Raw genomic sequence first — 72,089 nt, forward strand, 5'->3', positions numbered from 1 at the left:
TACATTAATCAGAGGTTTATAAGGGCAAAACCCACAAAGCTACATACTTCTTGCCTTCCTCCAACCAGAGGCAAGCACACATTCTTATGTACCTCCTGCTTCTATACCTCCTTTTTATGTATGATGAATCATACATCCTATATAGTTGAGGCAAGCAACCTTTTGCATGAACAACAAACCTCAGCTAACTTCCAAGAAGTTATATGTCTATTGGCAAGTAGGGCTTACAGTTTAGGGCAGTTTGTTTGCCTGTTTGGGTTTGTTTTGGTTTTGGTTTAGATCTCTTAAGCACACTAATTTTAACTTAAAACATAATATTAGCCATCACATTGCCATTCGGTGACTGGTTTTGTCTTCTGTGGTTCCTCTGTTGAACAATATTGGGTCATTATTAATTAGAGAAACATCATGGCAAGGAAGGAGAGTGAGAGTTCTTGAAGGTATTGAAAAACTCACAAAAACTCAGTTAGGGACTGCAGAGTTAGTGAGATACCACTCTGCCATTCTTGTAGTTGGAGGCCTCAGGGAGACATGGTTAGATCCCCTTTGTCTTCTGTTCACTTTCCCACTGCAAAACTTGTGTATTTTAATCCTTACAGAAGAGACCTGTCAGCTCTTGGACAGAACACTATTTGATTTCTTCAGGCTAACAGATCTGACATTCAAGAATGAGGAATGTCATAAAGGGACAGATTCAGAATCTTAAAAATGTCATATCTAGGATAGGCTGTATTAATTTGAAAGCTCTTTTGAGCAAATCTGGAGTTCTGTTGAACTATATAGGCCATTTGTCATTGAAAGATCCCCAGAGCGGGGAGACCCTCAAGTCTCGGGATGACGTGACCCCACCCCCTGCCAAGAACTCACACAAGACCATCTTTGCTGTAATCACATGAGGATTATCTATAGGAACCAGTGCACTGGGGTCGAGAATCATATACCATGCAGGGGCAGTGGAGTTCGACCACGAGAGGCTGGGAGAAAGAGTATTTAAAGGAAGAGGCTGTGAGCCCCAGGGGATGAGGGGATGTCAAAGGGGAATGTCAAAGATACTACAAGTTACAGGATTGTTTTATGGCTCCAGGAGATAAGGGGACACCAAAAGGTTTTATGGCCCCCTGGTTCCTGGAACAGAGCTACTAAATCAGGAGAAGGGTCGGGTCCTCAGGCCCTGTCAGGGTAAAAGTTTGTCAGAGTTGATGAAGCATCTGCATTTGAAACACATCTAGTGAGCCTTGGGCTCCTGGAATGCTCTCTGTAGGACACAATTGCTGGGGCTTAAACAAACATCACAGGGGCAGAACAGTTACTCACACTGGGTGATAAGCGAAGTAGTTTTCTTGCATTTTTAACAATCTGTCTTCCTGAGTCAGGTCCTGTTGCTGAGTTTTGGGCTAATTTAAAACTCTATCTCTCATCTTTGTGACACAGAAGGTTTGGGGATCTCTTGAACCACTGGAGTTCTGTTAACTCTTTTGTAATAGAGAAACAAGGGTGTTGAGCTCTACTGTGACTTACAGTACCATGCAAATACTGTCTTTCCTAGATTGGTACTTTTAGGGAGAATTATAGTGTACAAGTCTTTTATAAACTTAGGATGATTTCTGTAAGAAATATTACATATGAATTTTTACTATCAAATACTATAAAACTTGTATTGAGGACAAAAATTCAAATGTTTTTATCTCCAACTTGTACAAATTTTATGTAAATATTTTACTCCTCCCCCGAGTAAAATCTTTACATAAAGATCCACAGCTGCACTCCAGGAATTTGATGCTCTGAAAAAGTGATCCTTTCCCCCTTGGAGTAGTGATGCCTTCCTCCTTCCTCCATTTCTTCTGTGCTAATACTTTTAAGACTAGATAATTGATTCAGACCATTAGGTAGGTGAAAGAAAAGGAAAGGAAAAAGACATGACTGCTCCCAGGTATGATAAAAGAAAAACTTTATTATAAATATGAGACAGACACATCTTGGAGAGTTCACAGTAGTCATGACCCTGAATCATGTTGAAGAGGGAGAGGGAAAAGGATGGGTGAGAGTGGGAAATCAGATGCTGCAGCCAGGAGGCTAAAAGTGCAAAAAGGGGTGGGTAACCAAAATGTCTGCATTATATAGGAAAGAGCTTCTAGAGATGGGCAGCCCAGTCCCTGGGCTGGGGTGATTAGGGTAAAGGGTAGGGTATGCCAGTACATACCAAGTATGTACTATGGAATGCTGGGTGAACCTGGAGGCCGGGTCTGTTTTGATGTGTTAAATACAATCCTCAGTTGCTTGTCCCAGGTTTGAAACTTAACATCCCAGCTTTTTGTTGATAAGTGAATGATAAGGGGCTACACAATCATCTATGAATACTTCCTGATGATATTGGGGTACCATTATTGGGGACCCAAAAAGCTGGAATGTTGGCCAAGTCCTGGAAGGGCAGGTTATTTCACTTGCTGTCCAGAATCTGCAGGACCATCTGGAGCAAGGGACATGAAGGCACCAGTTAGAGCAATTTGCATTATTTAATTGATTGGAAATCTGCTGAAACAGATATAAATTAGGGACAGAAGGTAAAATTAAGGAGTCCCGAGTTTCAGCACCAGATGAATGAAAAAATTGAATTAAAAGTAAAGGGTATGACTTTACCTAGGTATGTGAGAGGAGAAAGTTTATTATAGATATGGGGAGAGCATCGACAGAGGACAACACATCTGGGACAGTCCAGAGTGGTCATGACCCCGAACCATGTTGGGAGATGAGGAGAGAGGGGTACCAAGTATAGCAGCCAGGAGGCCAAAGGTATAAAAAATGTGTGGGTAACCAAAATATCTGGATTATATAGGGGAGAATGTCTATGGAAGGGCAACCTAATCCCTGGGCTAAAGACTTAAGGGTAGAGGACAGAGTCTGACAGCCATACCCTGTTAACAGGTAGGGATTGGTGGATGCTGGAGGCCAGTTCTGCATTGCTATGTTAAATAGGCATCTCAGCTGCTTGTCCCAAGCTTAAAACATAACAGCCTGACTCATTCAATGGGAAAAGATACAGTTATCACCCAAGTGAGAATAAAAAACAACTGTACTTCCTATCCCTGTGTGATTGTTCTTCGAAGCATACCCACGTGACCAAGAGTAAAATTCTATCTTAGCCAGACACAATAGGTGTGGTGGTTTCTTTCTTTGTGTCCCCAAACTTATTTTTAACATTTTAAAAACAATAATGCAGCAAACCCCAATTTTTGCCCTCTGATATATTAGATTTTGATACAGTATATATAGAGAGAAGGCAAAAAGAGATAGGAGTCTTACCTTCAACAGATAGGTTTGTGTACATAGTGAGGTGTGTCCTCTGTCATACAGGAAATCGAGGGGTCTGCCCAGGAAAAAAACTGGCTGACATCCATTTTTTTAGGGACAAGGTAAGGGAATTAAGAATGAGGAAAGTGTTACAACCTAAAGAGTTTCTTTCCTGAAGTCTCCTTCCTGGATTGTTTGCCCAAAGTGAGACAGATTATCCTTTTTAGGATGATCATAACAGTTGAACAAGGTCAACTCTAATCTCTAAGAATTCTGTTTTACAACTGAGGCACTCTATCACTGATAACAAAAAGATAGCTAAAACTATCCTTTTACTACGTGCTCAAAAATTTACACTATTTTCTGTGAGATAAATTCAAAATGTAAAATTAAAGAATAGGTTTAAGAATTGACCTGTATACAAAGATACATTTAGCTTAGTGTTAGGATTTAGCAGCAAAGTAACTTGTCTGATCAGAGCCAAGGAACATCAGTGTTCCAACAGAGATCACACAATTCAACAGATCTATTGGGGAGGTGGGGTGTGTGAAAGGCCATCTCAAAGTGGAACATGAAAGAGAAGTGGGGAGGGGCAGACAGATGGAGCAAGAAAGTGAGAAAGTGCAAGAGAGAAAACAAGACAGCAATCTGTGATGGCTAGGACCTTTTAAAGGGTACACATGTCACTTAAGGAAAATAAGTAATTTGTAGCAACAGTGGGAATGTGTGGCATTGACTGCAGAGGGTGATGGCATTGGTGGCTTCTGGTGCTGAGTCCCTGAAGGCAGGCTAGGGTTGCAGCTGATTTCTAATGCTTGATCCATTGAAAATATTCATAGATTGACAAGGTTATGATGGGCTAACTTTGCACAGGATTAGCTGATAAAATAATATTTTAATAAATTAAAATATTTCCAGAGCTCCCTTTTCTTGTTTCTTAGCCTCACTTGAGGTTGAGGACCACTTAGAATTTTTAAAGGACAAAGCAGATCTGTTGCCAGGGCCTGGAGAGCTTATTATCCATCGCCTCTTCCAAAACAAATCATAAGATCATAAGATCCCCAAAAAATGATACCGGGGACTCAAATAGTTTGTAAATGCAAAGAATTAATCTGCAGAAGCCCAGCAGGCCTCTATTACTGAGAGAGACCTCAAAATGAGCTTGAAGGGTGGATTTAAGCATATTAGGGGAAGGGATAGATGACCTCTGTCTTGATCTTGGCTCTATCACTAAGGACTTCCCAGAACCATTGCTGGGGCCTTGGGGGGGGGGGCTGGAAACTGTTGCTGAGGAAGTCTGGAAACTGCTGCTGATCCATTGTTTTTGCCTCAGGCCAGGTGGCAGGGCAGCCTCAGAGGCCTGGACTTGCCTGGACTTGTCCCGTTATTGGAAAAAGAGATTTAGGCATCTTTTCCTGAACTGCCAATTTGTAGACTGTCATGGAGTCAGCCTCACCTTCTCAGGAATATTCATGTTTGGACTGGGGACCATTTTGTAGAACCACATGCCTCACAGAAAAGCAGATCTCATTTTTTTATTGGAAGTGGTCTCAGGGACTTTTAAGAGGCAGTAGATGGAAAAAATATCCATACTCAGTAAGTTCCTTCTTCGGTAGAAGTCTTAGGATGGTGGAGGCATGCTCTGAATATTGTAGAGTTGTTAAGGCTGTTGGAAAACCTTCCAGTCTATATTAACACAGTAATGTGCAAAGGGAGATGTGTTCAGAAAGAGAACTGAGTAGGGACAACTTCAGTTTACAAGTGATTAAAGGTCTTTGTAGAGGAGGCTGGAGGTGTGACTTTGTGACCTTGGATATCAATGCTCAACTAGAGAAAGCTACTTGCTTCCTGGGGAGGCACAGCTCCTTTTGAAAGGTAGAAGTTTTAAGGTTGCCTCCCCTCCTCCCTAGACAAAGGTTTAGAGTAGAAGAAAAAAACCAGTTAGGCCCTGGAATTATATGTTCCAAGAAGCTTCTCCTAGGACCATAGAATGGGTAATTACATCAGCAGGTTCATCAGCTTTCTCCCAGGAACTAGCTGACCATAAAGTTAGATTAAAATCTTAGAGAACAATCTTAAGAAGCAGGAAGCTTCTCCCAGGAACTGACAGACCATAAAGTTAAACAATCTTGAGAAACAGGAAGCTCCTCCTTGTGATTTTTCACTGGTATTCTCGACATTTTCCAATGATGCCCTCCCTACCCACTTGGGTTGTGGTTTCTTCCTTTAAATTCCCCTTCTCTTAGCTACTGGTGGTTGAACCCCACTGCCTCTGTGTGGGATACGATACGAGTTTCGACCCCAGTGCACTGGTTCCTATCGATAAAGCTCATGTGATTACAACAAGGATCATCTTTTGTGAGTTCTTGGGGGGTCGTGTCATACTGAGACTTGAGTGAGGGTCTCCCTGCTCCGGGGGTCTTTCACTTTATAAATTCATGTGTTGCCCATTGACATTTGTGGTCTTCTCTGTTACAAGAAAAGCCATCAAATATACTCAATATCAGAACAGGCATTGCAATTTGGGTCAGTATCCAAAATCCGTTATAAAGATTTTTTTTTCCATTTCTGGGTCTTCAATTCTTTTTTTCTTTCCCCATCTTTATTAACGAGTATTTCTTATTTACATTTCGATTGTTATTCCACTTCCCAGTTTCTGGGCCAACATCCTCCTAATCCCTCCCCCTCCACTTCTATATGGGTGTTCTCATCCCCATCCTCCCCCCACAACCACCCTCCCCCCAACAATCACGTTCACTGGGGGTTCTGTCTTGGCAGGACCAAGGGCTTCCCCTTCCACTGGTGCTCTTACTAGGATATTCATTGCTACCTATGAGGTCAGAGTCCAGGGTCAGTCCATGTATAGTCTTTAGGTAGTGGCTTAATCCCTGGAAGCTCTGGTTGGTTGACATTGTTGTTCATATGGGGTCTCGAGCCCCTTCAAGCTCTTTCAGTCCTTTCTAAGATTCCTTCAACGGGGGTCTCGTTCTCAGATCAATGGTTTGCTGCTGGCATTCACCTATGTATTTGCTGTATTCTGGCTGTGTCTCTCAGGAGAGATCTACATGCGGTTCCTGTCGGCCTGCACTTCTTTGCTTCATCCATCTTGTCTAATTGGATGGCTGTATATGCATGGGCCACATGTGGGGCAGGCTCTGAATGGGTGTTTCTTCTGCCTCTGTTCTAATCATTGCCTCCCTATTCCCTGCCGAGGGTATTCTTGTTCCCCTTTTAAAGAAGGAGTGAAGCATTTGCATTTTGGTCATCCTTCTTGGGTTTCAAGTGTTCTGTGCATCTAGGGTAATTCAAGCATTTGGGCTAATAGCCACTTATCAATGAGTGCATATCATGTGTGTTTTTCTGTGATTGGGTTACCTCACTCAGGATTATATTTTCCAGTTCCAACCATTTGCCTATGAATTTCATAAAAGTCATTGTTTTTGATAGCTGAGTAATATTCCATTGTGTAGATGTACCACATTTTCTGTATCCATTCCTCTGTTGAAGGGCATCTGGGTTCTTTCCAGCTTCTGGCTATTATAAATAAGGCTGCTATGAACATAGTGGAGCACGTGTCTTTTTTTATATGTTGGGGCATCTTTTGGGTATATGCCCAAGAATGGTATAGTTGGGTCCTCAGGTAGTTCAATGTCCAATTTTCTGAGGAATCTCCAGACTGATTTCCAGAATGGTTGTACCAGTCTGCAATCCCACCAACAATGGAGGAGTGTTCCTCTTTCTCCACATCCTCGCCAGCATTTGCTGTCACCTGAGTTTTTGATCCTAGCCATTATAAAGATTATTTTTTAAGTTAGGATTTTTGCTTTTGTTTTTAGACAAGAGTTCAAAAAGACAGATAAGCTTAACAGTAAATATCTGGTAATCACCAACACTGAGGGAGAGAACAAAACAGTTTAGTAGAAATGAACATGGTAAAATAACTAAGATTCAAAATAATATCATTGACATAGTGTAATACTACGTTTAGATTCTGTGTTCATTGTGTAGTAGCTAAAATGACTCCATTTTTGACAAAAACATCAACCATCCTAGAGGCTGGCCTTGTTAGGAACTTGAGTTTGTTAAAACTTTTCCTGGGAAATTGAGGAATGCAAAATATCTGGGGTGTAATCTTATCTTAGTAGAAGTGCATTTCAACAGGAATTCTGTTTGCAAAAAATACTTCCATAGGAATGAATTCTGCCTTTTGCCTTTAAAAACCTCTGCTGCTTCGAGCTGTGGCTTCCGTCCCATGTAGAGGCAAGGAGACAATGTATAGTCATCTGTACCTTAAATAAAATTCAGCTGAGAGAAGACTTGAAGGAATTTGGGTTGTGTTTTGGTGTTCTCAAAGTTCTAAACTTTGTAACATTTGAATTGATATTGAAAATTCAAGATGAATATTCAATGTGAATATTCAACGTGAATATTCATTATGAATATAAAAATTCCGCATTCATGTTTATAGATATTCTTTTATATAGTGCATTTTGTAGCTGACAAACACATGATAAAATACCATTAAAATTTTAGATGGATAAATACATAGGTATTAGCTTGAAGGACCCTCATTCTTACTGAAGTATAAGAGCTATTAAGAGGCTTGGCCTGGTAAAAAGTAGGTAGGTTATAGAGTTCCTGTTAAGGACCCAAAGGGGTTTCACCAGCTTTACACCCACCACCTCAGGTCAAGTCTAGGCCAAGTACCATTCTCCTCCCATAGTTCTCATGAGGATCAGGGACATTCTTGAAAATCTGCAGAATGTACTGACTGATAGTTGCCTGACCCTCTGGTTCCAGATAGAGTTCGAATGTATGTCATATGTTTGCTAGCCAATAGATTAAAAGGTCAATATGCTTAGCCAATACATTTAAACTGTAAACTTGCTCATGTAACCTATATCCCTAAAAACTACTTGTTATAGCCATTCAGGGTCTCCATCCAGTCACTTGCCATGATGGACTGATTGACGGTTGACCCTGAGGTGCTGGAAAATAAACCTCTTGCATTTGCATTGAACTCTGTTCTTGTGTCTCACTTGGAGGAGTGGATTTCTCCCAGTAGTTAAGGCGCACTTCGAGCCTTACAAGTCCAATAACATGAAATTTCAGAACTAAAATATTTAGCACCTGCAAAAAACATTTTTATCTGTATTTCTTCTATGAAAATTCATGCACATATAATGGAATAGAGAATGATCACTAAGTTCTAAGTTCTGATGGACATCTGAGAGAAATTACTAACACAAATCTGGTCAGTATACTTGAATTTTTTATGACACTTATAATTATGTTAAGAGCAACTCATGACTTCCTTTCCTTCCTTCTGTGATACCAAGCTGCCACATACCTGAACAGCTTTAGTCCTGAAACCCTGACTAGAAATAAGGGATACTGAAGAAAGGACAGACATACTGACACACACTTACAGAATATCAGATATCAGCTAGTCTGCCACAGCCATCAGAAACTTCAGAGTCTTTATTATACACAGTTTTACAAGGAATCAGGGTTATTTCATATAGCTTTACAAGGAGGCAGGGGTTATTTCAGACTTAAAGAGACAGTTATTATATCCAACTGAATAAGTTAAACTTAGTAGGAGCAATCTTTGTAAGGGAAAAGTCTTGAGGATATAAACATTCAGGGTGTGTGTGTGTATGTGTGTGTGTGTGTGTGTGTGTGTGTGTATGTGTGTGTATGCAGAAAGCTACAGTGGATCTTTTCTACACACACTGTTAACATTTGAACATAGAGCAGAGGAAGACTCTGCCATCCCTATGAGTTGATATGAAAGATGTGTAATTTTAAGTGCTAATATTTAAAATTGCTTTCCATTTTCCTCTTAACCACTTGGGATTAAATGTCATCAAGTAATCTTCAAGTCTCTACACTTCTTACACGCAGCCATGCCTTTCATATTACACCATGTTTTATGGAAACATTATTTACTTGGAGATTACCATGATTTCTCTCCATTCTGCCTCTAAATCTGAAAAAAAGGGAGAAATTATATAAAATTCTCTTGGGAGTTGTACCTATGTTGTGAGTGCTTGTAAGAGAATCTGCTGCACATTTTAACAGCATACCAGCTACTGTTTGATAGGTGTGAGTTTCCTCCAAAGAAATGCTTGTATGTGCATACACTGTGTTCTATTAGATGACTTTGCTTCTACTTGAGAAGGATGTCTTTGGGGGCAGAGATTCAGCTACTACAGAGAAAAGAGGCTAACATTTCTTCACTTGATATAATATTACATGTACTCTCTGACAGTGCCATCAATAATACCTAAGACTCCTTTACAAAGGAAGAAAGGAGTGGCACATACAAAAGGAATATGCTATCAGCCATGCACTTTCTAAGAAAACCCACGAGCTTAGTATGTTTTAGAGACTGAGTAATGAGGAGGCTGGAGGAACAAAATGAAAAGAGGAGAGCTGTTGGAAGAATGTTCAATAATGCATTTACACAGATCCACAGATTGGAAGCTCTCAAACACCATGGTTCAAATTAAAGATATGCCAAGCAAAAGAATTTAATTATTAACAAAGTCAAGGCAGCACAGGAATCACAAGATTAGTGACTTCAATTTAAAAGTAAAAAAAAAATTACAAATAAACTACATCCATAATGTAAGGGAGAGGATGCAGTTGTATAATTTCATAGCTCCTGTAAAGCTACCCCACTGAGCACCCAGATTTCTGTAAATTGTCCCCCCCCAACTTCCCTCCAAAAATATCACAATGTTTTTGTCATTATTGCTGGTAAATCATAAGTTTTTAAACATCATTTCTGTTTTTGAAAGTTCAAGGATTCGGGGGAATGTAGAATGAAACTCCTTATTATACTATAGAACACTCAAAAAAGCCATATTAAAACTTATTTTACTGAAAGAAATTACTTGTAGTTGCATGATATTGGAGTAAGACTGAAGAACTAAAGCATAGATTCTAGTATACAGCAGTAGATTGGCAATGTAATAGTCACAGTGAAACTTGTTTGGTATTCATATAACAAATTCAATATGCTCCTCTCTTTGATTAATATTACCATTGAATGTACCCATTACAGTTGTCTGCATGTATTGAAATGGCATAAGGTGTTCCATTACTAGGTATACCTAGTAATGTCCACAATTACTAGGTATAGAATAATAAAATATAGACTTACAAAAAGATAAATGAAATAGCTACAAGATTCACTATAAGTATCCATATTTTTATTTTATTTATTGAGGTTTGTGTGTGTATGCTTATGTGCCTATACATATGTATATGTTAATGTGTGTGCAGACATGCTACTGAGTGTATGTATGTAGAACTCATTAAGGAAATACTCAGAATTTTTTCTCTCCTCCTAAATTTTAAGATCTGGGTATGGGACTTGAGTTACCAGGCCTTCACAAAAGTATTGATCCATCTCTCTGGTCTTCTTCATTTACTGTAGCTTTTAAAACTAATTCTAGCTCTTACTCTCTTGCACTTGCTCTGTCCTCTTGCTCCTGCTCCTCTCTCTCCCCATTCCACTCCCTCCTCTCTCTTCATGTGCTCATGGCCAGCCTCTACTTCTCTACTCTTCCTCTCTCTTTCTTTCTCTGTCTATACTTCCTCAACTCCCTTCCCCATGTCCTAAATATATTCTATATACTTAAAACAACTAATTCTAATGATTATTTTATTTTATGTGTATGGGTGTTTTGCTTGTGGGGATATTTGTGCACCATGTGCATGCCAGGTGCTTGTAGAAGCCAGAAGAGGATGTCAGATCCCCTGGAATTGGAGTTACATATGGATGTAGGCCACTCTGTGGATTCTAGGGCTTGAAACAGGGCTCTCTGAAAGAATAGCCAGTGGTCTTAACCACTGAACTATTTCCCTGTTATAGTAAATCTCCACCCCAATAAACCCATGTAAAGAACAAACATCTCAGTTATAATATTTATAAGCTGTATGTCTAGATCAGACAGATATACCACTACACTACTCTATTCCCCAGCTATGAGATCCCTGTTACTTGTGACTTCTCCAGGCCATGCGGTTCTGCTCCATCTTCCTTCTACCTCCTTTTCTTCTTCTGTCTTCCTCTGCTCCTCTGTTTCCTAGTCTCTGTCCTCAACTCCTTCCTCTCTTCTCCCTCTCTAAGACCTCCAGCCCCTCTTTTCCCTTCCACTTCCCAATCACAGCCTTTAGTTAAAATGGGGAGAAGGTTCACATGAAGTCACCTGAATAAGTGATCCACTGCTCATCAGGGCAGCCCCTCTTGAGGAAGCAGAATTAACATCAAAATACAAATAGTACCAGTGAAATCCACAACATCTCCCCAGACCTCATAATTATTTTTTTAAAAATTCACAATTCATCCTTAGCATGATGTGACTGACAATCAAGTTATCTTAAAAGAAAATGTTCATTTGAGACACACACATATAAACTATACTACTTTTTATTGATCTGATTCTTAATTTATCTTAAAGTGTGTGTCTATAGTATGTTATTTTATTACTACCCTTCTGAAAAATTGTATAATTGAACCCCAGGCTTCATCACTGTGATGGTTGTAATGAGATTGGCCCCTATAGGCTCATATATTTGTATGCTTCATGAAAATATTCTTGTGAGGGGATCTCTGTGAAGGTTTCCTTCAAGGATCATGATTGGCAGAAAAACAAGCTACGTGAGGTAAGAAGGAAATCTCAGCTCAGCATGATGACTTAGTACAGGCTCAAACTTCTAGAGATTCTGGCATAAGACCAATTTTATTTTAGACAGAACCCTTTTCCTCCTACAGGGTTGCCTCATCCAGCCTTGATGTCATGCTATATGCCTAGTTTTATGATAGCTTGTTATTTAGTGTTTGGTTTTTTTCGGAAGGGATGCTCTTTTCTGAGGTGAGATGGAAGAGAGCATGAATCTGTGGGAAAGGGGAGGTTGAGGGGAGAGACTAGGGAAAGAGGAGGAAGGATAAATGCAAAACTGTAGACTATAATATACGAAAGAAAAAGTTTAAGTTACAAAAAAGACATTTAAAATCCAGTACAATTTTGGAAAAGTTTTGTGGCAACAGTTAAATCCCATGTGCACAATATACCTTAAGGTATAACTACATTGGAACTTCTTTGCAAAGTACATGTGACCATGAAGATTGGCTCTATAGCTTAAGTGCCTTGGATCTGGAATGGTCTCTAGTCATGGTAGTGTAGAGGTCAGCAGACTAAAGTACATGTAATAGCTCTGATTAGGATGCATTTTATTATCTGAGAAACTAGGGTAGAGTCTGAGATAAACATTCTTAGGGATTTGGGTGAGGTCTGGTTCTATAGCTAGCAAATGCTACAAGGTCATTGATAACATTTACTCGTCTTTAGGGTGGAAAATGAATATACATTTTCTCCTATGAGGAGTCAATCCTAGTTGATTAGCATTCCTTGTTTCCCTGGTGATCTGTGGACACAAGAAACTTTGTGTTTACAATAAGTGCTCAGTTGGTGAACTGTTTGGGAAGGATTAGGAGGTATGGCTTTGTTGGAGGTAGTGCGTTACTAGATGTCATAGGGCTTCATTGCTGTGAAGAGACACCATGACCAAAGCAACTTTAGAACAATATTTACTTGTGACTGGTTTACAGTTTCAGAGATGCAAGCCATTATCATGATGGTGGGAAGCATGGTAGCATCCAGGCAGATGTGGTGTTGAAGAAGAAACTGAGAGTTCTATATCTTGATCCAAAGGCAGCCATGAGAAGACTCTTCTGTACTGGGTGGAGATTGAGCACCAGGAGCTCTCAAAGCCCACCTACACAGTGACACACTTCCTTCAACAAGGACACATCTTCTAATAATGCCAGTTCCCATGGGCCACATATATCCGAACCAACAGAGACTAGGCACAGATAGTCTTTGAGGGATCAAAAGCCCACACCGAGTTCAAGTTCATTCATTCATTCATTCATTCATTCTCTCTCTCTCTCTCTCTCTCTCTCTCTCTCTCTCTTTCACTCTCTCCCTCCTGCCTATGGAACAGGATAGAAAGCTCTCTCAGCTACTAATTTAGTGTGATGCTTGTCTGCAAACTGCCATGATGCTAGTGGACTAACCCCTCTAAAACTGTAAGCAAGACCCAAGTTAAATGCATTCTTTTATAAGAGTTGCTTTGGTCATGCTTTCTCTTCACAGCAATAGAAAATTAACTAAGACACACATTTTAAACTTAGTGAAATCATTCTTTCTAAATTATCTCTTTGTATACTTGTTACAGCTACATAAGACAGTATCCAGTCACAAAAGATCTTCAGAGAGCTCTTATTCTTTGGATATGGACTTAAGGAGAATTCTACCCCTGGAAGTAATTACAAAATGTGATTTTCAAGTTAAATAAATAAATAAGGCAAAAACAAAAAAATCTAAATAGAAGATACAAGGGGTAACCAAGGACTAGCAAAAGAAGTCTGTTGTTACCGTTGTTCTTAGAAGGACAGGATAATAGGTAGCCAGTCCTTCAAGTACAAATGACTCAACTTGGAACTGAAAAAAAACAGAAATGCAGGAAATCACTGAAGGGTCAGCCTGAAGCAGAAAGGGAAGGGACAAACCATTTGTCTTTTCTCTTTTATTGTCCTACATTTCTGTTAGTGTATTACTTTGGCTTCTATTAAGCAGAAAACAGCAGGTGTTGAGTTTGGGAGAAGGTAGTATGCAAAAGTATGTGCTGTGAAATGTAGTTGTATAGGAGAAAGAAAGCTTGGAAGTGAATAATAAAGCAAATGACTAGAAGAAAGAAACAAACCATGTCAGTTTTAAATCACAATAGGTGTCACAGGCTAGTATGTACAAGACCCTAGGTTTAATACTCAAGATTTAAAATGAACATTTACATATTCCTTGAATCTCTTGGTTTGGAAAGTCAAATCTATTGTCCATTTCTTTGAATATTGATAATCTAGAGATTTGATCATAAGGAAGACTTTAACAAGAACTGACTCCATTGCTTAAGAAAAAGGATATAGCTTCTACTTTATCTTTATTTCCAAACTCTCTCATCTGTACCTCCATTCCTAATCTCAACTCCTTCTCAAACACAAATGCTTTGATGTATACTCAGAGAATCAAACTCAGGGAAATAATTGCAATCAGTAATTTTTAAAAATACCAATAATACAAGCAAGCAGAAGATAGATGGAAAGTCTAGAAACTTTCAGTAGCCAATCAGAAATAATAATAATAATAATATGAATAGGAATATGAATAATAATATGAATAATAAGAATAAGAAACAGTTCACACAAGAGTTCCAGGTTATACTTCTTAGTGAACTTCAAAGTTACAACTTACATGAGAGCTCAGATAAGGAAAGAGTGAGCCATTAGATTATTCTAGCCCCCAGTCTTAAAGCCAGCCTCTCTGATACTACATGGACCAGAGATAAGTAATCCCTCCTGGCTGAAGCCCAAATTCAAGATGCATAAGTAAAATAAACATTTCTATTGGTTAAGCTACTAGACATCATAATAAATTTTTTCACAGCCTTATCAATAACCTGGACAGGATTTGAGAACAAGATAGCAATGACTCCCATAACATCTGTGTATCACCTAATATATGAAGGTCTTAGTCAAAGTCAATAACACACAAACTTTATGGCCATTTGAAATATATATTGGCCAGTGTTACTGGCACTAAAAGCAATTTCTCAACTCATTAATCCTATTATTCTTCTGTAGCATGAGCAATCGTTCATGGATGTTATCGTTATATCTCCCATTAGAATCACTCTTATTTCAAGATGTTGGCAGAGCTTGGGTTCCTTATATGAAATATAAGATTTCAGGCTTTAATTATATATGTGAAATTTAATTTTATTTGCTAATATTTACAACTAAACATTACTAAACTTGAATTCAGTAAGAAGAAATGCTTATCTGTCTAAACAGTTTGGGTCTGTCAGAGACTAGTTTGACAATTACCTTCAGTGCTTATTTCACATGTAGCCCAATAGCAGAGATGGGGAAGAAATAGATTAGAAGGACCTTAAGGAAAAGGAGTAAAGATAACTAACATAGTGGGGGATAATGAAAGAAGAAGGAAACATGCAAGGTAGGCTAGAAAAGGGCTACTTAATATCTTTATGGCTATATTTTCCCATGAATAAAATATTTGAACTATAACATATGGCCAAAAGATCTTTAAGTTTGAACAACAAAATATTAAGATTTATCACTTAGAATTTTCTTACTCTAGTGACTATTGATTTTGAAGCTACAATTACTCATAAAGAAAAAGAAATATTAGAGTTACAAAACTGATATACAAGAACTTCTTCTAAGCTGATAACCTCACACATGCCACACTGGAATCCTAGAACTGTAACTCATGTCAGCTTCCAACTATATTTGTTTTATTTGATTTGAATTAATATAGGAAATGTAGTTCTTTTCCTTATATTATTTGCATGCATATTAAGAAAGAAAGATGAAAAGAAAAAGAGACAGTGTTTAACTAACCATACTTTGCTGCTATCCTCTTTATTCTTCTCTAGTCCTAAGTCATTTCAAACCTCTGTTTCTTCTGTAGACTTTTTTATTGCCATGCAGATTACATGATAATGTCTTGTCTTTATTGTTTTAGGCTGAAGCTACTTGTTTCTGGTCAAAACTCTGAAGAGCTGAAACTTCTATCTGTAATGTGGGGAGTGATACTAAGCCACAGAGAAGAAAAATGCTATGGAAATATACTCTAAAAAATGATTTATCTCTCATTAATGATGCTGGCTAGTTTTATGTCAGCTTGACACAAGCTAAAGACTAAAGACATCTGAGAGAAGGGAACATCAATTACAAAATATACCCACCCAGGCAGTTGTGGTGCATGTCTTTAATCCCGGCACTCAGGAGGCAGAGGCAAGCAGATATTCGTGAGGTTGGGGCCAGCTTGGTCTACAGAACTAATTCCAGGATAGCTAGGGCTACACAAAGGTACCCAGTCTCAAAACCAACAAACAAATCCCAACTCAAATATATATATATATATATATATATATATATATATATGAATGAAAATAAATTAAAATATATCTGTAGAGTGGCAGTTTCTTAACTAAAGATTAATGGGGGAGCACCCAGATTGTAGATGAATTTCAATCCAGCAACACAGCTACTCTGGCTGGAATATAGACATGCCTTTAGTACATACCTTTAATTCCAAACAATGTAAGTAAGTTTAGCTTAAATAAAGACGCAGATGCATTTGAACGTGACATCTAATTGAGAGGCAGACAAAGTGATGAGTCAGAAAAATTTCACATTATCAGTCAGAGATAGGATATGTCCAACTCTAATCATAACACATGGGAAAGGAAGGCTATTTAAGAGCAGTGCGGGTGACAAGGGGGAGAAAATTAGGCAGTTCTCTTCAGTGAGTTAGCGTAGGATGTAGTATAGTGGAGTTGAGTTCAGTTCTATTCAGTTCATGCAGCAGAGGCAGTTGAAGCCAGAGAATGAAAAGGAGAGATTAGAACAAATTGACAGTTGTGTCCATGAGTCACTCCACAAACCATATGAACATCGAACATTGATCATAGTCTGTCAGTGATGGTTTATTAAACACACACCCTAATTCTGATTAGATCAGGGAAACAATTCAGACTTTGGGAGCTAAAGCTATGACAATGAACATCTTTCTCTGTCAGCTTATGAAGGAATAAGACCACAAAAACCATAGTGAGTTCATACACAGATGCAGGAAGTACCAGCTGGTGGTCAGCTCTGACTCTAGCCATTTTAGACCTAACATTTTGACCTTGAACTTGATGGGTCCTATGTAGAGCTTTGCGGAAGCTTTGTGTGTGTAGAATGTCTTAAGATTAAAAACCTCAGAACATACACAACATAACAGCGTATGTGGTCAGCATGACCCTGCTCTGAGTAAAGTTATTTTTCTGTGTCAATGACTGGAAGGTGTATTACAGCAACAATATGAAATCGCTGGCAGGCCTGGAACAAAACGGCTACAGCTATACTGTTGACACAAACCTTAACATTAGTTTGAGGCCAAGCAGAGCAATTCAGTGAGATGACAGATTGAATCAGTCAGCTTGGAGAGGAGTTGGAGCTAGAACTGCTGAGTAGAAGCCCCCACCAGCCAGCATTCAGAAAGAGCTAGAAAGGGTGAGTTTATCCAGCTGTGTGCTCTGGAGATGACACATATCAGGCAAATAAATGTTACTTCTATAACAGACAATTGTGGATAGGGTCATCCCTGCACTGGTGGTCCTGGGGTCTACAAGAAAGCAGACTGAGCAAGCCATGATGAGCAAGCCAGTAAGCAGCACCCTTCCATGATCTCTGCTTCAGTTCTTGTCTCCAATATCCTGCTTTTTTCAATTTCTTGCCCTCACTGCTTTCTATGATAAACTGTTACATTCAACTGTAAGTGAAATAAACACTTTTTTCCTCCAATTGTTTTTGGTCATGATGTTTTATTGCAGCACCTAACTAAGACACTAACCTAACTATTTACCTATGTGCAGCTTTGCAGCTGAGCTTTTTAATGGCTTTTCTGGATAAATCAATACAAGACTTAAGAATTTCACATGTTGTTAGCGTCGAGAATTATATATGACTACTTAGCAAGTAGTACAATTCAGAAAAGCTTACATAATTTTGCTTTTAAGAGTTCTTAAATGGCTTTTGTGTGATAATGATAAGAGTGCATAAGCACACCAATAGTCCAATGGGACAAAATGGGAAGCAGAAAAAAGACCAAAGAATATACAGTTAACTAATTACAAAAATGTGAAGAACATACAATGAGAAGATGATAGAGTCTTCAGTAAATGTAGATAATATCACATATTCACATGTAGAAAATGGAATCAGGTCTTTAAATTATTTTGCCAAAAGGCCCAGTAACAACAATAAAGCAATTAAAAACAAAACACATAATTCATTCAATAATTAAACCAAAGACTTGAAGCTATAATTATCCTAGAATATAAAAACCTCAGTCCTGGCAATAATAATTTTTAATATATAACCTGAAATACAAGTAGCAAAATTAAAAACAGAGAAGTGGGACAATGTCCTACTAAGAGTCTCTACATAAAAATAAAAATAGTAAGCAAAATGAAAAAGGAAACCAATGTAATGGGAGAAAAATTTATAAACTACTTAAGGGTTAATATCTAAAACAATTCCTATAAAGCAATAGTAAAAATACATTTTCTTGTCTACTCAAAAATGGTCAAAATGCCCAAATAGACTTTTGTCCTCGCACAAGATATAAAATGAGTCAAGAGTTACATAAAAGTGTAGTACATGACATTAATCATCAAATGCAAAATCAAAACCACAGTGAGTTATTTCATAGACATTAAGATGGCAATCACCAAATGGTGGCAAAAGACAACATATACTTGTGAGTATATGGAAAAATGGGATCTTTCATTTTGTTACTACTATGTAAATTAGTAAGGCCATTATGGAAAACAGTATGGAAATTTCTCAGAAAATGAAATATGTAGCTATCACATGGTCCAAAAATTCTACTGCTGAATGCATGTCCTAAAGTAGTGAAGTGTGTGTGTATCCTAATGAATGTAGAAATTATAATCTAAAAATTATTAAATCATAAAACTTAAACATATAGATAAACCTATAGGATAAGATGAAAAATAAGCCATGCATACAAATATAAATCCTAAATCATATGTGGATCTCTCATATGTAGAACCTAAGAAATAAAGTGTACTTACTGGGGATAGACTAGAGGGATAAATATGGTTATTTTGTGAGAATATGATAGCTACAAAATGAATAAATTTTGTGGTTATAATGTATACCATTATAATCTGTAATAACACTATATATCTGAAATTTTCTAAGGGAGTAGATAATTTGGTGTAAGTATCACTTCCTTTATTGTGAATTTCATCTCCCAGTATATACGTACACAAAAATATCATGTTGTAAAACTTGAACATTTGTAGTTTTTACTTGATAGTTATTGTTGTAGTCTGTGTTTTGTTGCTGTGAAAACACAACACGACCAAAGCAACTTTTTTAAAACGAAACATTTCATTGGGAGCTTGCTTACAGTTTCAGAGGGTTAGTTCATGATCATCATGGTGGGAAGCAGACTATGGTTATTGTGCTAGAGTAGTAACTGAGAGCTTTACATAGTAGTCTTCAGGCAGTAGACAGAGATAGAAAGCAAATGGAAATAATCTCATAATATTGTATTAGAGATTTTTCAAATTTTAATTTTAATTTTGTTTTTATTTAATTTTCCCTACAAGTCCTTTAAATATATATTATGGCTTCCAATTTAGTATTTTTATGAAATCCCTGAGTAGGCAAATAAGTGGGGTTCTACATCTATATCTATTTCTTGTGCCTTTTCTTTGGCTCTTTTCCTTCTATTTTGTCCTATTCCAATGCATTAGTTTTGTTTTATCTTGTTTATTTTATTTTATTTTATTTTATTATTTTCTCTTAATAGTCTTTTTGTTTTCTAATGAGAAACAGAAAGGGGTAGACATAGATGAGGGGAAAGTGGGGAGAAACTGAGAGAAATAGAGGGAAGGGAGACTGTAATCAGAATGTATTACTTGGAAGAAAACGCTACTTTAATTAATGAGGAAAAAAGAAACCTCAAAGCCTACCCTCAGTGACATACCACCTTTATTGAAGCTACACTTCCTAATCCTTTCCAAACAGTTCCACTACAGCACTCAAATATATAGTCCTATGAGGGCCATTCTCATTCAAAATAGCCCAGAATGATTTTTATATTGTGAGACAAGATGATTGTAGGCATATGTTATTTTTCACTCTGTAAAGTTTATCCTTGTGTTTTGTTGTTTTTTTTATTAACTTGAGTATTTCTTATATATATTTCAAGTGTTATTCCCTTTCCTGGTTTCCGGGCAAACATCCCCATCCCCACTCCCCTTCTTTATGGGTGTTCCCTTCCCCATCCTCCCCCCATTGCCGCCCTCCCCCCAACAATCTAGTTCACTGGGGGTTCAGTCTTAGCAGGACCCAGGGCTTCCCCTTCCACTGGTGCTCTTACTAGGATATTCATTGCTACCTATGAGGTCAGAGTCCAGGGTCAGTCCATGTATAGTCTTTAGGTAGTGGCTTAGTCCCTGGAAGCTCTGGTTGCTTGGCATTGTTGTACATATGGGGTCTCGAGCCCCTTCAAGCTCTACCAGTTCTTTCTCTGATTCCTTCAACGGGGGTCCTATTCTCAATTCAGTGGTTTGCTGCTGGCATACGCCTCTGTGTTTGTTGTATTCTGGCTGTGTCTCTCAGGAGAGATCTACATCCGGCTCCTGTCGGCCTGCACTTCTTTGCGTCATCCATCTTGTCTAATTGGATGGCTGTATATGCATGGGCCACATGTGGGGCAGGCTCTGAATGGGTGTTCCTTCAGTCTCTGTTTTAATCTTTGCCTCTCTCTTCCCTGCCAAGGGTATTCTTGTTCCCCTTTTAAAGAAGGAGTGAAGCATTCACATTTTGATCATCCATCTTGAGTTTCATTTGTTCTAGGCATCTAGGATAATTCAAACATTTGGGCTAATAGCCACTTATCAATGAGTGCATACCATGTGTGTTTTTCTATGATTGTGTTACCTCACTCAGGATGATATTTTCCAGTTCCAACCATTTGCCTACGAATTTCATAAAGTCATTTTTTTTGATAGCTGAGTAATAGTCCATTGTGTAGATGTACCACATTTTCTGTATCCATTCCTCTGTTGAAGGGCATCTGGGTTCTTTCCAGCTTCAGGCTATTATAAATAAGGCTGCGATGAACATAGTGGAGCATGTATCTTTTTTATATGTTGGGGCATCTTTTGGGTATATGCCCAAGAGAGGTATGGATGGATGCTCAGGCAGTTCAATGTCCAATTTTCTGAGGAACGTCCAGACTGATTTCCAGAATAGATGTACCAGTCTGCAATCCCACCAACAATGGAGGAGTGTTCCTCTTTCTCCACATCCTCGCCAGCATTTGCTGTCACCTGAGTTTTTGATCTTAGCCATTCTCACTGGTGTGAGGTGAAATCTCAGGGTTGTTTTGATTTGCATTTCCCTTATGACTAAAGATGTTGAACATTTCTTTAGGTGTTTCTCAGCCATTCGGCATTCCTCAGCTGTGAATTCTTTGTTTAGCTCTGAACCCGAGCTTTTAATAGGTTATTTGTCTCCCTGCGGTCTAACTTCTTGAGTTCTTTGTATATTTTGGGTATAAGGCCTCTATCTGTTGTAGGATTGGTAAAGATCTTTTCCCAATCTGTTGGTTGCCATTTTGTCCTACCCACAGTGTCCTTTGCCTTACAGAAGCTTTGCAGTTTTATGAGATCCCATTTGTCGATTCTTGATCTTAGAGCATAAGCCATTGGTGTTTTGTTCAGGAAATTTTTTCCAGTGCCCATGTGTTCCAGATGCTTCCCTAGTTTTTCTTCTATTAGTTTGAGTGTATCTGGTTTGATGTAGAGGTCCTTGATCCACTTGGACTTAAGCTTTGTACAGGGTGATAAGCATGGATCGATCTGCATTCTTCTACATGTTGACCTCCGGTTGAACCAGCACCATTTGCTGAAAATGCTATATTTTTTTCCATTTGATGGTTTTGGCTCCTTTGTCAAAAACAAGTACCCATAGGTGTGTGGGTTCATTTCTGGTCTTCAATTCTGTTCCATTGGTCTATCTGTCTGTCTCTGTACCAATACCATGTAGTTTTTATCACTATTGCTCTGTAATACTGCTTGAGTTCAGGGATAGTGATTCCCCTGAAGTCCTTTTATTGTTGAGGATAGTTTTAGCTATCCTGGGTTTTTTGTTATTCCAGATGAATTTGCAAATTGTTCTATCTAACTCTTTGAAGAATTGGATTGGTATTTTGACGGCGATTGCATTGAATCTGCAGATTGCTTTTGGTAAAATGGCCATTTTCATTATATTAATCCTGCCAATCCATGAGCATGGGAGATCTTTCCATCTTCTCAGAACTTCTTCAATTTCCTTCTTCAGAGTCTTGAAGTTCTTATTGTACAATTCTTTTACTTGCTTGGTTGAAGTCACACCGAGGTACTTTATATTATTTGGGTCTATTATGAAGGGTGTCCTTTCCCTAATTTCTTTTTTTTTTTTATTAACTTGAGTATTTCTTATATACATTTCGAGTGTTATACCCTTTCCCGGTTACCGGGCAAACATCCCCCTCCCCCTCCCCTTCCTTATGGGTATTTCCCTCCCAGCCCTCCCGGCATTGCCACCCTCCCCCCAACAGTCTAGTTCACTGGGGGTTCAGTCTTAGCAGAACCCAGGGCTTCCCCTTCCACTGGTGCTCTTACTAGGATATTCATTGCTACCTATGGGGTCAGAGTCCAGGGTCAGTCCATGTATAGTCTTTAGGTAGTGGCTTAGTCCCTGGAAGCTCTGGTTGCTTGGCATTGTTGTACATATGGGGTCTCGAGCCCCTTCAAGCTCTTCCAGTTCTTTCTCTGATTCCTTCAACGGGGGCCTATTCTCAGTTCAGTGGTTTGCTGCTGGCATTCGCCTCTGTATTTGCTGTATTCTGGCTGTGTCTCTCAGGAGCGATCTACATCCGGTTCCTGTAGGCCTGCACTTCTTTGCTTCGTCCATCTTCTCTAATTGGGTGGCTGTATATGTATGGGTCATATGTGGGGCAGGCTCTGAATGGGTGTTCCTTCAGTCTCTGTTTTAATCTTTGCCTCTCTCTTCCCTGCCAAGGGTATTCTTTTTCCTCATTTAAAGAAGGAGTGAAGCATTCACATTTTGATCATCCATCTTGAGTTTCGTTTGTTCTAGGGATCTAGGGTAATTCAAGCATTTGGGCTAATAGCCACTTATCAATGAGTGCATAGGATGTATGTCTTTCTGTGGATGGGTTAGCTCACTCAGGATGATATTTTCCAGTTCCAACCATTTGCCTACGAATTTCATAAACTCGTTGTTTTTGATAGCTGAGTAATATTCCATTGTGTAGATGTACCACATTTTCTGTATCCATTCCTCTGTTGAAGGGCATCTGGGTTCTTTCCAGCTTCTGGCTATTATAAATAAGGCTGCAATGAACATAATGGAGCACGTGTCTTTTTTATATGTTGGGGCATCTTTGGGGTATATGCCCAAGAGAGGTATAGCTGGATCCTCAGGCAGTTCAATGTCCAATTTTCTGAGGAACCTCCAGAGTGATTTCCAGAATGGTTTTACCAGTCTGCAATCCCACCAACAATGGAGGTGTGTTCCTCTTTCTCCACATCCTCGCCAGCATCTGCTGTCACCTGAGTTTTTGATCTTAGCCATTCTCACTGGTGTGAGGTGAAATCTCAGGGTTGTTTTGATTTGCATTTCCCTTATGACTAAAGATGTTGAATATTTCTTTAGGTGTTTCTCAGCCATTCTGCATTCCTCAGCTGTGAATTCTTTGTTTAGCCCTGAACCCCATTTTTTAATAGGGTTATTTGTCTCCCTGCGGTCTAACTTCTTGAGTTCTTTGCATATTTTGGATATAAGGCCTCTATCTGTTGTAGGATTGGTAAAGGTCTTTTCCCAATCTGTTTGTTGCCGTTTTGTCCTAACCACAGTGTCCTTTGCCTTACAGAAGCTTTGCAGTTTTATGAGATCCCATTTGTCGATTCTTGATCTTAGAGCATAAGCCATTGGTGTTTTGTTCAGGAAATTTTTTCCAGTGCCCATGTGTTCCAGATGCTTCCCTAGTTTTTCTTCTGTTAGTTTGAGTGTGTCTGGTTTGATGTGGAGGTCCTTGATCCACTTGGACTTAAGCTTTGTACAGGGTGATAAGCATGGATCGATCTGCATTCTTCTACATGTTGACCTCCAGTTGAACCAGCACCATTTGCTGAAAATGCTATATTTTTTTCCATTTGATGGTTTTGGCTCCTTTGTCAAAAATCAAGTGACCATAGGTGTGTGGGTTCATTAATCGGCCTTCAATTCTGTTCCATTGGTCTGTCTGTCTGTCTATGTACCAATATCATGCAGTTTTTATCACTATTGCTCTGTAATACTCCTTGAATTCAGGGATAGTGATTCCCCCTGAAGTCCTTTTATTGTTGAGGATAGTTTTAGCTATCCTGGGTTTTTTGTTATTCCAGATGAATTTGCAAATTGTTCTGTCTAACTCTTTGAAGAATTGGATTGGTATTTTGATGGGGATTGCATTGAATCTGTAGATTGCTTTTGGTAAAATGGCCATTTTTACTATATTAATCCTGCCAATCCATGAGCATGGGACATCTTTCCATCTTCTGAGGTCTTCTTCAATTTCCTTCTTCAGTGTCTTGTAGTTCTTATTGTACAGATCTTATACTTGCTTGGTTAAAGTCATACCGAGGTACTTTATATTATTTGGATCTATTATGAAGGGTGTCGTTTCCCTAATTTCTTTCTCGGCTTGTTTCTCTTTTGTGTAGAGGAAGGCTACTGATTTATTTGAGTTAATTTTATACCCAGCCACTTTGCTGAAGTTGTTCATCAGCTTGAGTAGTTCTCTGGTGGAACCTTTGGGATCACTTAAATAAACTATCATATCATCTGCAAATAGTGATATTTTGACTTCTTCTTTTCCAATCTTTATCCCCTTGACCTCCTTTTGTTGTCTGATTGCTCTGGCTAGAACTTCAAGAACTATATTGAATAAGTAGGGAGAGAGTGGGCAGCCTTGTCTAGTCCCTGATTTTAGTGGGATTGCTTCAAGTTTCTCTCCATTTAGTTTAATGTTAGCAACTGGTTTGCTGTATGTGGCTTTTACTATTCTTAGGTATGAGCCTTGAAATCCTGTTCTTTCCAGGACTTTTATCATGAAGGGGTGGGTGTTGAATTTTGTCAAATGCTTTCTCAGCATCTAATGAAATGATCATGTGGTTTTGTTCTTTCAGTTTGTTTATATAATGGATCACGTTGATGGTTTTCCGTATATTAAACCATCCCTGCATGCCTGGGACGAAGCCTACTTGATCATGGTGGATGATTGTTTTGATGTGCTCTTGGATTGGGTTTGCCAGAATTTTATTGAGTATTTTTGCGTCGATATTCATAAGGGAAATTGGTCTAAAGTTCTCTTTCTTTGTTGTGTCTTTGTGTGGTTTAGGTATAAGAGTAATTGTGGCTTCATAGAAGGAATTCGGTAGTGCTCCATATGTTTCAATTTTGTGGAATAGTTTGGATAATATTGGTATGAGGTCTTCTGTGAAGATCTGATAGAATTCTGCACTAAACCCGTCTGGACCTGGGCTCTTTTTGGTTGGGAGACCTTTAATGACTGCTTCTATTTCCTTAGGAGTTATGGGGTTGTTTAACTGGTTTATCTGTTCCTGATTTAACTTCGGTACCTGGTATCTGTCTCGGAAATTGTCCATTTCCTGTCGATTTTCAAGTTTTGTTGAATATAGGCTTTTATAGTAAGATCTGATGATTTTTTGAATTTCCTCTGAATCTGTAGTTATGTCTCCCTTTTCATTTCCGATTTTGTTAATTTGGACACACTCTCTTTGTCCTCTCGTTAGTCCGGCTAAGGGTTTATCTGTCTTGTTGATTTTCTCAAAGAACCAAATTTTGTTTCTGTTGATTCTTTCTATGGTCCTTTTTGTTTCTACTTGGTTGATTTCAGCTCTGAGTTTGATTATTTCCTGCCTTCTACTCCTCCTGTGTGTATTTGCTTCTTTTTGTTCTAGAGCTTTTAGGTGTGCTGTCAAGGTGCTGACATATGCTCTTTCCTGTTTCTTTCTGCAGGCACTCAGCGCTATGAGTTTTCCTCTTAGCACAGCTTCATTGTGTCCCATAAGTTTGGGTATGTTGTACCTTCATTTTCATTAAATTCTAAAAAGTCTTTAAGTTCTTTCTTTCTTTCTTCCTTGACCAGGTTATCATTGAGTAGAGCATTGTTCAATTTCCACGTATATGTGGGCATTCTTCCCTTATTGTTATTGAAGACCAGTTTTAGGGCGTGGTGGTCTGATAGCACGCATGGGATTATTTCTATCTTTCTGTACCTGTTGAGGCCCGTTTTTTGACCAATTATATGGTCAATTTTGGAGAAAGTACCATGAGGAGCTGAGAAGAAGGTATATCCTTTTGCTTTATGGTAGAATGTTTTACAAATATCTGTTAAGTCCATTTGGCTCATGACTTCTCTTAGTCTGTCCACGTCTCTGTTTAATTTCTGTTTCCATGATCTGTCCATTGAGGAGAGTGGGGTGTTGAAGTCTCCTACTATTATTGTGTGAGGTGCAATGTGTGTTTTGAGCTTTAGTAAGGTTTCTTTTACGTATGTAGGTGCCCTTGTATTTGGGGCATATATATTTAGGATTGAGAGTTCATCTTGGTGGATTTTTCCTTTGGTGAATATGAAGTGTCCTTCCTTATCTTTTTTGATGAATTTTAGTTGAAAATTTTTTTTATTTGATATTAGAATGGCTACTCCAGCTTGCTTCTTCTGACCATTTGCTTGGAAAGTTGTTTTCCAGTCTTTCCCTTTGAGGTAGTGTCTGTCTTTGTCTCTGAGGTGTGTTTCCTGTAGGCAGCAGAATGCAGGGTCCTCGTTGTGTATCCAGTTTGTTAATCTATGTCTTTTTATTGGGGAGTTGAGGCCACTGATGTTGAGCGATATTAAGTAATAGTGATTATTTCTTCCTGTTATATTCATATTTGGATGTGTGGTTATGTTTGTGTCCTTTTCTTCTCTTTGTTTTGTTGCCAAGACGATTAGTTTCTTGCTTCTTCTAGGGTATAGCTTGCCTCCTTATGTTGGGCTTTACCATTTATTATCCTTTGTAGTGCTGGATTTGTAGAAAGATATTGTGTAAATTTGGTTTTGTCATGGAATATCTTGGTTTCTCCATCTATGTTAATTGAGAGTTTTGCAGGATACAGTAACCTGGGCTGGCATTTGTGTTCTCTTAGGGTCAGTATGGCATCAGTCCAGGATCTTCTGGCTTTCATAGTTTCTGGTGAAAAGTCTGGTGTGATTCTGATAGGTCTGCCTTTATATGTTACTTGACCTTTTTCCCTTACTGCTTTTAATATTCTTTCTTTATTTTGTGCGTTTGGTGTTTTGACTATTATGTGACGGGAGGTGTTTCTTTTCTGGTCCAATCTATTTGGAGTTCTGTAGGCTTCTTGTATGTCTATGGGTATCTCTTTTTTTTAGGTTAGGGAAGTTTTCTTCTATGATTTTGTTGAAGATATTTACTGGTCCTTTGAGCTGGGAGTCTTCACTCTCTTCTATACCTATTATCCTTAGGTTTGATCTTCTCATTGAGTCCTGGATTTCCTGTATGTTTTGGACCAGTAGCTTTTTCTGCTTTACATTATCTTTGACAGTTGAATCAATGATTTCTATGGAATCTTCTGCTCCTGAGATTCTCTCTTCCATCTCTTGTATTCTGTTGGTGAAGCTCGAATCTACAGCTCCTTGTCTCTTCTTTTGGTTTTCTATATCCAGGGTTGTTTCCATGTGTTCTTTCTTGATTGCTTCTATTTCCATTTTCAACTGTTTTATTGTGTTTTCCTGGAATTCTTTTAGGGATTTTTGTGACTCCTCTCTATGGGCTTCTACTTGTTTATTTATGATTTCCTGGAATTCTTTCAGGGATTTTTGCGGTTCCTCTCTGTAGGCTTCTACTTGTTCTCTAAGGGAGTTCTTCATGTCTTTCTTGAAGTCGTCCAGCATCATGATCAAATATGATTTTGAAACTAGATCTTGCTTTTCTGGTGTGTTTGGATAGTCCGTGTTTGCTTTGGTGTGAGAATTGGGCTCCGATGATGCCATGTAGTCTTGGTTTCTGTTGCTTGGGTTCCTGCGCTTGCCTCTCGCCATCAGATTATCTCTAGTGTTACTTTGTTCTGCTCTTTCTGACAGTGGCTAGACTGTCCTATAAGCCTGTGTGTCAGGAGTGCTGTAGACCTGTTTTCCTGTTTTCTTTCACCCAGTTGGGGACAGAGTGTTCTGCTTTCGGGCGTGTAGTTTTTCCTCTCTACAGGTCTTCAGCTGTTCCTGTGGGCCTGTGTCTTGAGTTCACCAGGCAGGTCTCTTGCAGCAGAAAAGTTGGTCTTACCTGCGGTCCCGAGGCTCAAGTTTGCTTGTGGGGTGCTGCCTATGAGCTCTCCGAGGTGGCAGCAACCAGGAAGATCTGCGCTGCCCTTTCAAGGAGCCTCTGTGCACCAGGGTTCCAGATGGTGTTTGGTGTTTTCCTCTGGCGTCAGAGATGTGTGCAGAGTGCAGTGTCTTCTGGTTGCCCAGGCGTATCTGCCTCTCTGTAGGTTTAGCTCTCCCTCCCACGGGATTTGGGTGCGGAGCTATCCTTGTGTTTTTTAAATGTTGACTTCTCTGCCCTCATAATCTTGTTTCCAGAAATGGAAAGAATCTACAGTCTCAAGTTTGTATAAACAATGCTTATCATTTATTCTTTGCCCTTTCAATAAAAGCTGATCACCCAATGGATAGGCAGAAGAGAGTATAAGGCGGCATTTCTGCCAACTAGAAGAGGGAGAGACAGAGAAGTGTAAGAGCTTGAGACACAAGGAGGAAAAAAGAGAGGAGTATTAATGAAAGTTTAACTGGAGGATGGGAAGTCCTAAATGCAAATATTATGGACTGGTAGGTAGCCAGATTATTCTAGACGATTAATGTGGATCAATGACAGCCCAGGTATTGTTGTCAACTTGAAAATAAATCTTATTCTCTTTGTGTCATTATTGGGTAACTAGCTAGGATCAAGAAAAATAGCTACTGTATAAATTTACTAAATATATTTACAGATGATTATATCATAGAGAGGTTAAGAGAATATGTATATATTTTTCTACTACTATATTTTTCCTTGAATCAATGTATGAATATTATAATATCTTATTGTGAAAGATAATCTCTGTAAAAATTATTTTTGTTTAAAACAAAATTGATTTAGTGATTTATAGCATAAATGAAAAGGTCTATCATTTGTTGTATACTCAAGGAAATAAGATGGACATGTGCCATAGTATATGTAGTGTAGTAGTAAAAAAAACTTAATTGTTAAATATGTATGACAGAATTTCCAATCAACAGTGTCTGAAATTAGACATTACAAATTAAGTTTTCTAGAAAGAAAAACAAAGGGTTTATGAATCCCAAATTAATCTAGGGAGATTTAGAGAGGTAACATGTCATTTAGCATCTAATCTCATCTATATTCACATTTTTATTTCTTTATAAAAAGTTTGGAAAGTTAATCTTTTAATTTTTCAGACCTCTTAGTTAAGATAAGTTCTCTCTGGGACCGAGTGTGTGTGTGTGTGTGTGTGTGTGTGTGTGTGTGTGTGTGTGTTTCTTCTTTACTATTTAGTATTCTACATTCTTTCAGTCTGGAATATTCCCATAATGCACAAAGACAGAATGCCTGCATAGTGACTAGGAGGTAGCAAATATAAAGACAGATGTCACTGTGGATGGATCAAGGAAGAGATATGAGATATATCTAATGAGAACTTTTAGCAGCTGGATAGCCTGCTTTCATGGTAACAAGTTTGATTTTTCATTTAACTTACATAGATAGAATTTTCTACTTTGGAAAGACACTTTTAACTTGAGACACAATAAATAAATAAATAAATAAACAAACAAATAAATATAAATTTGGTGAGTAACAAGTTGAGGACAAATGCATATTCAAAGGGATACAGTGGGCAAAGCGTAGAGAGTACACTTTAGTTTGGTCCTCAGCTATTTCACTTACTATCTCTGTTTTCAGGAACTGTGTATTTCTCATATACATCATCTGTAAAATGAGATATCAATAATATTGACCTCACCTGGCTGTCTGCAGTATTAAGTGAAACAATTCAAAGAAAATACTACCATCTTATAAAAAGATGTATTCCTTCTAACTTGTAGTGCTGTCTTCTTTGATAATGATTCCATATAGGTTATTGTTAATATAGTCTCACATAGTTATCTATCAAGGGAAATAGATGAATTTACCACATATAGCTTGAATTTCTCTGAAAGAAATTCCTCCTCATGTTTCAGAGCTGCCAACACATACAAGGAAAATGGAGTTTAGTCTTCTCCTGTAATTGTTTTTATATGATAAAATGATATCAAATTTATTCATGCAAATTCACATATATTATAATTAACAAATGTGTTATATAATTATATGATAAATATTGGCTAACAAAATATAGAATTATCTACAATAATAGGCATGTTGCTTTGTTCTAATACCTCATCTGTCTTGGTTTCTGAAAATTTTAGCTTTTTAGCAATCAAATAATCAAAAAATGAAACCAGAGATTAACCTCCTATTTGTTGCCACATTTGTGTTTTCCTATGTTTGTCAACTTCCAACTTAATTGTAAGCCTCTGCAAGGTTAGAATTAAGTTATATTTTCTGGTAATTCTCCACCTGTGTAATGCTCAGCCATCCATTTTAATCTGTATTTATTGAGCAGTATGGACTTTTCTATATCCCTCTCCTTGTTTGAGGAATCTAATCTTACTTGCCTTGCTTTGGCAGAGCCAGATAAGATATTTAGAAAAATACTTGGTCCTCTTCCCTATATTTTCCATTAGAAAAGGTATAATTTTAATAATCCTTTCATGTTAATAGGTAGATGACACCTGTAATGAAATACTATTGATATAAACAGGCCTCAGGAACTATTGCATTGAAACATTTTGCTATTCCCATAGAATGATACCTGCTTTGAATAAAAATTTAATGCTTTTATTAACAATTCCCATTTTGTTCTTACATTTGCGCTTCAAGTGCTTTGTGATGATAAAAAAACATAGCTGCTTTAAGAAAATACATTTTCAAATATAGACTAAAGTTTAAAACCAGGCTCTGACATAAGCCAGATTTTGTCTTGATTTGAAGATGAGATTCCTTTTCAGAGCATTGCAAATTCTAGGCAAGTTCTTCACTACTAAGACGCAATCCAGTCCTCATGGGTGAAATAGAACAAGGGTCTGATAGCAGAGGGAATGAATTTCAGCATGTCTACCATGCAATAAACCACAATAACTAGGTGTTGGCTGTTTGATGGGTACAGCCTGTTCAGTTGGCCAATATTGATGTTCCTTGTTGATTTGAAAGGACTTAGAAATACTCAGGAGATTGTAGGGCAAATCCCTAGGCATGTGTAAGAGTGTTGCCAAAAAGGACTAACTAAAGGAGTAAGATAAATTCTGAATGTGGGTAGCACCATCCTATGGGTTGGAAGGTATGATATAGTAAGAGGGAAAATAGAAAGCCAGTCTAATACTGACGTTCCTTTTTCTTTACATCATCAATGCCATAATGTGGAGTGTTCTGTTTTACTATGCTGACTCTGCTTTGAAGGATTGAGCTCTCTAAAACTGTGAGCAAAATAAATCTATACTCTTTTAGGTTGTTTAGGTGAGGAATTGTGGGTACAGTAGCACAAAAATTAAAAAAAAACATATAGTGAGAAGTCATATTTTTATTATATGCCACTGTTTTGAATTTTGAAAATTTGGAGCTCATTAAGTTTTCAAATACTTCCTCTGCCTATTATTTCTCTTCTTTTTGTTAAAATCCACCTACTGTGTGTTAGTATAGTAGATACTAGTCCTATTTTCTGATGTTCTACTTTTTTCATTGGTGTCTCAACTTCTATTTATATTACAATATCTCATATGTATTGTGTCATTCTTATAACCATGTTAGATAACTATTTACTTTTCTTCATCTAAGGTTTTGCATTTTTTCCTTTTGGAATTTTAAAGTCTTTCCTGTATCCCTCTTCCCTTTTTACACTCTGCATTGGATTTTCTTTAAAGTGCTTCTGGACTAATTTTCATGACCATGTCATCTGTGTTTACTTCTAGTGATTGTCCTTTTCATGTTAACCTGACTATAGATTGTATTTCTTTTTCATCATATATCAAAATTTATGTGTGTGTGTGTGTGTGTGTGTGTGTGTGTAAAGTTTCCTTTTTCTTTTTCTTTCCTTTTTCCTGGGAAAGTGGATTCATTTTCCCTAAATTAGAGAGTTTGTGGTATAATCCTTATCAAATGAGTTAAGATGGAGCTAATCAGTTTGATTTAATATCTATTTACAAGCAGTAATAGCATTTCCCTTTACTTTGTAGTCCAATCTTCAAGTCTAGGAATTTCTTTCTGATCTTATTATGGTTTGAGCAATGAGAGTATTGCCTTCTAACTTTAGGTTTTTGTTCTTCCTGTTTTCATTTACTACACTTTGAATCCAGTGCCATCAAGACACTAAAATGCAAGCCCTAGACATTCTACAACTGTTTTCTAACCATTCTTCTACAGTAAGTTCTACAGCTTTCTCTGCTGTATCTTTTGATAAAAATGCTTAGGGCATGAGAAATTCTTTGGTAGAATCAAATAATTTAATTTTGTATTTGGGAACCTTTAAAATTCTATTCCATCCTTCCAGCAAACCATGCCATTAGACACTCAGAAGCATTTTCTTTTTCACCACTTCAATCTACTATATTGCCTTTGACAACCCATGCCCTTTAGAAGCTCCTGATTCAGTGCCTGTGGCTCTTTGTTCACAAAAAAAGTTCATCCCATTCTGGAATTGAGTTCAATAAGACTTTTCAGCTTCTACTGGCTTTGAAAATTCTATGCATGTATACAGATTTATTTTATTTTATTGAGTATATTTGTACACTTGGTCTTTGATATCCTATATCTTTATTGAATTGGAATGGAATGTCAAAATAAGTGTTAGATATTCTAGAAGAAACAATGGGTAGAGGAAATATAGTTGGAGTAGATCTAAAAGACAGCCTGAAAACAAAGTGATTAAAATAACAAATATGTTGTCTAGGCAGTAAATTTTGGAAGAATGCTGTATAGTAGCTAATTGACTTGTGTTTTGTGGAGAGTCTAAAGTCTGATGAGAATAGGGAGGCAACATAGGCTCTTAGAATGTCCCAGAGAAGTTTGAGTGAGGGTGGTGAGTAATTCAGTTCCAAGACAACTATCTCAACAGAATCCCAAGTAGGATGATAGATTTCCTAAACTGTATTGGATCCTAAATACCAAAAAATCTAGCACATAGTTTCTGTGTGAAAAATTCTTAGCGATTTCCCAAGGCTATAATAGTACAGAATTCATAAAGAAAACATATAAAGAAACATTGTTTAATCAGTCAGAGCCCAAGGCAAGCTACATGGACTCCAAGAGATCCAGTGAGCAGTGTGTTAAACATTATGAAGAAATAATTTATAAATTATGCCTACTTTGTGAATGGTGTCAAACTGCAATCAACGATATTATAAGTATGTAAAACCATTTGTGGAAGAGACTATGACATTTCACAGACATGTCTATCGTTAAGTTAGACATGTGGATATTTCAGACAGAAAAAGAACAGACACTGTGTGAATTATTTGCAGGTCATTTGGTATGTGTTCTACCTTCCTACAAGAATGTAGGAAGAATGCCCTGGCAAAGCATTAGAGATTGTGTTCTAAACATAGTAGCACCAATCCTCACCTGTCCTTATGAAAATGTAGAACTGGCATTTTTTTTTCAGCACTGGAACTGAAACCCAGGGCTACATGAAATCTTTTTTACTTCTACTGAAAATATTAGTTAAAGGTTAGACTCATAAGCAAAAATATAAGAGTTCAGTTTCTAGCATCCATGGTTGTTTACACATAAACACACACACACACACACACACACACACACACACACACGGAGGGAGAGAGGGGAGAGAGAGAGAGAGAGAGAGAGAGAGAGAGAGAGAGAGAGAAGAAAGAAAGAAAAAAAGAATAGAAAATGTTTTTTTTTCATAAAATATATTCTGATTATGGCTTCCCCCCTCTTTGAACCAAAACACCAACTCCTTGAAGGTCCTTCCAGCCTCCATTCCCCTCTGTTTCTCAGGAAAAAAAGAAAACAGGCATCTAAATATTAATGGCAAAATAAAATGAGATAAAATGAAAATAAACAAACTGGAATAGGACAAAACAAATGAACAAAGAAAAATAAACTTAAAGAAAAGGAGCCAAAGGATGAATGAAAAACACATAAAGATGAAGAGACAGATACATTTGCACACACAGAAATGCCATAATACCACGAAACTGGAAACCATAATATATATACAAAGGACCTGTAACATTAAACAAACACAAAAACACATGAACAACAAACAGAAAGGCCTGCCAAAATATTAAGAGACAACTTCCAAAGATGCTATTGAATCTGTTTGTATTATTTATTCCCTGCTGTGCATGAGACAGTCCCTTAAAAGCAGTTTTTATACCCAGTGAGACTCCATTTGAGAGAACTACTTCTTCCTTTCTTAGTGGTCATCAATAGGAGACAGCTTCCAGGGCTAGGATGGGACTCCATGTGGCACCCAATGGTTCAGGACCTATGAATGCTACCTCAGTCTCTGAATTCACATGTGTATCAGTCCTACTGTTTTTTATTTACATTTCAAATGTTATCCCATTTCCTGGTTCCCCTTGCCCACCCCCACTCCCTGCTTCTATGAGGATGCTCCCCCTCCCACATAATCAATCCCACCTCACTGCTCTGGCATTCCCCTACACTGGGGAAATGAGCATTCACAGTACCAAGAGCTTCTCCTATTGATGCCCAAGAATGCCATCCTCTGCTACATATGGGGCTGAAGCCATGGGTTCCTCCACGTGTACTCTGGTTTGTGTGTCCCTGGGAGTTCTGGTGGGTCTGGTTGGTTGTTACTGTTGTTCTTCCTATGGGGTTGCAAACCACTTCAGTCCTTTCTCTAACTTCTCTGTTGGGGTCCCCGTGCTCAGTCTGATGGTTAGCTGCAAGCATCCTCATCGGTATCAGTAAGGCTCTGGCAGAGTTTCTCAGGAGACACCCATATCAGGCTCCGGTCAGCAAGCACTTCTTGGCATCAGCAAGGGTCTGGGTTGGGTGGCTACATATAGGATGGATCCCCATGTGGGCTAGTCTCTGGATGGCCTTTCCTTCAGTCTCTGCCACACTCTTTGTCCCTCTTTTCTTCCCATGAATATTCTGTTCCCTCTTCTAAGAAGAACTGAAGCATCCACATTTTTGTTTTCCTTCTTGAGCCTCATATGGTCTTTGAATTGTGTCTTGTTTATTCTGAGCTTTTGGGCTAATAACAACTTATCAGTGAATTCATATCATGTATATTCCTTTGTGACTGGGATACCTCACTCAAGATGATATTTTCTAGTTCCATGCATTTGCCTAAGAAATTCATGAAGTCATTGTTTTTCATAGCAGAGTAGTACTCCATTGTTTAAATGTGCCATATTTTCTGTATCCATTCTTCTGTTGAAGGATATCTGGGTTCTTTCTAGCTTCTGGCTCTTATAAATAAGGCTGCTATGAACATAGTGGAACATGTGTCCTTGTTATATGTTGGAGCATCTTTTTGTTATTTGCCCAGGAGTGGTATAGCTGGGTCCTCAGGTAGTACTATGTCCAATTTTCTGAGGAACCACCAGACTGATTTCCAGAGTGGTTGTACCAGTTTGCAATCCCACCAAGAGTGGAGGAGTGTTCCTCTTTCTCCACATCCTTGCTAGCATCTCCTGTAACCTGAGTTTTTGCTCTTAGACATTCTGACTGGTATGAGGTGGAATCTCAAATTTGTTTTGATTTGCATTTCCATGATGGCTAAGGATGTTGAACATTTCTTTAGGTGCTTTGCAGCCGTTCAATATTCCTCAGTTGAGAATTCTTTGTTTAGCTCAGTCCTATTGTTTACAGGGCCTTGTTTGCTTGGTGTCCTCTATCTTCTCTGACTCTTACAGTATTAATCACTTCCTATTCCACAGGGTTCTCTGAGCCCTGAGGGGTGGGATTTCATTGGAGACATTGTGTTTAATATTATTTGCCCTAAATTTTCTCATTTTGTGAACACTGTCTGGTTGTAGGTCTCTGTTTGTTCCCTTCTACTGCAGGAGGAAGCTTCTCTGATGATGGCTGAGCAAGGCACTGATCTATAAGTATAGTAGATAGAATGTTAGGAATCATTTTATTGGTTCATTCTTTAAGCACAACAGTAGTATTTGGTTTTCCGCCATGTCCCTGCCTATCTAGTCTCAGACTGTGGGCTTCCACAGCAGTGTCAGGAATGGATAGAAATTCAAAACATTTCCACTAAAATCAAGAACAAGATTAGGTTGTACACTCCTTCCACATACATTCAATATAGTGCTCGAAGTCTCAGCTAGAGCAATAAGACAAATGAAGGAGTTCATAGATTGCATCTATGTACAGAAGGGAAATTGCTCTGACCACCTTCTCCAGGCCCATAGCACCAGAAATATCCAGGTTACATCCCTTTCTCCTACTCCCAAGAGAGAGCATCAAGTTTGGTGGGTCAGGTCTTGGAAGTATTGGGAAAGGAAAATGATCAAATACACTGCATAAAAATCTTTTAAGAAAAAAGAAAACAAAAGTATTAAAAACATGTTTTATTCTTTTGTGCCTTTAAAGTTGATGTGTATGATATATGTACATATTTGTCTGTACCTGAGTTTATGTCTGTGAATATGAATACGTGCCCTGGCATGCATATAAAGGTTAGAGGAAACTTTAGTGCCAGCGGTTGCTTTTCGTCTTGTTGGAGACAAGTTGTTGTTTGCTTCAGCATGTGCCAGACTATCTGGCCTGTAAGCTTCCAGGGTTATTCTTGTCTCTACCTTATGTCACACAAGATCACTACCAGTACAGTGTGCTACCTCATCTAACTTCATGTATGTCGGAGAACTCAAATTTTGAAGTCATCCTTATGACAGCAAGAACTTTACCCACTGAGTCAGCTTAGGCTACTATTGATATTTAAGTTAGATAATTCTTTGGTGGTGAAGGTGAAAAGAAGGGAAATAGAAACTTAGGAAAGGGTTTGTCTAAAGGAATGTGTATGTTTGGTACCTTCCCTAGCCTCTAGCTACTAGTAGATGACAATAGACACTCTCAATTGTGATAACATTATGGAATATTGTCCTGGGAGTAAAAATTACTTCTGATTGTGTCCTGGTCTCCTCTAATAAAAAAAATCATGGTTTTGATGAGAATTTAAAGCTTCTGTAGTATCAGCTTATATTTCAATCTTCTTCCTTACATTTGCTTTTCCTTCACAATAGAGTAAACTCTTCTGTACAGCTCAGGAAGTAGATTGCATAGTATCAAACTGTGCAGGATGTGACAAATAAACTATTTTAAGTGCATTGGATATGAAGAATACAAGGGAAATGCCGTGTTTAATTGCTACTGTGTAGCAATTTAGAATGAAGCCACACTATATGTTACCGATGATATTTATTTTTCTTTTAAATTAGATATCATCTTCATCACCAGGAGATATTAGATTTTTGTATCAATAAAAATAGACTACACGAGGGATGGGAAAGTAATCAACAAAACATTGCTTCATTTTAAAAATCAAATATAAACTATTTTCACCTTAACTCACTGAAGTATAATTTACAAGAATTCAAATCAAACAAGATGACTAATATTGAATCACTGTGCTCCCCAAACAGAGCATAAACTCCAACTACTTTATTTTCTTTCTTCTTCTTCTAAATTTGTTCTTATTTTACATGGTATTTCAGACTTGGTTTTTCATCTTATAGCAAAATTGTTTTTATTTTAGGTTGCATTTTAGACTTGCTCTAAATATATGTAGCACAAACAGGAAAATGGAATCAGTAGCCTATCAACATGGTTGCAAGACTCTCCTATATAGGACCACAAATAGAATCCTCCCAGCCTGAAGGAAGAGGTTCATGACAATTGAACCTCACTCTTTAGCTGTCTTGATAGCACTAACACCAATACCATAAGGGAGATGAATACCGTCAATCCAACATGAATATATCTTATTATATAAATCACACATTACCTATATATTACCCTTTATTCTATACAATCTATATCCCAAAACCTGTTAAGCTACATATTATGCTGAAACACTGGGTATATACAAAGTGATGCAAAAATCTTGCCTATCTAAGAGTTCAGCCTGCTTTATGTGAGGATATAACCCCTCTCATCGTATTATTGCTAAATTTACCTTGAGATCCCTTCACTGTTTTGTAAAGCACTATCATTGTGTATTTGACTCTTGAGGTGGAATGTCATTGAGCTGATCAATAAAGAGTCTCTTTTACATTTAAGTAAATCTATAAAGAGACAATTTGTGGACTTGACAACTTTACTCCCTTAAGATTTCAGCTACAAGCAGTCTTTCTCAACTCTAATGGCATGACACCTATTTCCCTCTAAGATTGCTAAAGACAGTCTTTCTTTTGGGAGTGCCTATGTTAACAGGGAAGATTGCACAGTTACAGACAAAAGCTAAGGTATTAGCTCTAACCCAGACCACCACATAAAGCAAATATCCACACAGATTAAATCACTTGAGTTCGTGAACATAGTCAATACGAACATAATTATAAATCCAGAGTATGTGGTAGAATTTTTGACAAGTTTCTGACAGCTCCTCTGATCTTTTTCTTTTTCTGCCATCTATCAATAGAAAACAATGGTTGGCACAGCCATATGTAATGAGAACAGTGATGGTCAGAAAGACAGTGCAGCTGCTTGATAAAGAACCAACAAAGCTGATCCAAGTGATATTATCGCTGTTCTGTGGTCTTCTATTTTTTCATCATGCTCTTCACCTGTCGCATGCTTGGGGGCTTTTAATATTTCTACAAATTTGGATATAAGATTGGTGAAAAAAATTCTTACAAATCATTTATGCCTTCCCCTAGGAGTACTGCTTCTAAGCTTTCCCAGGAATGTACTGAGCATATTACCCGTCACCCTTTTACAGAGATGTCCTTATCTGGCCTACTTGAAGGTCTTCCTTATGCCCTGGAGGCTGTGACTCAACTAAAGATGTAAGAGATTTCCTTACAAAGTTCTGACTCCAAGATAGTCTTGGAATTTCTGTCCCTATACTTACTCAGCAACAGGATAACCAGAACAAAGTAAACTTAAAAAGAAACAAAATACAGTGGGCTAGAGAAGTTGGCAGCAGAGCAAATTAAAAGTCTCTTTCTATTACAAACTCAGGCAATTATGTGGCATATAAGATTGGGGGTTACATATATGGCCCTTGAGGAAAAAAATGTACATCAACAAAGTTAGAGTGCCTGTCCTACACAGGGGCTTATATTGATGGACAAAGAATGGTATGGATAAATGATAAAAGAATAAAGTATTAAGACCCCCCTTCTTAGAAAAGTTAGCTTGTACAGGGCAAATTTGGTGACATATAACCAAGGAACAAAAGGGAACCAAGACTAGACATGTACATAAATCCTACAAAGATATAAAATATAAATATGGTAGACATTAAGTAATAAGTGCAGCAGCTTCAGCTTAAGGATGTTTCTTGACCTAATAATAATTAGCACTCTGACCATTAGGAGTTAATAATACAGTGCTCGGCACATGCCAATCTGCCCACAATGGCTTGGAGATTTTCTTATTGTCTGGTGCCCACAAGATTCTTAAATATTGGGTTATGAAGTTGATGAAGGAAAGTGATTGTAAAAGATAACTCTGTTCTTTCATTGTTTATAAATGATAACTAAATTTATGAAGAAGAGGAAGGTAAATCACATGTTCAGGGACAAAAGCAATATGATCTATATTAGAACAGCATGAGTGATCCCTGTCTACTTAGCTCTGTATAAATAAAGAACTCTGCCAGTCAGTCAGGCTGCAATATTCTCTCAACCCAGTGCCTGACTCACTCCTCCTTTGCCAATACCTTATTTCCTCTTCAGGATCTGGTGATCACTGGGGCTGGCCCCCAGCAAATAGTGTTATTGTGAATATGAATCATTAATCCTAGAAATATGTTCATATAACTACCCATTGTTTAACAATTTCATCAGAATTTAATCAGTCTCTCCAGGAGAGACAGTGAGGGTATTGAGATTCAGGAGGTGAACAAAAGTTCATATATCTAGCAACTTGGAAGATTCTGGATTTTTTTTGTCTCCAGGTTTATAGATATTGTTCAATAAGGTGATTCTGATCAGGCAAACTGCTCAAAAGAGAGATTCTCAGCTTTTGAACTGCCTTCAAGATGTTCAAAGAGCTCCAGGGTTGCATTTGAAAAGAGCCATCTGGAAAAGAACTCTCCAACCTGGAGATCTCCCTGCAGTGTGCTGTAGGTTCCCATCCATATTGGGATGGGCACTTCAGTGATACAACTGCCTTAATGGGCTACCCCTGCCCCCTCAGCTGTAGTCTTGTTAATAACTCAAATAAAATCTCACTATTTCACTAAGTTGAACTTTGGTACAATGATTACCTTGATCTGTCATTGGTTCCCTTCCTGCGGTAAGAAGACATGTGAGTGCTGTGCCTCCCAAGGAAAAGTCTGTCAGACTATGCTCCCTTTCCACAAAAGAAAAATAAACATAATCTGTTTTAAGTCAAAGGGTAATACCTATAGAGGAAAACATCAATTTAGTCCTTCTGTCGAAAATAATTACATTCACATTTGTTTAATTCCTGAGAGTCTGGAAGGGCACAAAAATCATTAACAGACCAAGAGGAAAGAGAATAGAGGATGCTAACTCGATGAGTAGCACACACCACCACAGATTAGTATCATTTTTCTTTTCTATCTATGAAGAGAAACAGGCATAGACTACTTTAGAATGAAAAAGCTGAGAACAACATTGAAAGAATTTTTTTTGCTGCTCACTTTCACACTTTTGATACATTCTAAAAATGCATGTAAATGTAATAAATCTTTTGCACCCATTCTCCTATTGTGTGACACTTGTTCCTTCAGAGATGTAAATAAGTGTCTACTCATCTCAGTTAGGAAATGGATGACATGCAAGACCAAGGTAAGGATACTACCAAAATCCAACTTAGGCAAACCAATGAATTCTATTGGGATTATTTATAAGTTATATGGATCAGGGGTTCCTAACAGGAACAAAAATGTTTAAAAGACAGTTGCATCAACAAAAGCCCACCCCAACATGGGTGACAGCTCATGAAAGCTGGAAACCCAAAACACACTATAAAACTTGAAGGCAGCCTAATAGGTTGGAGAGTATACTCCAGGAGATTCTGTTAGTTTAAACTTTTTCCAGATAGCTCAGCTTATCTCTGCTTCTTCCAGTCAGTTTGGGTGATCTAGGAGTCCTCCATCCAGCTTGCCTCGTCTAAGAGTGTATCTTAGAAATTCTTACCACTTATATATGCTTGGAGATGGGCGGACTTAGCATAGCAAGTCAATTTTGTGGACTTCTGAAGCTTTTGACTTGTTTACTTCGTGATCTTGACAGCTCCTCTGCAGGATGTAATGTTTCACTTACCCTTGGACATCATATGTCTAATGAGTTTCGTTAAAAGATGGGGGTTTTTCCACAAAGGACACTTTTTACCTACAGAATACTTTAATCAAAAGAAAATAAAACACATAGGAAAATGAACATATATAGGTATGCCTGCAGTCTCACAGTTCTTGGCGAAGAGTACTGTCTTTAGGTATGCTACGAGTGGAATGCTTTCTTCTTTTCACTATTAAAATTCTTAAAAAATATCCTCACAAACTCCTTTATTGTTTCTTAGTTTGAGATCATTTTAATATTAAAAAATACTGATATTGAACAGTACTATGATGGTACTACTATTCCTGAATGGCAAGCACAGTTTCATTTGGTAAAGATTCCTGTTACATCCAGGAATCTAGACAATGGAGAATTTACCTCTTTATAACAGTAGAGATGAGGAAAACTTTGAATAATAATTATTTCCAACCCAAAACTAAAAAGATACTTTTTTTCCATGGAACTGTGGGATACTTATAAGGAACACACTGAATGATTGGTTTAAATAAAGGTTAGGCTTAGGTATTATTACAGGAATCCTTTTGGCTTTGGTCTGCAAACCTGACTGGGGCAGTGAGGAACGGACATAGACACATGTACAGAAAAGCTGGGATCAGGTTGGCTGTGTATACTCTGATGGAGCTATAACTACCACAGTCTATAACCTCAGCATGTTTGATATGTACAACACATAGAGAGGAGTTAGTCTCAGCAGGAAGTTTCTATAGGCTAGCTATCTCAGATTGTAAACACCTATGAGGAGGAAACTGCAGTTGCTAGTTTTTGCACACAAAGATCATAAATACTCACACTTGGACAAAGGAAGGCTTTCCCTATTCAAGCCTTATCCATATGTACCTTGGTCCTTGACATGAATTTGCCCATGCCCAAAGTACATCTTCATCCAGGCCTTGATCTTCTCATTACACATTCAATCAGGGCTTCCTTGGCTCTGTATATCTTGCACTGTTACAAAGCTTAGCCTCAGACTAAAGGTGGTAATAGAAGAAAAATTTAGACACTTCTTGGGTTCCAATAACCCAGGGAACTGGGGATCTTTTTCTTTGGAGGCTCTAGAAATAAAGTATCACTGCAAAGTAATACATAAAAGCTATACTGGATATGTACCTAGGCATGGAACTGACATAGAATCATAGTTATCATAGGATGACTCCATGATAGGGGTTAGAGAAAAACAAAAATGATCAGTTGTGTGCGTCCACACATAACATAAACATAGAGGGCTTAGAGCTAATAGAGAGCTATGACCCTAAAATATGGGATGCAGTCAATAGGTGAGAATTGTTGGGAGGTGCTATCATGCCTCTATTACTCAAGGAAGAGTTCTTTTCTTGTTCCATGGAAAAAATACCATCTTCCTACAAATCTGAAACATAAAATAAACCCCAAAGGAAAAAACAGGACTATGAAGTGCTTCAGATAGATTTCTATTGCCAAGTAGAAATAAACAAAATATGTAAATAATCAAAATAACGTTGTGCTTTTTTTTCCACAAAGGAAATATGTGGACTTGGATTTTTAGCTACTGTATCTATTCCTTTGCAAAACAAATTAGTTTTGTACTTGCAGATGGTGAAGTTGCAAAAAAAAATCATCAGCTGTGCATAAATTCATGTTTGTATTTCTAATCTAGAAAACAGTTTTCAGACTGGTCTAAAAGGAAATTTTAGGGAAAAACTTGTAATTTTATTGTTTTAAATCACATGTATGTTCATATGAACGCAGGTATCTACAGAGGCCCCTGAAAATGGAGTTACAGAGGTTATGAGCTACTTGATGTGGGTGCTGGGAAATAAACTCAGGACTTCTGAAAAAGTAGCACATGAGCTTGACCATAAAATATTCATATTTTATATATATGGATATTTTGCCTGTGGGTATGAATGGGTACCAATTGTGTGTATCTGGTCACTGAGAAATTTAGATGAGGGTCTCTCTGATTATTATTCAGATTACCAGTTTTTTCCCTAGGACTGGGGTTAAAGACAGTTGCAAGCTACCATGTAGGTGCTGGGAACAAGTTCCTCTACAAGAGCAACAGATACTTTTAACCGCTAAGTCAACAGCCCAGCCACTAAAAATATTCTTTATAGAAACAATAAACGATGAGAACTTTTGCACTAGTTGGTGTGCAGAGCTTTGCAGTTGCCACATTGGAGACCTAAGTTAGTGTAAAAAAATTCTACAGAAATGGTTAATGAACAGACCCATCTGTTGAATAAACTTTAATTCCAGCCTGAAACAAGGTTTAGTATAGCTAGCTTTTAACCATTAAAGTACTTTTGTTAGCCCCCATTCAATGTCACCTTTCTTTGTAACACATCCATAGAATGGTGCTCCTTACATTAAAGCAATTATTCAAGAAATGTACTAGGTACTGTTCTTCTTGCTGTGATATAATACCTAACAAAAGCCACCCAAAAAAGGAAGCTTTATTGGGTTTACATTTTAGGGGAATATAATAGCCCTTTGGGTCAGGAAAGGAGTGGTGCTATGAGGAAGAGGTGATTGGTTATAGTGAATTCACAGTTAGGAAGCAGAGAGTAATAAAAAAAAAAAAACATGTATTCAACTCTTTCTCTTTCTCGTTCAATCCCTGACCTCAGCCCATGAAAATATGCCACTCCCAGTTAAGGTGTAACTTCGTGTGAAAATTACCCGAATCTAGAAAATCTCTCATGGTCATACCCAGAGACTAACCCTAAACTGGATCATTCTTCAGAGACATGTCTCTTAGGAGACTCTAAATCATGACAAATTATCAATATAGACTGTCACACTGGGAGTCTGTACCTACACTATTCTGTAATTCAACTGAAGGAAATGACCTTGTCTACATTTGCTCTCCCAAGTACTTTCAAGCTTAGTACAATAAATCTTTGCTGGATGAATTAATGTATCTGCTAACTGCTCATCTTACCAGCCTGCTGTTCAAATACAGTATCTGGCAGTAAACGATTCTGTAGTAACTCCACATCTTCACCTACTCTGTCCTTTTGCTTTTTAGGGGATTCAATGTAAGGATGTCAAATTAATTTTATAAAGGTTTTATTTTCCTGACTCTCTTTCTTTGTCTGGTCAAAGAAATCAGAATAATGACAACCAGATGAGTGTCTTATGTCCCTGTCAGTACTAATTATAAGTTTCTGGAAGCATCCTCATCTCTGATTATTATCTCCCCTCCAGTATCTTATTAATATTGTCATTTGGCAATGGCACCTATGATGGAGTTCTGAACTTTAATAGTCATCTCAAGGTTGTTCTACAGAGTACAGACTTTACAGCTCATCTTAGGAAAGGACAGGAGTTTCATCGGGGTCTAGATCTGATATTCAGAATTACTCCTGTCTGGCAGGCTAATGAAGTAAAAACAGATCCATCTATACTGATACACTGTAACCTCTTTATGGTAGTCTGTCTACAGAAAGTGCTCCCAGAGTGAACTCTTTATAATAGCACATGGGAAGAGGCTGTAATCACACTTATACTAAAAACAAACATATGAAAAGTGAAAATCACATAGCAATATCTTGAAGAATCTAAAATACATTTATCTCATTTCCTGGATTTAGAAAGAATCTAGAACTATCTGAGTACCTAAATTGAGTAAGGTAGGGGGTCAGATCAGGTTTAAAATAAAACAAAACAAAAACCGATTTGGCTGGTTTGTTTTTTTCCACTACATTACCCGAATGTACCAGATTTTAAGATGTCGTACAGAATGTATATTCTAAAAGATTTATGATTGTATCCTATACTCCATGACTCTAATATGTTTTTAAATAGAATTGTTGAGCCATTTGCTAAAATGAAAAAAAAAACCTGATAGAATAGGCCCCGTGAAAACAAATACATATGCATATTTCTGTATATCAATCTCAAACTCTATCATTGAACTTGTATATGTATTTCTTTATTTCTATGTCTATATGTAAGCCCCCAAAAGATTTGTGCTATGATTGTAAACTCCTTGCCTTTTTTCCAATTACCTCTAAGCTACTAAAGATTCCTTGGAGGATTTTTTTATAACCCCAGTATGAAACATTTAAGGACTACAACTGTGGCATTTAAAACATCTTGCTTTCCTGCTCTTCAGTCCCAGGAAGAGGAAGCTTTGCAAGGCAGCTGGGCAAAACCATCTTCATTCAAAGTGTTAATTTGATATCTTCCTAATTTGATCTCCTTATTCTGAATATCAAACTCAGTTTCCACAAGTTAATTGGTTTTTCTTTACTTTTTGTTTTTATTTTTAATTTAAATATATTAACAGATTTTGTTTGAACTTTAATTTTCTCAGTTTTGGCAAGGTCCACATTTCAATTACAATTATTTGAGCTCACCACAGGATTTATATATTTTAAAGATTACATTAATTAGCTCTCAGGAAAAAAACCACATTTTACTCCTCATCAAGAGTATTATCAGTCAGCGTAGCCAAATGATTTTTCAGACACTTGCAGAGCATTTGTAATTCAAAATGAAGCGAAGACTGTTGTGTTCTTTATAACAGATCCATTGCATTTCTGTGAGTTTACTTAATTCTTCAAGCAAAGTTAACTTAGAACTAAATATACAGACTAAATAAACAGAGAATTTCCTCCTCTCCTTTCCCTTCTTCACCACTCTGTCTTCTCCTTTCCTCTCCTAGGTTCCCTCCCCCTCCAATTTCCTTCTTTTTGTTCCCCACCCACTGGCCTTAGCCTTAGAGTGGTTTTAAGCAAATACCTTGAGGCTAAACTTTCATGAGGAGAAAAATAAAAGTAACTTGAATTTTCTACTGTAAAAAAATGAACTTTAACTTCTCTATAAAGTCTAACTCAACCATTTGCAACCTTCCTTCTGAGTGATTCAGGAGTATTCACATATTAGTCTGGCAAGAAAGGAATATACTTACTTGTAGTCATGCCAATTGCCAAGCCCTCTTAGTCCTCTCCTCCTTTGACCAATATCACACAGTGACTGTTGTAATTGTCCTGCTGCTGGTGTACTTGAGAACTGTGTCTGATCACTGAATCTCTGTTCAGTCTGGCTGTTACAGATAACACTTCTCCATTCCTGAAAGAACATGGGGAATGTGGAGTTCAGACAGTGCTGTAGCATGCCAAGGATTCATCGAAAGCTCTACCTTTTTGTCATTTTTTTTATTGTCAAGTAAGGCTGCTTTGATTTTTGTCATGTGAGTTTACAAAAACACCCCTTTTTTCTTTTGTTTTATTAGATATTTTTATTTACATTTCCGTCCATCATCCCCCTTACCTCATCCCCCCTCCTTTCTTCTATAACCACCCCCTCTTCCCACCTTCCTGCCCTGACATTCCCCTACACTGAGGGGTCCAGCCTTGGCAGGACCAAGGGCTACACTACCCATTGGTACCCAACAAGGCCATCCTCTACTACATATGCAGATGGAGCCATGGGTCTGTCCATGTGTAGTCTTTGCATAGTGGTTTAGTCCCTGGGAGCGCTGGTTGGTTGGTAATGTTGTTCTTATGGGGTTGCAAACCCCTTCAGCTCCTTCAATCCTTTCTCTAACTCCTCCAATTGGGGTCCCCATTCTCAGTTCAATGGATTGCTGCTAGGATTCACCTCTGTGTTTGTCATGCTCTGGCAGAGCCTCTCAGGAAACAGCTATATCAGGCTCCTGTCAGCATGTACTTCTTGATATCAGCAATATTGTCTGGGTTTGGTGGCTGTATGTTTATGGACTGGATCCCCAGGTGGGGTAGGCTCTGAATAGCCATTCCTCCAGTCTCTGCTTCAGCCTTTGTCTCCATATCTCCTCCTACAAATATTTTTGTTCTCCCTTTTAAGAAGAACGGAGGCATTCACACTTCGGTCATCCTTCTTCTTGAGCTTCATGTGTTCTGTGGATTGTATCTTGGGTAATTCAAGCTTTTGGGTTAATATCCACTTATCAGTGAATGAATACCATGTGCGGTTTTGTTTTTTTTGGTTTTTTGTTTTTTTTGTTTTTTTTTGTGGTTAGGTTACCTCACTCAGGATGATATTTTCTAGCTCCATCCATTTGCCTAAGAATTTCATAAGAAGTCAATGTTTTTAATAGCTGAGTAGTATGCCATTGGGTAAATTTACCACATTTTCTGTATCCATTCCTCTGTTGGGCATCTGGGTTCATTCCAGCTTCTGGTTATTATAAATAAGGCTACTATGAACATAGTGGAGCACGTGTCTTTGTTGTATGTTGCAGCATCTTTTGGCAAGAGTGGTATAGCTGGGTCCTCAGGTAGTAATATGTCCAATTTTCTGAGGAAGCTCCAGATTGATTTTCAGAGTGGTTGTTTTCATCAGTGGAAATTTCTTCCTTCTAGGATTCAGATATCTATCCAAGGAAGCAGTAGATGCTTAGATGTTGTGTCACATCAATACTACTTCAATAGCACTTCGTTCCCTGATGCTCGGAGTATCCTTGGTTAAGCAAGACTGTCTCTAACTCTCTCTTTACTTGAGATCTATAGCTGTGTTTTTTAAACAATCCAGAGTTTATTCCCCTCCACATCCACATCCCATACCTCCTCCCCAGCCTCCTGTCGCAATAAGGATTTCCCCAACCCACCCACAACACCAGACCTCTCAACACCCTGGTGTCTGCAGTATCTTGAGGGATAGGCACATCTTCTCTGACTGAACCCAGACCCAGGATTCCTCTGCTGTGTATGTGTTGGGGGCGTCATCTCAGCTGGTATATGCTGCCTGGTTGGTGATCCAGTGTCTGAGAGATCTCAGTGGTCCAGGTTAATTGAGACTGCTGGTCCACCTAAAGGTTCACCCTCCTCAGCTTCCTCCAGCTGTTCCCTAATTCAACTAGAAGGGTCAGCACCTTCTTTTAATTGGTTGGGTGCACATATCTGCATCTGACTCTTTCATCTACTTGCTGGGTCTTTTAGAGGGCAGTAATGATAGATCCTTTTTTGTGAATGTTCCATAGACTCAGTAATAGTATCTGCCTCTTGTGGGCCTCCCCTTTAACTAGATCCCACTTTGGGCCTATTGATAGACCTCCTTTTCCTCAGGCTGTTCTCTATTTCCATCCCTGCATTTCTTTCAGACAGGAAAATTATGGGTCAGAGTTTTGACTGTGGTATAGCAACTCCCTCTCTCCCTTGATGCTCTGTCTTTCTGCTGGAGGTGGGCTCTACAAGTTTTCTCTCCCCACTGTAGGGCATTTCATCTAGTGTCCCTCCCTTTGAATCCTGAGAGTCTCTCACCTCTCAGGTCTCTGGTACATACGCAGGGTTCCTCCAACCTCCTACCTCCTGAGGATGCCTGTTTTCATTCTTTCTGCTGGCCCTCAGGCCTTCTGTTCTTTTCCTCTACCCAATACCAGATCAGGTTCCATTCTCCCCATGCCTCCATCCCCTTTCCCTCCCAGATACCTCCCTTCTCATTGGTTTCTTTTCCCTCCCAAGTGGGATTCCTGTTATATTTGTTTTTGTAGGTGACTTTATGTGCTTATGGTTCTCTCCTTTTTACTTTGTTGTGAGATGCTTTATATCTTGTCTTTCTTTGGTGTAGGTATTGGAGTTTTTCTTCTAGGATTATCTACAGGGCTGGACTGGTAGATAGATACTGTTTTAATTTGCATTTGTTCTGGAATATTTCCTTTTCTCCATCTATGTTGATTGAGAGTTTTGCTGGGTATAGTAACCTGGGTTGGCAATAATGTTCTCTTAGAGTCTGCATGACCTCTGAACAGATTCTTCTGGCCTTTAGTGTCTCTGTTGAGAAGTTTAGTGTAATTCTGATAGGTCTACCTTTGTGTGTTACTTGGCCCTTTTCCCTTGCAGCTTTTAATATTCTTTCTTTGTTCTCTGCATTTAGTGTTTTGATTATTGTGTGATGAGAGGATTTTCTTTTCTGGTTCCATTTATCCGGTGTTCTATAGGCTTCTTGTACCTTTTAGGACATCTCTTTCTTTAAATTGGGGAATCTTTCTTCTATGATTTTGTTGAAGACGTTTTCAAGTCCTTTGAGCTGGGAATCTTCATTCTCCTCTATTCCAATTATTCTTAGATGTGGTCTTTTCTTTGTGTCCTGTATTTCCTGGATGTTTTGGGTTGGGATTTTTTATGTTTTGAATTTTCTTTGACAGTTGTATCAATCTCTTCTACAGTATCTTCTATAACTGAAATTCTCTCTTCTATCTCTTATAGTCTGTTAATGATACTTACATCTGTAATTCCTGACCTCTTTCCTAGGTTTCTCATTTCCTGGTTTGCCTCCATTTGTGCTTTCTTTATTGTTTCTACTTCTACTTTTAGGTCTTGGACTGCTTTATGCAATTCCTTTACCTGTTTGATTTTGCTCTCCTGTATTTCTTTAAGGGATTATTTGTTTCCTCATTAAATGCTTCTATCTGTTTTCCTGTATTTCTTTCAGTGAGTTATTTATATCCTCCTTAGATGACTCTATTATCATCATGAGATAGGATTTTAGGTCAGCTTCTCTTTTAGGTATGTTGGCATATTCAGGGCTTGCTGTGTTGGGAGAACTGGGTTCTGATGATGCCCATGTATTTTGGCTTCTGTTGCTTATGGTCTTGTACTTGCCTCTTGCCATCTGGTTATTCCTGGTGTTTGCTGGTCTGGGTGACTGTGTCCGGAGTCTGACTCTTTTGTCCCTGGGTTTCAACAGGTCTCCTAGTAGGCCTGTGGCCCTGGCTGTAGCAGACCTCCTGTGGGGACTTCTAACTGTGTGGTCTTCAAAGGGGCAGAGAAGCTGCAGATCTGTTGCCCTGGCTGCAGTAGATCCCCTGGGAGGCCTTCAGACAGTTGTGTCTTCAGAGGAGCAGTCAAACTGTTGTCCTTTGTTAAAGCTGTTCTCCGGGGAGGGACTATGGGCTGTTGTTTCTGTTTTCCTGTGTGCAGCAGAATTCCAGGAGGCTTTCAGTCTGTTGGGTCAGTTGTACTGCATGCCACAGAGCTCCCAGGAGGTCTTCAGAATGTGGTGCAGGTTACCAAGTTGCCCTGTGTACACAGGAAATCCTGGGATGCCTTCAAGCTGTGGTTTCTGCAAGAGAGCGGACAAGCTGGTGATCAGCTGCTCATTTGCCCTATATGCAGTGAATCTCCTAGAATGCAAATTGCCCTGTGTGCATCAGATCTCCTGGGATGCCTCAGATTGTGGTGTCAGTTACCTTAGTGCAGTGGATCATCTTGAGGGTCTCAGGCTGTGGTGTCAGATGCCCTGAGTGGAGCAGATCTTCTAGGATTCCGCAGACTAGCTAGCAGTCTGTCCCAGTAGAAAGGACTGTAGCTTTCTATTTACTACCTCAAGTGCTTCACATAGAGGCAACTCTAGGGACATTCATTTAAGAATAAAGTTGGTTACTTCAGAATGGTGAAGCCTACAGAGCTATATTTAAAACATGATGTTTTAAGGGACCTAAGGGCAGTCAGGGACAGGACCTGTCTGATTCTTGCCTGCACCGAGAGCTGAAAGATAGTCACCAGTATCGCTTACACATCTGAAAGCAGAGGTAAGACCCACTTTTCTGCTCCAAGTGACCTGCCTGGTGGACTCAGGACACACAGAGGCAGAATTTCCCTGGGACAGGGCACTTCCTGTTTCTGGCTGTGCCCAGAACTGAACCAATGCCATCCTACAGCTCCCTGCACCCAAATCCTGTGGGAAAGAGAGCTGAACACCCAGAAGTGCAGACCAATCTGAGACCTCAGGACAGACTGCCACTTCTGCCCACCTCTGCCCACATCCCTGGTCCAAGAGGAAACTGCATAGTGCCTCTGGACACAGGAATATAGGAACAGTCATCTACCAGTACCTACAGTTCTGGTCTGTGCCAAAAACTGAATTGAACTGAACTGGTCAAACAGCTCCCTGCATCCAAATCCCTTGGGGAAGAGAGCTGGACCCTCAGAAGTTCAGACACTCCTGAGAAATCAGAGGAGACTACCTTCTGCTCACATTCCAGACCCAAGAAGGAATTGCCTAGTACCAGCTGTGCCACCTGGAGCAGTCAGGGGCAGGACCCTTCTGATTCCTGCTTCTGCCAAGAGTTCAAAGACAGATGCCAGGAGCACCTTCACACCTGAGAACAGAGATAAGACCCACTTTTCTGCTCCAAGTGACTGGCCTGGTAGACTCAGGACACACAGAGACAGAAGTTCCCTGAGGCAGGGCACACTTCCTGTTTCTGACTGTGCCCAGAACTGAACTGATCCCATCCCAACAGCTCCCTGAATCCAAATCCTATGAAGAAGAGAGCTGAACACTCAGAAGTGCAGAACATCCTGAGACCACAGGACAGATGGCCACTTGTGCCTACCTTTGCCCACATCCCTGGTCCAAGAAGAAACTGGATAGTGCCTCTGGGCACAGAAATATAGGAACAGTCAGCTGCTGGTACCTGTAGGTCTGGTCTGTGCCCAGAACTGAATTGAACTGAACTGGTCAAATAGCTCCCTGCACCCATACCCCATGGAGGAGAGAGCTAGACCCTTAGAAGTGCAGACAATCCTGAGAAATCAGAGGAGACTACCCTATGCCCAAATTCCAGACCCAAGAGGGAATCCCCTAGTGCCAGTTATGCCCCTGGGCACAAGGACCTAACAGCAGTCAGGGGTAGGACCCATCTGATAACTGCCTGGGCCAAGAGCCTGTGATAGTCACCAGGAGCGCCTACACACCTGAGAGTAGAGCACCTGTTCCCAGAAAGGCTGAAAGAAAACAGGAAAACAGTTCTACAGGAGACTGAAAGAGGCCTACAGGAGGGTCAAGCCACTGTTAGAAACAGCAAGAAAGCTAACACCAGAGACAACCCGATGGTGAGAGGCAAGCACAGGAGCCTAAGCAACAGAAACGAAGACTACTTGGCATCATCAGAGCCCAGTTCTCCCACCAAAGAAAATACTGGATATCCATACACACTGGAAAAGCAAGATTTAGATTTAAAATCACATTTTATGACAATGATGAAGGACTTTAAGAAGGACATAAATAACTCCCTTAAAGAAATGCAGGACACAACAAGTAAACAAGTAGAAACCTTTAAAGAGGAAACATGAATCTGCAGGAACCCTGTGGTCCAGACTGCACCTGGATCTGAAGGGACCCGGTCAAATAGCTCACTGCACCCAAATCCCATGGGAGGGAGAGCTAGACCTTCAGAGGGGCAGACACGCCTGGGAAGCCAGAGGAGACTACTCTCTGCCCACATTTCTGACTCTAGAGGAAAACGCCTAGTGCCATCTGGGCCCCCTGTGCACAGGGACCCAGAAGAAAGAGGGGCAGGCCCTTCTGGTTGCCGCCGTCATGGAGAGCTGAAACCCAATCATGAGGGGCGAATTCAGGCCTGAGACCAGAGGTAAGACCAACTTTTCTGCTCCAAGTGACCTGTCTGGTGGACTCAGGACACACACGCACAGGAACAGCTGAAAGCCAGTGGACAGGAACGACTACAAGTCTGAAAGCAGAACACTCTGTTCCCATAACTGGCTGAAAGAAAACAGGAAAACAAGTCTACATACAGCATTCCTGACACACAGGCCTATAGGATGGTCAAGCCACTCCTAGAAATAGCCAAACAAGGTAACACCAGAGACAACCTGATGTCGAGAGGCAAGTGCAGGAACCCAAGCAACAGACACCAAGACTACATGGCATCATCAGAGCCCAATTCTCCCACCAAAGCAAACACTGAATATCCAAACACAGCAGAAGAGCAAGATCTAGATTTAAAATCATATTTGATCATGATGGTGGAGTAATTCAAGAAAGACATAAAGAACTCCCTTAGAGAAATACAGGAAAACACAAGAAAAAAAGTAGAAGCCGTTAGAGAGGAAACACAAAAATCCCTGAAAAAATTCCAGGAAAACACAATCAAACAGGTGAAGGAATTGAAAATGGAAATAGAAACAATAAAGAAAGAACAAAGAGAGACAACCCTGGATATAGAAAACCAAAGTAAGAGACAAGGAGTCTTAGATACAAGCATCACCAACAGAATACAAGAGATAGAAGAGAGAATCTCTGGAGCAGAAGATTCCATAGAAATCATAGACACAACTGTCAAATATAAAATGGAAAAAGCTACTGGCCCAAAACATACAGGAAATCCAGGACTCAATGAGAAGATCAAACCTAAGGATAATAGGTATAGAAGAGAGTGAAGACTCCCAACTCAAAGTGCCAGTAAATATCTTCAACAAAATTATAGAAGAAAACTTCCCTAACCTAAAGAAAGAGATGCCCATAAACATACAAGAAGCCTACAGAACTCCAAATAGATTGGACCAGAAAAGAAACTCCTCCCATCACATAATAGTCAAAACAGCAAATGCACAAAAGAAAGAAAGAATATTAAAAGCAGTAAGGGAAAATGGTCAAGTAACATATAAAGGCAGACCTATCAGAATTACACCAGACTTCTCACCAGAGACTATGAAAGCCAGAAGATCTTGGACAGATGTCATACAGAGGCTAAGAGAACAAATACACCAGCCCAGGCTACTATGTCCAGCTAACCTCTCAATTAATGTTGATGGAGAAACCAAGATATTCCATGACAAAACCAAATTTACACAATATCTTTCTACAAATTCAGCCCTAGAAAGGATAATAGATGGGAAACTCCAACACAGGAGAGAAACTATACCATACAAAAATCAAGAATGTAATCTCCTTGCAATGAAACGAAAAGAAGAGAGATACAAAAAACATAATTCCACATATAACAACGAAAATAACAGGAAGGGGCAATCACTATTACTTAATATCTCTCAAAAACAACGGACTCAATTCCCCAATAAAAAGACATAGACTAACAGACTGGATATGTAAAGAGGACCCTGAATTTTGCTGCATGCAAGAAACACACTTCAGAGACAAAGAAAAACAGTACCTCAGAATAAAAGGCTGGAAAACTACTTTCCGATCAAATGGTCCAAAGAAACAAGCTGAAGTAGCCATTCCAATATCAAATAAAATTGACTATCAACCAAAAGTCATCAAAAAAAGATAAGAAAGGACACTTCATATTCATCAAAGGAAAAGTCCACTAAGATGAACTCTCAATCCTAAATATATATGCTCCAAATGCAAAGGCACCTATATTCATAAAAGAAAACTTACTAAAGCTAAAATCACACATCACACATTACACCTCAGAAAATAATAGGAGATTTGATCAACCAACTCTCATTGATGGACAGATCATGGAAACAGAAATTAAACAGAGGCATAGAGAAACTAACAGAAATTATGAACCAAATGTATTTAACAAATATTTATGGAACATTCCATATACTTTCTATAAAATTGACCATATAATGGGTCACAAAACAAACCTCAACAGATACAGGAAGATAGAAATAATCCCATGCATCCTATCAGATCATCACAGACAAAGGCTGGTCTTCAATAACAACAATAACGACAGAAAGCCCACATTACATGGAAGTTGAACAGTGCACTACTCAATGACAACTTGATCAAGGAAGAAAGAAAGAAATTAAAGACTTCTTAGAATTTAAGGAAAATGAAGATACAACATACCCAAATTTATGGGACACAATGAAAACAGTGCTAAGAGGAAATCCAATAGCCCTGAGTGCCTGCAAAAAGAAACAGGAGAGAGCATATATCAGCAGCTTGACAGCACACCTAAAAGCTCTAGAACAAAAAGAAACAAATACATCCAAGAGGAGTAGAAGGCAGGAAATAATCAAATTTAGGGCTGAAATCAACCAAGTAGAAATAAAAAGGACTACACAAAGAATCAACAAAACCAGGAGCTAGTTCTTTGAGAAAATGAACAAGATAGATAAGCCCTCAGTCAGAATAACCCGAGGTCACAGAGAGTGTTTCCAAATTAACAAAATCAGAAATAAAAAGGGAGACATAACAACAGGGTCTGAGGATATTAAAAAATCATCAGATCCTACTACAAAAGCCTATATTCAACAAAACTGGAAAATCTGGAAGAAATTGACAATTTTCTAGACAGATACCAGGTACCAAAGTTAAATCAGGAACAAATAAACCATCTAAACAGTCCCATAACACCTAAAGAAATAGAAGCATTTATTACAAGTCTCCAACCAAAAAGAGTCCAGGACCAGATGGGTTTAGTGCAGAATTCTGTCAGACCTTCATAGAAGACAACATACCAATACTGGCCAAACTATTCCACTAAATAGAAGCAGACAAAGTGCTACCAAATTCCTTCTATAAAGCCACAATTACTCTTATACTGAAACCACACAAAGACTAACAAAGAAAGACTACTTCAGACCAATTTCCCGTATGAATATCAACTCAAAAATACTCAATAAAATTCTTGCAAACAGAATCCAAGAACACATCAGAATGATCATTCACCATGATCAAGTAGGCTTCAACCCAGGGATGCAGGGATGGTTTAATATATGGAAATCCATCAATGTAATCCACTATATAAACAAACTCAAAGATAAAAACCACATGATCATCTCATTAGATGCTGAGAAAGCATTTGACAAAATTCAACACCCCTTCATGATAAAACTCCTGGAAAGATCAGGAATTCAAGGCCCATACCTAAACATTGTAAAAGCAATATACGACAAACCAGTAGCTAACACCAAACTAAAAGAAGAGAAACTTGAAGCAATCCCACAAGGCTGCATATGCACTCCCTCCTTATTCAATACAGTATTTGAAGTCCTTGCCCAAGCAATCAGACAATGATAGGAGGTCAAAGGGATACAAATTGGAGGGAAAGGCGTCAAAATATCATTATTTGTAGATGATATGATAGTATACTTAAGTGACCCCAAAGGTTCCATGAACTACTAAACCTGATAAAGAAGTTCAGCAACGTGTCTGGGTATAAAATTAACTCAAAGAAATCAGTAGTCTTCCTCTACTCAAAGGATAAACAGGCTGAGAAAGGAATTAGGGAATCAATAGGCTCAAACAATATATAATGTCTTTGTGTAACTTTAACCAAGCAAGTGACAGATCTGTATGACAAGAACTTCAAGTCTCTGAAGAAAGAAATTGAGATAGATCTCAGAAGAAGGAAAGATCTCCCATGCCAGATTGGCAGGATTAATATAGTAAAAGTGGCCATTTTGCCAAAAGCAGTGTACAGATTCAATGCAATCCCCATCAAAATTCCTACTCAATTCTTTATAGAGATAGAAAGAGCACTTTGCAAATTCATTTGGAATAACAAAAAATCCAGGATAGTAAAAACTATACTCAACAATAAAAGAACTTCTGGGGGAAACACCATCCTTGACCTCAAGCTGTATTACAGAGCAATAGTGATAAAAACTGTATGGTATTGGTATACAGACAGAAGATAGATTGTGGAATAGAATTGAAGACCCAGAAATGAACTCACAATCCTATGGTCACTTGTTCTTTGACAAAGGAGCTAAAACCATCCAATGGAAAAAGGATAGCATTTTCAACAAATGGTGCTGGTTCAACTAGAGGTCAGCATGTAGAAGAGTGCAGATTGATCCATTCTTATCACCCTGTACAAAGCTTAAGTCCAAGTGGATCAAGGACCGACCTCCACATCAAACCAGATACACTCAAACTAATAGAAGAAAAAATGGAGAAGAGTCTCGAACACATGGGCACTGGGGAAATTTTTCTGAACAAAACACCAATGGCTTATGCTCTAAGATCAAGAATCGACAAATGGGACCTCATAAAACTACAAAGCTTCTGTAAGGCAAAGGACACTGTCATTAGGACAAAATGGCAGCCATCAGATTGGGGAAAGATCTTTACAGTCCTACATTTGATAGAGGTCTAATATCCAAAACATACAAAGAACTCAAGAAGGTAGACTCCAGAGAGCCAAATAACCCTGTTATAAATGGAGTACAGAGCTAAACAAACAATTCTTAGCTCTGGAATATCGAATGACCAAGAAGCACCTAAAGAAATGTTCAACCTCCTTAGTCATCAGGAAATGCAAATCAAAACAACCCTGAGATTCCACCTCATACCAGTCAGAATGGTTAAGATAAAGAGTCAGGTGGCAGCAGATGCTTGTGAGGATGTAGAGAAAGAGGAACACTCCTCCATTGTTGGTGGGATGGCAGACTGGTACAAACATTTTGGAAATCAGTCTGGAGGTTCCTCAGAAAATTGGACATAGTACTATCTGAGGACCCAGCTATACATCTCTTGGGCTTATACCCAAAAGACGCCCCAACATATAAAAAAGACACGTGCTCCACTATGTTCATTGCAGCCTTATTTATAATAGCCAGAAGCTGGAAAGAACCCAGATGCCCTTCAACAGAGGAATGGATACAGAAAATGTGGTGCATCTACACAATGGAATATTACTCAGCAATCAAAAACAACGGCTTTATGAAATTTGTACGCAAATGGTTGGAACTGGAAAACATCATCCTGAGTGAGCTAACCCAATCACAGAAAGACATACATGGTATGCACTCATTGATAAGTGGCTATTAGCCCAAATGCTCGAATTACCCTAGATGCCTAGAACAAATGAAACTCAAGACGGATGATCAAAATGTGAATGCTTCACTCCTTCTTTAAAAGGGGAACAAGAATACCCTTGGCAGGGAAGAGAGAGGCAAAGATTAAAACAGAGACTGAAGGAACACCCATTCAGAGCCTGCCCCACATGTGGCCCATACATATACAGCCACCCAATTAGACAAGTTGGATGAAGCAAAGAAGTGCAGACCGACAGGAGCCGGATGTAGATCGCTCCTGAGAGACACAGCCAGAATACAGCAAATATAGAGGCGAATGCCAGCAGCAAACCACTGAACTGAGAATAGTACCCCCCGTTGAAGGAATCAGAGAAAGAACTGGAAGAGCTTGAAGGGGCTCGAGACCCCATATGTACAACAATGCCAAGCAACCAGAGCTTCCAGGGACTAAGCCACTACCTAAAGACTATACATGGACTGACCCTGGACTCTGACCTCATAGGTAGCAATGAATATCCTAGTAAGAGCACCAGTGGAAGGGGAAGCCCTGGGTCCTGCTAAGACTGAACCCCCAGTGAACTAGACTGTTGGGGGGAGGGCGGTAATGGGGGGAGGGTGGGGAGGGGAACACCCATAAGGAAGGGGAGGGGGGAGGGGGATGTTTGCCCCGAAACCGGAAAGGGAATAACACTCAAAATGTATATAAGAAATACTCAAGTTAATAAAAAAAATAAAAAAATAAAAATAAAAACAATTAAAAAAATAAATAAAATCTTGAAACCTTAACAAAAGAAGACCTAATGTTTTGAAATGGGGGAATTATAGAACATGTAATTTTTCTGCACATATACACATGTGACATGTCATCCTGAGAGGATAACATGTAGTTAGTTTGTTTAAAGAATCAACTCTGGAGCCAAAATGTACATGTTTAAATTCTAGTTGTATACCTTGCCAGCTCTGTGAGCCCAGACAAATATGTACATTTTATACAATGTTCTAAACAAGTAGGTGGTAATGTATTACTACAGTCTAATAGTTTCCTCATTGATGGAAACACTAAATAAACTTAAACATCTTTAAAAAAATTTCTAACCGTATTTATTTTTAACCCTCTGAGACAAGACCAAGCTTCATTCAATGTGGTAATCTCCCTTTGCATGGTAATTTTTGATACTATATAGCATGATCTTAAATTTTAATACATTATGCATGGACAAAGAACTCAAAATAACTGACACCTATTTACGCAGTCATGGTCTTTGTACTTGCTACACACTATATTGAATTGAGACACTTCTCTTTATATTTTAGATTTGTGTCTGTACTCATGCATATTTAAGAGCCAGTTTTCTCCTTATTGAACTGACATCCACACAAGCAAAGAGGAAATTTTAGAGACCTCCTTAAGAATATTGTCTTCCAGCACCAGTGGAAGGGGAAGCCCTGGGTCATGCTAAGACTGAACCCCCAGTGAACTAGACTGTTGGGGGGAGGGCGGCAATGGGGGGAGGGTTGGGAGGGGAACACCCATAAGGAAGGGGAGGGGGGAGGTGGATGTTTGCCCGGAAACCAAAGAATTATTATTAAGTAGTAAATAAATTAAAAAAAAAAAAAAAGGTAGCACACCCGAGGATCCCGGCCCGCAGCAGCTCTCTGCTCCCAGACCCGGTGAGAGAGAGACCCAACCACCTGGTCAGGTGGGCACTCCTGAGGCTGCAGAGTGGAAGAGACCACCAACACTGCTCACCCCTGCCCACATCCCTGGCCCAAGAGGAAACTGTATAAGGCCTCTGGGCTCCCGTGGGGGAGGGCCCAGGAGCGGCAGGACCCCGCCGGAACCTGAGGGAAACAGACCGGATAAACAGTTCTCTGCACCCAAATCCCGTGGGAGGGAGAGCTAAACCTTCAGAGAGGCAGACAAGCCTGGGAAACCAGAAGAGACTGCTCTCTGTACATACATCTCGGACGCCAGAGGAAAACACCAAAGGCCATCTGGAACCCTGGTGCACTGAAGCTCCCGGAAGGGGCGGCACAGGTCTTCCTGGTTGCTGCCGCTGCAGAGAGCCCCTGGGCAGCACCCCACGAGCGAACCTGAGCCTCGGGACCACAGGTAAGACCAAATTTTCTGCTGCAAGAAAGCTGCCTGGTGAGCTTGGGACACACGGAAGCAGAATTTCTCTAGGACCGGGCACGTTCTGTGTTTACCGGAAGTCCTACACCCGCGGATCCCGGCCCACAGCAGCTCTCTGCTCCCAGACCCGGTGAGAGAGAGACCCAACCGCCTGGTCAGGTGGGCACTCCTGAGGCTGCAGAGCGGAAGAGACCACCAACACTGCTCACCCCTGCCCACATCCCTGGCCCAAGAGGAAACTGTATAAGGCCTCTGGGCTCCCGTGGGGGAGCGGCAGGACCCCTGCCAGAGACACCGCCGGACCCTGAAGGAAACAGACCGGATAAACAGTTCTTTGCACCCAAATCCCGTGGGAGGGAGAGCTAAACCTTCAGAGAGGCAGACAAGCCTGGGAAACCAGAAGAGACTGCTCCCTGCACACACATCTCGGACGCCAGAGGAAAAAGCCAAAGACCATCTGGAACCCTGGTGCACTGAAGCTTCCGGAAGGGGCGGCACAGGTCTTCCTGGTTGCTGCGGCTGCAGAGAGCCCCTGGGCAGCACCCCACGAGCAAACCTGAGCCTCGGGACCACAGGTAAGACCAAATTTTCTGCTGCAAGAAAGCTGCCTGGTGAACTCAAGACACAGGCCCACAGGAACATCTGAAGACCTGTAGAGAGGAAAAACTACACGCCCGAAAGCAGAACACTCTGTCCCCATAACTGACTGAAAGAGAGGAAAACAGGTCTACAGCACTCCTGACACACAGGCTTATAGGACAGTCTAGCCACTGTCAGAAATAGCAGAACAAAGTAACACTAGAGATAATCTGATGGCGAGAGGCAAGCGCAGGAACACAAGCAACAGAAACCAAGACTACATGCCATCATCGGAGCCCAATTCTCCCACCAAAACAAACATGGAATATCCAAACACACCAGAAAAGCAAGATCTAGTTTCAAAATCATATTTGATCATGATGCTGGAGGACTTCAAGAAAGACATGAACACACTTAGGGAAGCACAGGAAAACATTAATAAACAAGTAAAAGCCTACAGAAAGGAATCGCAAAAATCCCTGAAAGAATTCCAGGAAAACACAATCAAACAGTTGAAGGAATTAAAAATGGAAATAGAAGCAATCAAGAAAGAACACATGGAAACAACCCTGGATATAGAAAACCAAAAGAAGAGACAAGGAGCTGTAGATACAAGCTTCACCAACAGAATACAAGAGATGGAAGAGAGAATCTCAGGAGCAGAAGATTCCATAGAAATCATTGACTCAACTGTCAAAGATAATGTAAAGCGGAAAAAGCTACTGGTCCAAAACATACAGGAAATCCAGGACTCAATGAGAAGATCAAACCTAAGGATAATAGGTATAGAAGAGAGTGAAGACTCCCAGCTCAAAGGACCAGTAAATATCTTCAACAAAATCATAGAAGAAAACTTCCCTAACCTAAAAAAAAGAGATACCCATAGACATACAAGAAGCCTACAGAACTCCAAATAGATTGGACCAGAAAAGAAACACCTCCTGTCACATAATTGTCAAAACACCAAACGCACAAAATAAAGAAAGAATATTAAAAGCAGTAAGGGAAAAAGGTCAAGTAACATATAAAGGGAGACCTATCAGAATCACACCAGACTTCTCGCCAGAAACTATGAAGGCCAGAAGATCCTGGACAGATGTCATACAGACCCTAAGAGAACACAAATGCCAGCCCAGGTTACTGTATCCAGCAAAACTCTCAATTAACATTGATGGAGAAACCAAGATATTCCATGACAAAACCAAATTTACACAATATCTTTCTACAAATCCAGCACTACAATGGATAATAAATGGTAAAGCCCAACATAAGGAGGCAAGCTATACCCTAGAAGAAGCAAGAAACTAATCGTCTTGGCAACAAAACAAAGAGAATGAAAGCACACAAACATAACCTCACATCCAAATATGAATATAACGGGAAGCAATAATCACTATTCCTTAATATCTCTCAATATCAATGGCCTCAACTCCCCAATAAAAAGACATAGATTAACAAACTGGATACGCAACGAGGACCCTGCATTCTGCTGCCTACAGGAAACACACCTCAGAGACAAAGACAGACACTACCTCAGAGTGAAAGGCTGGAAAACAACTTTCCAAGCAAATGGTCAGAAGAAGCAAGCTGGAGTAGCCATTCTAATATCAAATAAAATCAATTTCCAACTAAAAGTCATCAAAAAAGATAAGGAAGGACACTTCATATTCATCAAAGGAAAAATCAACCAAGATGAACTCTCAATCCTAAATATCTATGCCCCAAATACAAGGGCACCTACATACGTAAAAGAAACCTTACTAAAGCTCAAAACACACATTGCACCTCACACAATAATAGTGGGAGATTTCAACACCCCACTCTCATCAATGGACAGATCATGGAAACAGAAATTAAACAGTGATGTAGACAGACTAAGAGAAGTCATGAGCCAAATGGACTTAACAGATATTTATAGAACATTCTATCCTAAAGCAAAAGGATATACCTTCTTCTCAGCTCCTCATGGTACTTTCTCCAAAATTGACCATATAATTGGTCAAAAAACGGGCCTCAACAGGTACAGAAAGATAGAAATAATCCCATGCGTGCTATCGGACCACCACGGCCTAAAACTGGTCTTCAATAACAATAAGGGAAGAATGCCCACATATACGTGGAAATTGAACAATGCTCTACTCAATGATAACCTGGTCAAGGAAGAAATAAAGAAAGAAATTAAAAACTTTTTAGAATTTAATGAAAATGAAGATACAACATACTCAAACTTATGGAACACAATGAAAGCTGTGCTAAGAGGAAAACTCATAGCGCTGAGTGCCTGCAGAAAGAAACAGGAAAGAGCATATGTCAGCAGCTTGACAGCACACCTAAAAGCTCTAGAACAAAAAGAAGCAAATACACCCAGGAGGAGTAGAAGGCAGGAAATAATCAAACTCAGAGCTGAAATCAACCAAGTAGAAACAAAAAGGACCATAGAAAGAATCAACAGAACCAAAAGTTGGTTCTTTGAGAAAATCAACAAGATAGATAAACCCTTAGCCAGACTAACGAGAGGACACAGAGAGTGTGTCCAAATTAACAAAATCAGAAATGAAAAGGGAGACATAACTACAGATTCAGAGGAAATTCAAAAAATCATCAGATCTTACTATAAAAACCTATATTCAACAAAATTTGAAAATCTTCAGGAAATGGACAATTTCCTAGACAGATACCAGGTATCAAAGTTAAATCAGGAACAGATAAACCAGTTAAACAACCCCATAACTCCTAAGGAAATAGAAGCAGTCATTAAAGGTCTCCCAACCAAAAAGAGCCCAGGTCCAGACGGGTTTAGTGCAGAATTCTATCAAACCTTCATAGAAGACCTCATACCAATATTATCCAAACTATTCCACAAAATTGAAACAGATGGAGCCCTACCGAATTCCTTCTACGAAGCCACAATTACTCTTATACCTAAACCACACAAAGACACAACAAAGAAAGAGAACTTCAGACCAATTTCCCTTATGAATATCGACGCAAAAATACTCAATAAAATTCTGGCAAACCGAATTCAAGAGCACATCAAAACAATCATCCACCATGATCAAGTAGGCTTCATCCCAGGCATGCAGGGATGGTTTAATATACGGAAAACCATCAACGTGATCCATTATATAAACAAACTGAAAGAACAGAACCACATGATCATTTCATTAGATGCTGAGAAAGCATTTGACAAAATTCAACACCCCTTCATGATAAAAGTCCTGGAAAGAATAGGAATTCAAGGCCCATACCTAAACATAGTAAAAGCCATATACAGCAAACCAGTTGCTAACATTAAACTAAATGGAGAGAAACTTGAAGCAATCCCACTAAAATCAGGGACTAGACAAAGCTGCCCACTCTCTCCCTACTTATTCAATATAGTTCTTGAAGTTCTAGCCAGAGCAATCAGACAACAAAAGGAGATCAAGGGGATACAGATCGGAAAAGAAGAGGTCAAAATATCACTATTTGCAGATGACATGATAGTATGTTTAAGTGATCCCAAAAGTTCCACCAGAGAACTACTAAAGCTGATAAACAACTTCAGCAAAGTGGCTGGGTATAAAATTAACTCAAATAAATCAGTTGCCTTCCTCTATACAAAAGAGAAACAAGCCGAGAAAGAAATTAGGGAAATGACACCCTTCATAATAGACCCAAATAATATAAAGTACCTCGGTGTGACTTTAACCAAGCAAGTAAAAGATCTGTACAATAAGAACTTCAAGACACTGAGGAAAGAAATTGAAGAAGACCTCAGAAGATGGAAAGATCTCCCATGCTCATGGATTGGCAGGATTAATATATTAAAAATGGCCATTTTACCAAAAGCAATCTACAGATTCAATGCAATCCCCATCAAAATACCAATCCAATTCTTCAAAGAGTTAGACAGAACAATTTGCAAATTCATCTGGAATAACAACAAACCCAGGATAGCTAAAGCTATCCTCAACAATAAAAGGACTTCAGGGGGAATCACTATCCCTGAACTCAAGCAGTATTACAGAGCAATAGTGATAAAAAACTGCATGGTATTGGTACAGAGACAGACAGATAGACCAATGGAATAGAATTGAAGACCCAGAAATGAACCCACACACCTATGGTCACTTGATTTTTGACAAAGGAGCCAAAACCATCCAATGGAAAAAAGATAGCATTTTCAGCAAATGGTGCTGGTTCAACTGGAGGGCAACATGTAGAAGAATGCAGATCGATCCATGCTTATCACCCTGTACAAAGCTTAAGTCCAAGTGGATCAAGGACCTCCACATCAAACCAGACACACTCAAACTAACAGAAGAAAAACTAGGGAAGCATCTGGAACACATGGGCACTGGAAAAAAATTCCTGAACAAAACACCAATGGCTTACGCTCTAAGATCAAGAATTGACAAATGGGATCTCATAAAACTGCAAAGCTTCTGTAAGGCAAAGAACACTGTGGTTAGGACAAAACGGCAACCAACAGATTGGGAAAAGATCTTTACCAATCCTACAACAGATAGAGGCCTTATATCCAAAATATACAAAGAACTCAAGAAGTTAGACCGCAGGGAAACAAATAACCCTATTAAAAAATGGGGTTCAGAGCTAAACAAAGAATTCACAGCTGAGGAATGCCGAATGGCTGAGAAACACCTAAAGAAATGTTCAACATCTTTAGTCATAAGGGAAATGCAAATCAAAACAACCCTGAGATTTCACCTCACACCAGTGAGAATGGCTAAGATCAAAAACTCAGGTGACAGCAGATGCTGGCGAGGATGTGGAGAAAGAGGAACACTCCTCCATTGTTGGTGGAATTGCAGACCTGTAAAACCATTCTGGAAATCAGTCTGGAGGTTCCTCAGAAAATTGGACATTGAACTGCCTGAGGATCCAGCTATACCTCTCTTGGGCATATACCCAAAAGATGCCGCAACATATAAAAGAGACACGTGCTCCACTATGTTCATCGCAGCCTTATTTATAATAGCCAGAAAATGGAAAGAACCCAGATGCCCTTCAACAGAGGAATGGATACAGAAAATGTGGTACATCTACACAATGGAATATTACTCAGCTATCAAAAACAACGAGTTTATGAAATTCGTAGGCAAATGGTTGGAACTGGAAAATATCATCCTGAGTGAGCTAACCCAATCACAGAAAGACATACATGGTATGCACTCATTGATAAGTGGCTATTAGCCCAAATGCTTGAATTACCCTAGATCCCTAGAACAAACGAAACTCAAGACGGATGATCAAAATGTGAATGCTTCACTCCTTCTTTAAATGAGGAAAAAGAATACCCTTGGCAGGGAAGGGAGAGGCAAAGATTAAAACAGAGACTGAAGGAACACCCATTTAGAGCCTGCCCCACATGTGGCCCATACATATACAGCCACCCAATTAGACAAGATGGATGAAGCAAAGAAGTGCAGACCGACAGGAGCCGGATGTAGATCGCTCCTGAGAGACACAGCCAGAATACAGCAAATATAGAGGCGAATGCCAGCAGCAAACCACTGAACTGAGAATAGGTCCCCTATTGAAGGAATCAGAGAAAGAACTGGAAGAGCTTGAAGGGGCTCGAGACCCCAAAAGTACAACAATGCCAAGCAACCAGAGCTTCCAGGGACTAAGCCACTACCTAAAGACTATACATGGACTGACCCTGGACTCTGACCCCATAGGTAGCAATGAATATCCTAGTAAGAGCACCAGTGGAAGGCGAAGCCCTGGGTCCTGCTAAGATTGAACCCCCAGTGAACTAGTCTATGGGGGGAGGGCGGCAATGGGGGGAGGGTTGGGAGGGGAACACCCATAAGGAAGGGGAGGGGGGAGGGGGATGTTTGCCCGGAAACCGGGAAAGGGAATAACACTCGAAATGTATATAAGAAATACTCAAGTTAATAAAAAAAAAACAAAAACAAAAACAAAAAAAAACAAAAACAAAAAAAATAAATAAAAATAAATAAAAAAAAAAAAGAATGAAAGGCAGGAGGATAAAGAGTTCAGGATTATCGTGGAATATAAAATAAATACCCCAAACCTCAACATACATAAATAAATAATTAATTAAATAAATAAATACATACATAAAAAAAAGGTAAAAATGTACCTCCATACCTGCACATTTACATCGACATACATACACAGACTTTTGTGCCTCCATACAGGTATAGAGATATAAAATATAATTATAAATTTATGTGTTTGTATATGTGAATATATTAAATGTATAATGATACTAAAAAAATAAAAAAATAAATACAGTTTTGTGATAACATCAAAAAAAAAAAAGAATATTGTCTTCCCAGGCTGGCCTCGAACTTGTGATCCTCCTACCTCTACCTCTTTCAGCAAATCCTATTGGAATGTGCAGGAGGTAACTACTAGCATGTCCGAGATGCCTGGAAAGCAAGAGGCTCCAAGTACCCAAAGGAGATTACATTAGCTAAAATATCCAACAAAGGGGTGATAGAACCTATAGAGACCATATCCAGTGTTTAGGCATGGTCCATGTTTGGGGATGAGGCTCTCAAAAATATTAACCTGGAATTGCTCCTGACTAAAGAAAATGCAGGGACAAAAAGTAGAGCAAAGACTGAAGGAAAGGCCATCCAGAGACTGCCCCACCTGGGGATCCATCCCACATACAGTCACCAAACCCAGTTACTATTGCAAATGCCAAGAAATGCATGCTAACCAAAGCCTTATATAGTTGTCTCCTGAGAGGCTCTGCCAGAGACTGACAAATACAGATGTGCATGCTCATAGCCTTCCATCAGACTGAGCACAGGGATCCCAACAGAGGAGTTAGGGGAAGGAATGAAGGAGCTGATGGGGTTTGCAACCTCATAGGAAGAACAACAATAACAACCAACCAAACATCCCAGATCTCCCAGGGACTTAACCACCATAGAGGGAGCCATGGCTCCAGCTGCATATGGATCAGAAGATAGTCTTATCTGGCATCAATGGGAGGGAAGACCCTTGGTCCTGTGGCGGCTTGATGCCCCAGGGTAAAAGAATGCTAAGGCAGTGAGGCAGGAATAGGTGGGTAGGTGGGGGGGATCTCCCTCATAGAAGCAAGGGGGAGGGAGGATGGGATAGGGGATTTGCAGAGGAGAAACCAGGAAGAGGAATAACATATGAAATATAAATAAAATAATGAAAAAGTTATATATATATATACATATACATATATATATATATATATATTCTTCCTGTTGAATATAGAAAGGTTAAAATCCTTGGTGCTTGGGAAAACTATTAAAAACTTTTAATTATTTGCCCTAATATGTAAGAAAAAATTTAGTCAAACCAGTCGAATTGAATTTAAAATAAAAAACAACTTTTTTTGTTTCTCCAAAGCCAAATATCCCCAAATTTGTGTTTCTCATGTTATTTATCAGTTATAAATATATCTTATGAAATACATTCTCCATTTTAATAACTTACTTTTAGGACAGAGGTTTTGGTATGCAATACAAAATTCATTAAGATAATAAAGCAACAAAGTACTCTTTTATAAGGAGAGGAGGATAAAATATCATCTCTGAAAATGTTCTACAGCTCATATAGTACCCATCTCAATTTCAAATGCATTCATATCTAAAACTCCATAATATCTTCATGGTAGATACCCTGGGCTGACTACATGTAGTTTTCATTACTATGTGGGCCAGCTATTGTGTTTTCAGGGTTTTTCTCAGCCAAAAAGTACCATATACCTATGCAGACCCAATCTTTTCAGTCAACAGTGTTCATTGCTTGTGCTTTAGTATTCAATTCCCATCTGTAGCTCTGGTTTAGGGACATGTTTATATCTTGCTTAATACTGATGAAACACTAAGATTTCTGCTTTAACTTGAGGTGTGAAGATCTGCAAAAGAGTATTGAACCTGCCTTATTATGAAATCAAAAATTTTGAATAATATGCAATATCACAGATTGCTAAGCCTTTTAACAGTCTGAGGTGATAAGTCACGATGCTCTTAAATCCAAAGGAATAAAAGTCTGCTATCCAAGGAGAAATTAAGATGCAGAAACTGTTCAGCTTAGCATAATATGGAAGGAAGAAGTAGGAATTATTCAAACAGGTAAGAAAAAGGTGAATAAAATTGTAATGAGTTATTAAATGTCAAATACGTGTTAACCTGTATATTATTTTTCTTTGTCATTGCTGTGACCAAAATATGACAAGAAACAGTCTAAGGAAGCAAAGGTTTATTTTTGCTCATGATTTCAGACAAATTTCGTGTGAGAAATGGTTGGAGGAAACTCAGTCTGTGGTATCAGGAGCATGTACTAGTAGGTGAAAACATGGAACAGGCTAAAAAGCAGGTTTGGGTTTGAAATCAGGAGCTTACGGAATCCTTAAAGCTTGTGTGGAGTGACCTACTTCTGTCAGCCAGCCTCCAACTCCTTAAAGGACCACAGCTTTCAAGACAGTACTACAACTGGGGAACTAGTTGTATAAAATGCAAGTTAACTGGAGCTATTTTATATCAAAACTGTAATAGCGTGAAGGTTTACACATTTTTGGGAATGGTATACATAGGGCTATTAGACTCTCTCCGTCTCTCTCTCTCTCTCTCTCTCTCTCTCTCTCTCTCTCTCTCTCTCTCTCTCTCTCTCTCTGTCCTTCTATGCATGGGCATGTGTACTTGTGAGTGTGGAGACTCAACCTTGATATTAGGAGTCTTCTCACATTGCTCTTCACCTTACTTTAAATTGGAGATCACTGAGAATGGCTAGGCTTGGAAATATGCTCTGAGATTCTCCTTTCTGCTTTCTCTGCCCTGGAATAACTAGCTGGCCACCATACCTGTCCGATATTTATGGGAACCCTAGGCATCTGACTTCCAGTGGTCACTTTATCCTCTGAGCTATCACTGTATCCCCTTGAAAGAAACCACTGTAGCTCCTGTTAACTTCTCAATGGAACGGACAAGTATATTGGGGTCCAACAAGAGGTCTAAAATAATCTCCTAGTCATATACACACACAAGGTGCAGAGATGTTTGAAATTTGATCAAAAGTACTTAGAAAAGTTCATTTGTGTTCCAGGACTTCTTACTGTGCATAAGGTGGCTACCAAGGATCTTATTTAATCACAGACACTGAATCTAAGAAACATGCCAAACACTGATCTTCTCTCTGATACAAAGTAAAGAGCACTTACAAATGTGGGAAGGGTAAGGAATGAGGGTTTTTCCAAAACTTGTCCATACCTAGAGCTTGACCGTGTTTTAATAAGACATGTCTGTGGGGAATGCAGAGAAAACTTCCTGACCTACTTTATTACAGGCAAAGATTGGCTGATGCTGGGTGAGAACTAGAAATTTCACCTTATATTGACGACACTCAAGTGAAGAACCCATGCTAAGGAGTAGTTAGCAAACACAAAACAAATCATATGTTTTTTGTTTGTTTAATTTGATTTTCATCCCTTGGCTTTGTTTTGAGAAGGGGAGGGAAGAGAGAGAGAGAGAGAGAGAGAGAGAGAGAGAGAGAGAGAGAGAGAGAGAGAGAGAGAGAGAGAGAGAGAACAAACTTTGGTTGATAGGGAAGTGGGAGGACTCAGGTGAGGGAAAGAAATATGAAAAGAATATATTGAATGAAAAATTTTAAATTATCTAAAAATTCAAAGCAATTAAAGGGAACAAAGATTTAGAAAGATAAAAGGAATAGGCCTTGAGATGTGTGGCATACTGGGTTGAATATAGGTGTGGTGGTTTAGTATTAGGAGATATGGCCTTGGTGGATGTGTGTTATTGTGTGGATGGACTCTGAAGTCTCCTAGTGTGCAAACTCTGCTCAGTGTGGAAGAGAAACTTTCCTAGCTGCCTGTGGAAGAGAGTCTCCTCTTGGCTGCCTTCAGATCAAGATACAGAACTCATTCTTCAGCACAGCATCTGACTGTATACTGCCTTACTTTCTGTTATGGCCTGAACCTCTGAAACTATAAGCTAGCCCCAATTAAATGTTTTCTTTTATAAGAGTTGCATTGGCCATGGTGTGTGTTCATAGCAGTAAAACTCTAACTAAGGTGGTAGGTAATGATAATAATATTTTATATTTTTAAATAATGAGTACATGCCAACTTTTTCATCATTTAAAATTATAGGAAGATTAGGTGACTTATATATTTTGGCTTTAATAAAACTCTGCAGTATAAAAGTATAATAATAAACTCCATTGTATGACAGATATGTTGATGCATGCCAGTAATCCCAGTTTAAAGGATTGAGCTCAAATCTAACAAGTGGATACAAGTTATATCCTTAAAACAATAAAATAAAATATGTTATATCGCATAAATGGATAAAATTATGATTTTTTAATAAAAATAATTTTAAGAAAAGTGATATAAATATTTCATCTCAAATTTTGTGAAAGCAAAACTTCTCCGAGCATCTTGATGACTACTACTATTTATAATTTCATGTAACATATTTCTGCTGTTGAGTATTTTATTCTGTAAGAAAGTGTAATTTCCCACTACTTAAAAGAATAGCCATCCCATCACCTTACATTGACCCTATCCCTATCTGCCACTGGAGGAAGAACAGGAAAATTGCTGGTGTGCAGAAGTCTTGTGCTGCAGATAAAAGGGCAAGAAACTCACTCATGCTCAAGATCCCCACTGATACATGGCTTATGTATAATGTGTTGTAGATGCCAAGTGGGAGAAAATGAGATTGCACTACTGGGGGAGGGATAATCAAAGAGGAAAGATCCATCTCTGAGGCTGAGGAGCATACCAGTTGTCTAAGGTTAGGAGAGACATTAGTCTTCCCCCTATACTCACAAGTGTTGATTTCTCTAAAAGCTTACCAAGAGGGAGAACACTAACAGTATACAGATAATTGCCCTTCTATGTTACAAGCAGGAAGAAACAGCTGACAAACTGGAAGAAAAACACCAAGAAACATACTGCTGCACTCCAGGTAGCACCCTAAAAGGGAAACAGAGGCTGGACTCTACTGGAGTAAATTTAAGGCAGAAATTCACTGAAGATAAATGTAACAACACAAAGCATACTTAATACATAAGTGCTGGGATCCAAACCCAAGTTCTCATGCTTGCTAGTAAGTGCTTTTGTCAATGGTCCCATCTTCCCAGGCCTTAAGCTCATCACTAAGGACCTAAGAGATACAATGTCTGAACAGAAGATAAATTTCAGCAGAGTTGGACAATTCGACAGATAAACAGAGTAACGAAAGACCT

The sequence above is a fragment of the Rattus norvegicus genome, chromosome X (genome assembly GCF_021556685.1).
Source record: "Rattus norvegicus strain SHRSP/BbbUtx chromosome X, alternate assembly SHRSP_T2T, whole genome shotgun sequence".
Taxonomy (NCBI): Eukaryota; Metazoa; Chordata; class Mammalia; order Rodentia; family Muridae; genus Rattus; species Rattus norvegicus.